We start from the raw sequence: 72,089 nt of genomic DNA on the forward strand, positions 1-72,089 counted from the left end.
AAAAAAAAGGCAGCCGGCGGGGCAGAGAAACAGGAAATCTCCCTGTCGGCATGGACGAGCTCAGCTCGTCATTACCACTTTTTGCAAGTTTTTGCTAGACGAACTCAGCTCGTCCATACCACCAGGGAGGCTACAGTGAACCTCCGGACTAAAAATCTACTCAGCAGAAATGAAAAGGCTTGGTATTTCTTTAACAGTTTCACAGCGTCACAGTGCCACATGCTATATGCTGGCAGCGTGTAGCGCTAATGGAGCAGTATGAAGAACCGCGCAGTGGGCAACATAGGGCAGGTAATGTATAAATGCACATGGTGGAGCGAGGCACATTTATACACAAGGGGGAACAGTGCTGGGGGTTTCATTGTGTTGGTCGCTTGTCCAGATATTGCTCAAAGTTACTATTGTGCACCTGATTGTCCATGACAGCCTGATATCTTGCAGCATGTTTGATTGATACATGCGACCGATTACGGCCCAAAATTGGTCACATTGTCAATCAGGGATGCACATCATGCAGTGTTCTCCTTAAAAGCTTTCAGCTGGGCGCCTCACCCGGCTAGTTTACGGGATCACCTGGCTGTTCTAGCTATGACCTGTGCCGTCAGACTTACAGCAACAATCTGCGGCCAGCAACACAGCTCCGTGTGCACATTTATAAATGCTCAGCTTCACAGGCAGTGATCCTGTGTGCAGATCACCCGAGGCCTGCTGCCTCTCTCCTGCCCTTCAGAACTTTCTCAGCAGCTCCATGCATTGTGAATAAAAGCTGGGTGTTCTCTGGCTTCCCAAACAGCTTGGGCAGCAAGAGAACACCCAAATTCCAATCACACTGCATGGAGCTGCTGAGAACGTTGTGAGGAGAGAGCATTAGGGCAGACAAGCAGGCTGGTGGACTCACCGCGATAGCCAGGTCAGGGGAAACTAGCAGTGAGTGCACAGCCGGGATGTTAGGAGACACACTATAGAGTTTTCTCCTGGGTGATATTTTTAAATTTGCGTTAAATAAAATGAATTTTAAGCCATCAGAAAGCAAGAAAATGCTCTAAATAATTTTGATAGTACTTTTTCATTTACGTTGAAAAGTGCTGGAAAGTTATTTTAATTTGAGATGAAAAATTATCTCCTAGGTAAAAACTCAGGTGAAAAAATGAGTTGCATATGGCCAATGGAGAGGTGAGGTGAGCTCTAAATACAGGGTGGCACTCTGCTAATCTGGGATGTAAGAGTCTGCATTTGGGGCAGCCTTTACTCTGGTTGCAGAGACACTTAACTCCAATCCGAACTCGTCAAGCTCTGTCCCCCAAACCAGCTATAAGCCCTCTCCTATCATGAAGCTCCGCCCACACAATCATGTGCTGTGATTATTCAGAACAGCGTGGCAGCAAAGGGAAAGGATGGAGATGCTGCTACCTGTTTAGCCCCGCTCCCGACAGAAAAGAAGATGGATTTTAGAGGTCATGTTTATTCTCTACCTTGCCCATATGCAGTTTTTTTTTTTTTCCTACTAGGTGATACCACACCTTGGCATAAAATGCCCTTTAACCACTTAAGGACTGCAGTCTTAAAACCCCTTAAAGGGAATGTCCAAGCAAAATAAAAAAATGAGTTTCACTTACCTGGGGCTTCTACCAGCCCCATGCAGCCATCTTGTGTCCTCGTAGTCGCTCACTGCTGCTCCAGTCCCCTGCTGGCAGCTTGCTGACCTCGGAGGTCGGCGGGACGCAATGCGTACATTTTTACGCATTCCCGCTAGTGCAGGAACCTTGACACATACATTTTTACGCATTACTGGTTCAATGCGTAAAAATTTACGCATTGAACCAGTAACGCGTAAAAATGTATGTGTTAATGTTCCTGCACTAGCGGGAATGCGTAAAAATGTACGCAATGTGTCCCGCCGACCTCCGAGGTCGGCAAGCTGCCAGCAGGGGACTGGAGCAGCAGTGAGTGACTACGAGGGCACAGGATGGCTGCATGGGGCTGGTAGAAGCCCCAGGTAAGTGAAACTCATTTTTTTATTTTGCTTGAACCTTCCCTTTAAGGACCAGACACTTTTTTTTTTCCATTCAGACCACTGCAGCTTTAACGGTTTATTGCTCGGTCATACAACCTACTATCTAAATGAATTTTACCTCCTTTTCTTGTCACTAATACAGCTTTCTTTTGGTGCTATTTGATTGCTGCTGTGATTTTTAGTTTTTATTATATTCATAAAAAAAGACATGAATTTTGTAAAAAAAAAAAAAAAAAAAAGTTTTTTAACTTTCTGTGCTGACATTTTTCAAATAAAGTAAAATTTCTATATACATTTTTGTCCAAATTTATTGTGCTACATGTCTTTGTAAATGCTTTAACTTTTACCCAAACCAATAAATATACACTTATTGTATTTTTTTTACCAAACTATGGTGCAAAAAGTTAATTTTCCCATTTTGAAGCATCTCTGACTTTTCTGAACATCTGTCATGTTTCACGAGGTGCTAAAATTCCAGAATAGTATAAATACCCCTCAAATGACCCCATTTTGGAAAGAAGACATCCCAAAGTATTCACTGAGAGGCATGGTGAGTTCATAGATTTTATTTTTTGTCACAAGTTAGTGGAAAATGACATTGTGACAAAAATAAATAAAAAAAAGTTTCCATTTCTGCTAACTTGTGACAAAAAAAAAAATGAAATCTGCCACGGACTCACCATGCCCCTCTCTGAATACTTTGGGGTGTCTACTTTCCAAAATGGGGTCATTTGTGGGCTGTGTTTACTGTCCTGGCATTTTGGGGGGTGCTAAATTGTAAGCACCCCTGTAAAGCCTAAAGGTGCTCTTAGGACTTTGGGCCCCTTAGCGCACCTAGGTTGCAAAAAAAGTGTCACACGTGTGGTATTGCCGTACTCAGGAAAAATAGTATTATGTGTTTTTGGGGTGAATTTCTACACATACGCATGCTGGGTGGGAGAAATCTCTCTGTAAATGAGATTTTTTTTTTTTTTTTTTTTTTTTTTACACACAATTGTCCATTTAGGCCTAGTGCACACCAGAGCAGTTCGGTCGCGTTTTCAGATCCGATTGCGGATGTGGAAACGCTGGGGTAATTTATTTCAATGGGGTAGTGCACACCAGAGCAGCAGGTGTTTTGCAGAAACGCATACTCCCGGGATGCTGCAGATTTTGGATTGCGGAGGCGTTTCTGCCTCCAATGTAAAGTATAGGAAAAGCGCAAACTGCTCTGAAAAACTGCAGTTCAGAGCGGTTTTGCAGGCGTTTTTGTTATAGAAGCTGTTCAGTAACAGCTTTACTGTAACAATATATGAAATCTACTACACCAAAAACGCTTCCCAAAACCGCAAAATGCTAGGTGAAACGCTACAGAAAAATAAGAAAAAGCGTTTCAAAATCTGCTAGCATTTTGCGGATCTGCTAGCGGGTTTTGGTGTGCACCAGCCCTTACAGAGATATTTCTCCCACCCAGCATGGGTATGTGTAAAAATACACCCCAAAACACATTATACTACTTCTCCGGAGTACGGCGATACCACATGTGTGAGACTTTTTTGCAGCCTAGGTGCACTAAGGGGCCCAACATCCTATGAGTACCTTTAGGATTTCACAGGTCATTTTGAGGCATTTGGTTTCTAGACTACTCCTCATGGTTTAGGGCCCCAAAAATGCCAGGGCAGTATAGGAACCCCACAAGTGATAGGTGATTAAGGGGGGTGATTGGGTGCAAACAGTGGTCTGAGGGGGATCTGAGGGGCGCTGTGGGTGATCAGGGGGCAGGATCAGTGTGCTTGGGTGCATACATACACAGCTGCCTCCTACCCTGGTGGTCCCTCGATCACTGGGACCACCAGGATAAGAGGCAACCTGTATAATACACTTTGTATACATTATAAAGTGTATTATACACTTTGTAGCGGCAGATCGAGGGTTAACAACCCGCCGGCACTGCTAATTGGCCAGCGGGTTGATGTCGCAGGTGGGCGAAGCCTAATGTCGGCGGATGCCTAATCCTCCACTATTAAATCCCCCAGGTGCCGCCGCCGATCGGCATTAGGCGGTCCTGGGTGTGCCACTTTGCCGATGCTCATAGGTAGTGGGCGGTTGGCAAGTGGTTAAGCCACCAGTAAGCAAGAAAATACTCAACTTTTAGGTACTTTTTCAATTATAAGATGCTTAAAACTTGTTTTAAGGACAGGGAAACTATCTGCTAGGATAAAACTCAGGAGATGGGCCCATATGCAATTAACTTTTTCTCCTCACTGCCCTGCATCATGGAGCCCTTGCTCTCTGTACCCCCCAGCACCCTCAGTAACTCCTCCCTCTTCTCAAGCACCCCCAGTAACCCATCTCTCTCTCTCTCTCTCTCTCTCTCTCTCTCTCTCTCTCTCTCTCTCTCTCTCTCTCCCTCTCCCTCTCCCTCTCCCTCTCCCTCTCCCTCTCCCTCTCCCTCTCCCTCTCCCTCTCCCTCTCCCTCTCCCTCTCCCTCTCCCTCTCTCTCTCTCCATCCACCTCCCACCACCTCCCACCACCTTCAATAATACCTTCCCCTCATCCACCAAAGCATAAGGCAATTAGTGGCAATTTCGTAGCGGGCGGCGATGGCCACAGTTTTGTATAGTTTAATACTCCAAATACTAAAATTCCTGGTCCTAGTCCACCCCGCTACTTTTCTGGAGAGAACATTGTTGCTGAACCAATTTTCATCCATTTCGATAATAATCAAATTGGCTGGTTGATCGGCCGCCAAGTTAAGAACTATATGGTCATCTTTATTCTCCCTCATCTAATTGTGTCTAAAGGGGTCCATACACTGGTTGATTTCAGTCATCGATTAATTCTATAGAATCGATCTATCAGAAATCGATTCTATCAAATTCCCCATTCGATCGATTGATCTAGATCTTCCAGCCTGTCAGATCAAATCTGCTGCTGGCAGCAGACCAATGGTCCATAGAGTTGCATTGGATCTAATGGTGCAGTAATGCCTTTAGATCGATTTTCAATAGATTTCCAATAGATTTCATTATGAAATCTATTGGAAATCTGTTCCTAGTATGTGGCACACATCAGATAGATTCCTGTCAGATTCAACTTGACAGGCATCTGACAGAAATCTATCTGATGGTCGAATCTGCTGCAAATCTATCAGTGTATGGCCACCTTAAACATTTTGTTCCCCTTAAAATCTTGATAATGTCCAATTACAGTAGAATCCATTTATAGTAAACTCCAAGAGACCAGGAAAAGTAGTTTACTATATCAGAAGTTTACTGTATCAGAATTTGCCATGCATTGCATATTTATACAGATGCATTTTCTGGTTTTACTATGAATTTACTGAGATTCTACTGTTGTCTGGGAAAGATCAGAGTGGTATGTTTTGGAAGGCAAAAAAAAGCAAAAACCAGCCTGATGGAAGCATAGTTACTCTAAGTCCAGGCAGCTTTCACCTTCTTCTCGACTAAATACTATCACTACTATTTTTTGTCACCTCTGTAGTTTTCTGATGTTATTGATAAAAAAAAAAAAGAATGCGCAGCAAAGTGAAGTGAATTTCTCCTTAATCAACATATTGCATTGTATTCGCATTGTATTTTCCTGCATCCTCTTGGTTCATTTTCCCCAAGAAATGGGGAAATCCATATTTTAGTTTCAATGCAAAATGTATCTGAAGAGCCATCCAATCTCATGCAAGCCGCATGAAAAACAAAGCTCCTAACACTTAATATTTCTAGTGGTTCCTACAGATGATTTTGAGGTTGATAAAGCAAATATCTACGACGGTGTCTAAAATTTACACACGAAAACAAATTAACAGTACTGTTTTACCGCTTCTATCATAAGCTTTCCATCGCCCCCAGCATAGCTGTATAAAGGCTAATATCTGTGGAAATAGTACCTAATGCCCTAGTATAAAGTATGTCATGAGAAAAAACATTTGTTATTCCTCTGTTACCAAAGATCCCCGATGTTCTGATTATGAAATGTGCTTGCTGGGCTGTAGATTATTCCATGGCTGCTGCTATGCCTGCCTCCCTCAGACCACTAATATTGTAATCGGTCATGAATGATTCATGAATAAGATTTTTTTATGAACTATTAGGTTACATAAAATCCAGCATTTGGGTCTGCAAAGCTTCATTTGTTTATACAAATAAATATTATGTTCCGTTATAACTGCATACCACATTGGTTACATAATATATGTGTCACATTATATTAGCACCTTCATATTAAACCTGTTATCAAATCATTTAGCAAGCTTATTCTCTAAAGCAGGGCTGAAAAACCGAGAGACCCCCGACATATGAGAGAGAGAATTTTAAAGTATGTGGAAAATATGAACTTTGTCAGTTGATAACAGCCTAATGTTTTAATAATAATACATTCTTGAGAAAAATACTACCCAAGCACAATACAGCCTCCTCAGAGAGACTTCTCTGACATATTTCAATGCTCCATTCTGCTTTGAAATGACCTCTGTAAACTCTATCTCCACTCTCATGGAGTGTTGAGCAGAGAATTCATCTAATGTTTAAATCTCTGTTCTTGTGGAAAACAAAACCACAGCAGGAAAATCAAAGGCAATAGCTGCCAATCAATTACCAAATAAGTGATGATCTAATAAAGCTGCCAGTTGATTGGTCGGGGGACGGCACATTTGATTTGCCTAACTTGGCTTCCTTTTTAATTTGAGTTGAGCTTTGTTAGGAAAAATTCTTCACTCAGCACTACTGTTTAGGCACCCCATGGGGCTGTCGCATAAAAACTGAAGCAAAGAGAATTGGGACCAAAGAGAAGCATACACTTAGGGTGGTGATTTTGGTTTAACCGTCTCACAGGAAACAGTTTGTGGTGAGCCCCACTGGACTAGATCTGACTGGTCCAGCACTAGCTTATGATGCTTACCACCCCCCAGTACAATTTTCCATAGGCAGTGAAGACAAATATATTGTATGTAATCATTGGCCACTTTATTTGGTACATCGCTCATATTTTGTACAGTGTAAACTATTTACAATATTCACACTTTATACAAAACAATAAAGCAAAAACCTTACCTTTAACCTCCCTGGTGTTCTGGACAACCGGAGGTCGCCGCTCAGGCCCCGCTGGACCGATTTGAATAATTTTTTTTAAAACCCGCAGCAAGCACTTTGCTTGCTGCGTGTTGCGCCTGATCGCCGCCGCCGATCCGCCGCTACCCACCACGATGCAGCCTCCCCCCCAGACCCCGTGCGCTGCCTGGCCAATCAGTGCCAGGCAGCGCTGAGGGTGGATCGGGACTCCCTGTGACATCATGACGTCCATGACGTCGATGATGTCATGACGGTCGTCACCATGGCGATGGGGGAAGCCCTCCTGGAAATCCCGTTCAGAACGGGATTTCCGGACAGGTGATTGCGCCGGCGGCGATTGGAGGGGTGGGAGGGACGCCGCAGGGAGGGGGGAATCATGTAGCTAGCGCTAGGCTAGCTACATGATAAATTTAAAAAAAAAATGCAAAAAACGTTACCAGGGCCGCGGGAATCCGAACGCCAGGCAGGTTAAGCTATGGTCGCCTGTGTAATGGTAAGGGCGCTTTCACACTAAAGGCAGCGGTAAAGGGCTAAAACGCTGCGTTTTTTGACTGCAGGCGTTTTGAAGGCGATTTAACACCAACACATTACTATCAATTGCACTGGAAAACGCTGCGGTCAGCCCTAAAAAAGCTCCTGGGAGCTTCAAAACACAGTGTTAAGTGTGAAAGGTAAAATGAAAGTCTATGGACTTTCATTTTACCTTGGAAAACGCCAACTATGGCCGTGGCGTTAAAACGCCGAAAAGGCCCTCTAGTGTGAAAGGGCCCTAAGATTCCTCTCTACTGTGCGCAAACTTATCCAGGAAAAATTCCAAATACCATTTTGGTTCAGTCCACCACAGACATATGGTTTCCAAAATAGGACTTCTTGGACTGAACAAATCGGCCCAATCGAGCTAATCTGAGCTCCAATATTCTATTATTATTAGGTTCTGTAATTGCTAGTCACAAATTAGTGTTGGATTCCTGTATGAATATTGTCTGAGTGGATATGGTCAAATGAACTTAGTATGTACACAAACTCAGATGCAATATAATCCAAAGGTTTCATACACACCTTAGACTTTAATTACCTGAAAATATTGTTTATCATGTAATGTGTTCAGATTTCTCCAGATCTACGTAGTCTGGTCAGTTGGATTTCGCCTGTTTGACCTCTTCTGATTGCTACTGTTGCCTTAGGGAAGTTCCCTCAGGAGCGCAAGTCGCACTCTATGGCCTAGTGCACACCAGAGCGGTTCTGCTGCGGTTTGCGATCCGCTTGCGGGTGCGGATCCGCTAGGGTAATGTATTTCAATGGGCTGGTGCACACCAGAGCGGGAGGCGTTTTTCAGAAACGCATACTCCATTTCTGCCTCAATGTTAAGTATAGGAAAAACGCAAAACGCAAACCGCTCTGAAAAACGGCACTTCAGAGTGGTTTGCCAGGCGTTTTTTGTTACAGTAGCTGTTCAGTAACAGCTTTACTGTAACAATACATGAAATCTACTACACCAAAAACACTTCACAAAACCGCAAAATGCTAGCTGAAACGCTACAGAAAAATAACAAAAAGCATTTCAAAATCTGCTAGCATTTTGCGAATCTGCTAGCGTTTTTGGTGTGCACCAGGCCTTTCTTCCTGCTCCTCTCTTTACATAAGTCAGAGCAGAGTTCTAGGCAGGACACTAAGCAGCAGTGGATATATGGAGAATACTCAAAAGCTATTGCCTGATATAATTAGGAATCGTGGTTTCAGATGATCTACATCTTAAATCTTCACCAGGAATTAAAGTGGACCGCATCACTACAAAAATGATCATATAGTAGGACTGCATCTGGATAACCTTACTGTACTGTTCCTAAAGTTTTCCTTCCCTCTTACACTCCCAAAGGTGTGCTCTATTTACTTTGTGCCCCAGTTCCCTCTTGCATGCTTATGCTCACAGGCAGACTAATATGATTGTGCACTGCATAATACAGGGACACTATCCTCTGCACCACTGTAGATGGTAGATGTATGGTCAAGGAAAGAAGGAATAGTCTGAGAGTGAGTAGATAAGGTCATAGGAACCAGGAAATTTGTGCGCCCATGTTTGGCAGAAGTTTGAGCACAGGCTTGGGTGCCACTGCCCATACAAATAACTGCTTTGCAAAATTTGGCCACCTGCAGTGCATGCTATTTGCAGCCGTATTTTGCATTTAGCGCCTGGTGTCCAATATTTATATGCCATTACTTCTATGGGTGCCTATAGCGGCGCCCAAAATTGGTATCAGAGGAGAGGAGTGGTGTTGGCTAAGGTTAACTGTGGGGGGGGGGGGGGTTGGTTAAGGCTAGGCATCGGTAGAGGGAGGGTTTAATGTGAGAATATGATTATGTTTAGCTGTAGTAAAATATCAGTTTCTATTACTGATATTTTACTATCATCATTTGCACTGTAAAAGTAGAATATGTAAAAGTAGATACTCTACTATCGGCCCTTTTTTTCATGTCTGTAAGGTCACACCCCAAGATCATTCACTTGGCATCAGCTTAGCAAAATGAGGAAGCACAGCCTAGAAGAAAAGAGAATTACTGGTTCTGGAAATTCCTGCCTCTCCCTTCCCCCTCCCTACCCTTTCCTTCCCCTGTGGTCAGAGCCATAGTCACAGCTGTATTTGCATGAATAGGTGTGCTTTAATTCGCTAATGAATGTAAACTGGCATACACATAGGTTTATTGGTAGGAATATGTAGGATCTCCCTCCCAAAAAAATGTTGATTTATACTGAATAAATATACCCACACTTTTAAACCACTTAAAGTATTTGGATTGTTGTTTTCCTCATATATGAAAAACTTTCTATTAAAAAAAAAAAAAAAGTCTTAATCATTGTTGGAAGCCATTATAAGCCTCCCCCATATTACTTCCTACCTGCTTCTGAGACAACCAACCAAAGTAGGGAGGAACGCCCTTAAAGAACATGCAATGCAAAAATAAACTAATGAAATAAAAAATTATATCTATCTTCCTTCTCCTAAAAATGACTTTTTAAGATATTCCACAGTTTTTTGTTTAAACCGACTTTTTCAGTTTTAACTGTTTTATTGTTTTTGCTCAATGACACATTCATTGAAGTATGCCAGAGCTAAAAATCTATGAACTATTCACGCTGTTTTATCTTGTTCCTGCTCTCAGAAGCCATTTTCTGCTAGGAGGGTCACACTGTAGTCACTTCCTATCTGAGTCAGGACTGAGTCAGCCATTTACATACCTGATAATTAACTCTTTTAGGCAGAGAAAGAAAAAAAGGAACACAGCATAGTTATTTGTGTGCTAGGCACTGTACATACACGTCTATCTCATCATGTTACATGTCACCTCGGGTATCCTTTAAAGAGAGTCTGAAGCGAGAATAGATCTCGCTTCAGACCTCATAGCTAGCAGGGGCATGTGTGCCCCTGCTAAAACGCCGCTATCCCGCGGCTTAACGGGGGTCCCTGTCCCCCCAAATCCCCTCCGTAATGCGGGGGAGCGCTTCCGCATTGGGGCAGGGCTAACCGCCGCAGCCCTGCCCCACGCGCGTCTGTCAGACGCGTATCTCCGCCTCTCCCCCGCCCCTCTCAGTCTTCCTTAACTGAGAGGGGCGGGGGAGAGGCGGCAATGCGCGTCTGATAGACGCGCTGGGAGGCAGGGCTGCAGCTGTTAGCCCTGCCTCCAGGAAGGAAAATTCTGCGACCAAAATGACGACCAAGGTTTGCGGGGGGTGGGTTGGGGGTGAAGGGACCCCCGTTAAGCCGCGGGATAGCGGCGTTTTAGCAGGGGCACACGTGCCCCTGCTATATATGAGAGCTGAAGCGAGATTTAGTCTCGCTTCAGTGTCTCTTTAAAGCGTAATATAACCTTGCATTTCAACTTTGCTCTAAAACATTATTTACAGTATATTATATGCAACCAGCATTTTTTTTTTTACTAGACCAGCATTGGAAGAGTTACACAGAGCTTTAAAGTTCCTGGAGATTTCTGCAGACGCATCCGAAGCTGACATAGGTACATTTTGTTTACATAAATGTATCTAAGTGTTGAATGTGACTCACTCACTCTGACTGAGAATGAGCTGGAGGACAGCCAAAGAGTGTGTAACATTTATCAATAGATACATTTAACTAAATAGAATGTAACAATCTGAACTTCTGCATATCTCTCCACGGAACTTTAAACCTCTGTGTTTAACCCTTCCAATGCTGGTCTAGTAAAAAAAAAAAAATGCTGGTTGCATATAATATGCTGTAAATAATGTTTTAGAGCAAAATTGAAATGCAGGGTTATATTCCGCTTTAAGTCTGAGAGGAGGATGCTTTGAGAGGAAGGAGAGGTCGTTTCCCCCCCCCCCTCCCCAAAATAATAATAATAATTATAATAATAAAGCAGCATATGTCACTGTAGTAAGGTTGCTGACTGCTCAAGGCCCACTGTCACCAAGCAGCACCGAGCAGCCAATACAACAAAACACAGAACATTTATATTGCACTTTTCTCCTGGCAGACTCAAAGTGCTTGAGCTGAAGCCACTAAGTTCGTGCTCTATAGGCAGTAGTAGTGTTAGGGATTCTTGCCCAAGGTTTCCTACTGAATAGGTGCTGGCTTACAGGAAGAGCTGAGATTCGAACCCTGGTCCCCTGTGTCAGAAGCAGAGCCCTTAACCAGTACACAATCCAGCCACTGCTATTCAATTGAAGAGTGGAGACAAATACAGCCTCTTCCATTGGAGTGCAGAGGCGGAAAATTGCCTTCAGCCTCAGAAGCTGGAGAAGCAGTGACAGACAGCTAAGGAGGCGGGATGAGGTTGAAGCCCAACCTGATAGGTGAGCCTTCAGCACGCTTACCTGTGGCTACGCTGCTCACTCTGCACTGCAGCTGTGTGACACACAGACAGGCTGCAGTGTATTTTGTGCTGGAACAGGGCAACTTGTTGAACTTTGGCTGTCACACTCTGGGGGTTAATGGCTTTAGTGGCTTCCTACCTGCCTCTTGCATTCTTCTGCCCAAGGCACAAGCCTATTTGTCTCTCGCTGTATGCTCCTGGTCTGATTATGCACATTTCGTACAGTCATGGCAACAGTAGCGTGGATCGGGGGGTTGGCCTTAGAGCTGCGCAGCCGCACTGGCGGCTATGCGGACTGCGCAGCCACGGCCAGCTCCGCCGGCCATCTTGGTACAGGCTGGGGAGCCCGACCAGGGCCGCGCGGTCGGGGACCGTTCGGGGGGCTGTGCAGCGGCGGGGACCAGGCGGAACAGCACGGAGGGCGCGGACGGCGTCCTCCGTGCCTTACAAGCTGAGCAAGGTAGCTAACTTTTTTTTATTTTTTTTCATGGACTTGGCCTCGTAAGTCCTTTAAGGCCAAGCTGCAGGGCCAAACAACTCAGCACACGAGTGAATCCCCCCCTTTTCTCCCCACCAACAGAGCTCTCTGTTGGTGGGGTCTAATCGCTCCCCAGGTTTTTTTTTTTTTTTGGTAAATATTTATTGTATTAAATTTTCAATAATTTTTTTTTTTTATTCTATATCCCTCCCTCCCCCCACCAGCTATTCAGAGTGATCAGCTGTCATAGGCTTCAGCCTATGACAGCCGATAACTGTTTTGCCTGCCAGGGGGACAGCCGTGTCACACACGGCTGTCCCCAGTACAGCACTGTACAAAGTAATTATACGGCGGTTTCGCTGTCTAACAATCTCCCGAGCAGCGATGGCCGCTGGGAGACTGAAGGCGGAGCAGCCTGCGCGCGATCTCCTGCTAGCCTTATAGACGGCTGTTCAAGCAAATCGGCGTAGAGAGGTCCTGGGGCTGCCGCACCGCTCACGTCAATTATCGTGGAGCAGTCGGCAAGTAGTTAGTTACTTTTTTTTCAACCAGCAAGTAATTTTTTGACGGGAAAGGACGTAAGTGTCTCCCAAAAGTTAAGACGAAGTACAAGAGGCATTATTGTGGAAAAAATATTTCTCTGCATGTATTTACATTTAGGCAAAAAGTGTCCAGTCCAAAATTATTCATACCCTTCACAAACTGTCACAGTCTGGGAAAATCCAAAGTTCTATACCATTCCAAACAGTCCAAGCTGTTCTAAAGCATCCTCATTACCCTGAATAATTGGGATCAGCTGTTTTAAACAACTCAACAAGTGCAAAACCGCAGCTTTCTGCAGTTGGTTTGTGGACTGTCATGGCTAAGACAAAGGAGCACAGTGAGGACCTGCTGCTTTGCATTGTGGCTGCTCACAAGTCAGGAAAGGGCTACAAGGCCATTTCTAAATGTTTTCAAGTTCCAGTGGCTACAGTGCAAAGTATTATTAAAAAATACAAGATGTTCCGCACTGTGGGAAATCTCAGAGGACGTGGTCGGTAGCCAAACGTTACACCTGTGCTAGCCAGGAGGATTGTGAGAGAGGTGAAAAAGAATCCAAGGATCACCACCAAGGCCATCCTGGTGAATCTGGGCTCTGCTGATGGCAATGTCTCAAGGCAGACAATCAAACGGACACTGCACACTACTGGGTAGGGCTGCTCAAGTCCAGATCCGGGAGACACTCGGATAGTTGCTTGTAACGATCTGCTAGTGTGTGTGGGCACTAGCAGACAGACAAATATCAGACTTTCCCTGGAAGGGTAAAGTCTTACTAATAGTGACAGTGGAAGGCGGTACAAACACTGAATACAGATTATGGAGAATGGTCAGAGAAATCAAGTCGGCAACAGAACAGATTGGTCCGGTACAAAATCGGCAGGCAATCTCTTAGTGAGTAAACAGGCAGAGGTCGGCAACAGGTCAGATAGGCAAAGGTACAGAATGGCAGGCAAAGAGGCGTTAGAGAAACGGGCAGAAGTCAAACACAAGAATAATCAATATATAAGTAAGCTGAGCTAGTATGGAATCCCCGGGGTCCTGCCGGTTCAAGCCACACACGGAACTGACTAAGGTCTGAAGCCTTCACTGCGAAGTGTTAGCTAGGGCAGACAGTGAGCAAGTGTCAGAACAGCGCTTAAGAAGCCCAGGTAAGCAGGAGACCACACCCCAAGCCGCTTGGCCAATCAGGAACCGGAGGTGGAGCCATGCGTGCCAGCTGACAGGTGATCAGCTGATACGCTTCCTTAGAGCATAAGAGGAGCGACGCTGACAGTGCATGCGTCTACCCTCATTTACAGTCAGAGTACCATGCGGCCGGATCTCCGCATGAACGCCGCAGACACCATCTCTGTCAATGCGGCCAGCCGCACCGGAAGTCCCAGATGCGCTGCCAGCGGAGGCAGCAGAAACTGACATGGTAAGTGCAGGATTACTGACATTGCTATCCGGATATCTCCAAGTAAACGTGGGGGGGGGTCAATCTTACCTGTCTGACATCTTTTTCGTCCGTCTCTCGGCACCTCCCATGATGCGCTCCACACGCGTCACGTGATTACAAACACTTCTTCCTTCAACCCGGAAGGAGGAAGTGTTTGTAACGACGTGACCGCCGCTTGGACCGCATTGTGGGAGGCGCCGGGGATGGACCGAAGAAGACTTCAGACAGGTAAGATTGATCCCCCTGGCCCACCCCACACAGGTAACTGGGAGATATCCGAATAGAACTATCCGGATGTCTCCCGGATCCAGATTTGATTTCTCCAGGTAAGGCACACAAAATCTCGCTTGGCCTTTGCAAATGCTAATCTGGACAAAGAAGACTTCTGGTCTTTTGTGTTATGGTCAGATGAAACAAAAATTTTATTGTTTGGTCACAATGATGTTTCCTTCATTTGGCTTATAAAAGGAGAAGCCTTCAGCCCAAAGAACACCATCCTCACTGTCAAACGTGGTGGTGGGAACCTAATGCTTTAAGGATGTTTTTAAGCCAAGGGACCAGGGAACCTAATCACAGTAAACGGCACCATGAAAAAAGAGCAATACATGAGGATTCTCAACAACATCAAGCAGTCTGCAGAGAAACTTGGCCTTGGGCACCAGTGGACATTTCAGCATGACAATGACCCAAAACACACAGCAAAAGTGGTGAATAAATTGTTAGCAGACAACAACATTAAAGAGACCCCGAGGTGGTTTCTAAGAATCCTAATTGTATATAGAAGCTGGGTCTGCATATAATACCCAGCCTCTGTTGCTATACAACAACAGCAACAACAACAACAAATAACATTTGTAAAGCGTTTTTCTGCCATAGGACTCAAAGCGCATAAGCATGGCTCAGACCATCGTGGTACAGAGGAAGAATTTTATAAGTCCGGAAATGCCAGGCTAAACAGGTGGCTTTTCAGTCTGGATTTAAATAGCTCCAGGGATGGTGCTGTCTTTACTGGGTGTGGCAGGGAGTTCTAAAGAGTAGGGGCAGCATGACAGAAGGCTCTGTCTCCAGATTTTTTTGAGGTGCACTCTGGGAGTGACCAAGTTTATAGAACTTGCTGATCTGAGGTTGTGAGAGGTGTGGTGCAGCTTCAGCAAGTCCTTCATGTATCCAGGGCCCAGATTGTGCAGGGATTTGAATGTCCGCAGTCCAATCTTGAAGAGTATTATCCATTCTACTGGTAGCCAGTGCAGTGAGCGAAGGATCGGTGTAATGTGACAGTGGCGAGGCTGGTTTGTTAGCAATCTGGCAGCAGCATTCTGCACTAATTGCAGGCGACGCAGGTCCTTTTTGGGGAGGCCAGCATAAAGAGCATTGCAGTAGTCCAGCCGTGATGTGATGAAGGCGTGAACTAGGGTTGGAAGATCCTCTGGGGGAATCAGATGTTTAATCTTTGCAATGTTCTTCAGATGAAAGTAGGAAGATTTAACTACAGATGAAATTTGGTTTCTGAAACTCAAATCTCCATCGATTAGTACGCCAAGGCTGCGCACAAGGTTGGAGCTGTTTATGTCTGAATTCCCAATCCTGATTGGTGTTGCTTTAGGATAGAGCTGTTTTGATGGCGAGTGTTGCCTTTGGACAAACAGGACCTCAGTTTTGTCAGCATTCAGTTTCAACCAGTTATCATTCATCCATGCCTGTAGCTCAGCTAAGCAAGAGTTTATTTTTGGAGTAGGGTCTGTTCCACCAGGTTTGAAGGACAGGTTTAGCTGTGTGTCATCGGCGTAGTAGTGGTACGTCAGGCCATGTCGTTGGTTAAGTGTACCGAGTGGCAACATGTAGATTGCAAACGGCAGAGGGGATAGGATTGATCCTTGTGGCACTCCGAATTGTAGAGGTGCAGGTTTGGACATGATAGGTCCTAGGGATACTCTCTGTGTTCTGTCAGTCAGGAATGATCTGAACCACTGGAGGACCGATCCACTGATGCCACAGTACTCCTCCTGCAGTCTGTTAAGCAGGATTTCATGGTCAACTGTATCAAAAGCCGCTGAGAGATCCAGCCGGATTAGGATGGAGCAATCCGCTCTGTCCCTTGCCATGAGCAGATCGTTGCAGACTTGGATGAGGGCTGTGCCTGTTTCACAGCTGTGGTGTTTCTTAAAGCCAGATTGTAGAGGGTCCAGCATGTTGTTTACTGACAGCCTGGTTTCAAGTTGCAGATTGACGGCCTTTTCAATAACTTTACCTAAGAAGGGGAGGTCTGTAGCTGCTCATTGCATCTGGATCCATGGAAGGTTTTTTAAGAAGGGGCTTGATTCCTTCTTTTAGAGAGGTAGGAAACCTCCCTGCTTGCAGAGAGCAATTTACTATTTTGTGAAATGCTGGACCAAGCAGGTCAGGGCATTTCAGCATATGCTTAGTTGGTCCAGGTCGCAGGTTGTCTGGCGGAGGCGACGGAGGGTGTCTGAGATCTCTTCCTCACTAATACTTTTGAAGTCAGTCCAGGGTGTTAGGTTGTTCTTGCAACTATTTCCAGGAGTTGAATAAGTCTTAGGTGCTGTGGACTGAATGAGAGACTGAATAGAGGATACTTTGTCAGCAAAGTAGCAAGCAAATTTCTCACATAGCTCCTTTGAGGGAGTTATAGTAGGGTTTAGACAGAATGGGTTACAGAGTCTATCAACTGTGCGGAATAGTTGGGCTGGCCTGTTGGTGGCCTTTGCGATCTCCTGTGATAGGTAGGAGGATTTTTTCTTGATGATCGCATTTTGGTAGCTTTCCAGGTTAGAGACAAGGATGTGTTTATCTTTCGAATTCTGAGATTTTCGCCACTTCCTTTCTAGTTTGCGCACTTCTTTCTTTAGGTCCTTTAGTGAGCTGTCAAACCACCGTGCATGGCGAAGTGGTGTAGACCATTTAATGCGAACTGGAGCAAGGGCGTCATAGGTAGATGACACTGCATGGTTGTACATCAGGACCATGGAGTCTGGGTCTGTGCAATGATTGGTTAATGCGTCGAAGTTGAGGATGTTCTGAACGTGCTGGGGTGAGACATCTTTTAAGGAACGGTATTTTATGAGTTCTTTCCCTCTGTCTTTTATCGCTGGTGCTGTCAGAGAAAAGTGGATGGTGTGGTGGTCTGACCATACCACTGGGTTTATTTCCGTGTGTGATATTAAAAGTCCGTAATGAAATATAAGATCCAGGGTGTGCCCTTTCTTGTGGGTGGGGAGGTTGACCGCCTGAGAGAGACCCAGTTCACTCATTATGAGAAGTAGTTCACTTCCTAGGTGTGAGTCGTGATCATCCACCCATGCATTAAAATCTCCCAGGATGATCCATCTAGGGCAGGGGTAGGGAACCTTGGCTCTCCAGCTGTGATAAAACTACAAATCCCAGCATGCATTTGCCTTTATTAATCATGAGTGTGACTGTCAGACTCCTGCAATGCATTGTGGGACTTGTAGTTCCTTAACAGCAGGAGAGCCAACGTTCCCTACCCCTGATCTAGGGTGTTCCACTGTTAGCCAGGAAAAGAGTTCAGATATTTCCTTAAGAAAGGCTGGACCATTAGCAGGTGGGCGGTATATGAGTAGTGCAGTCCCCCCCCCCCCCCCACAGGCCCCCTGCACTCTGCTGTGACCCCATAAATCATATGCCATGCTAAGCGACACACAGCATGTCGATAGCCGGCTGTTTATGTCTGTACGCTGCGTGTTGCTTAGCACGGCATATGATTTATGAGGTCACAGCAGAGCGCAGGCGGGCCTGTGGGGGGAACTATATAGCAACAGAGGCTGGGTATTATATGCAGACCCAGCCTCTGTGTGCAATTAGGATTCTTAGAACCCACCTCGGGTTATCTTTAACATTTTGGAGTGGCCCAGCCAGAGTCATGACTTTAATCCAATTGAGAATCTGTGGAGGGAGCTAAAGATCAGGGTAATGGCAAGAAGATCCTCCAACCTGAAAGATTTGGAGCTCATTGCTAAAGATGAATGGGTAAATATACCTGTGGAGACATGCAAAAAGCTGGGCTGCACTTATAGGAAGCATTGAATTGCTGTAATAGGCTTTTCTATTGATTATTGAGAAGGATATGAATAATTTTGGAGTGGACACTTTTTGCTCAAATGTAAATAAAATATGATAATTTTTTTCCCCAATACATTGTCTTCTTATCTTTAGGTAGACCCCTATGTCATTTCCCGTCAAAAACTTACTTGCTGGTTGAATAAAAGTAACTAAGTCAAAATTTGCCAGGGGTATGAATAATTATGGGCAGCACTGGATGTATAGCTGATGAAACCCATGGTTTGCCTCTTTAACCCTTTCACCTCCAAGGGGTTTTAAAAATAATATTTCATATTTCTATGGGAAGGTGTATAATAAGGTATTTGGATGTGGTTTTACTTTTTGGCCACAAGATGGAGATATAGAGTCAGCGTGTTCTAAAAATAGAAACAGAACCATCTGTTTATATTTGTTTGTATTTGTGTACATACAGGGACATAGATACTCGTGCTGGGGGAGGTGAAAAGGTTAATTTGTAAAATTGTTTATGAAATATTCAGGTTGCAGGTTGTGAAATTCAGCCTGATTGCATCCATGCTCATAGGACAGAACATTGAACTACATAAAACAGATGAGTCATGCCTACAGAAGAATGTAAAATGACTTCAGAATTAGCAATAATACTTGTATACTGGATACATAGGAATGTGCATACAAACTCCAGGTAATTTTATGGAATTTGTGTTGCTTCCTGCTGTACAAAACTATCTATCTATCTATCTATCTATCTATATATATATATATATATATATATATATATATATATATATATATAGTTGAGGGCAGATTGGAATCGAGATTGTTGCGTGATGCATCCATTCTCTTCAACATCCATTGTCTCTTCTGGGTCTGTATTGTGAACAAGGAGTATCAATGGAGGACCACATTGATCATGTGTGGTCGGCTTTAGCAAGGTCAAACTGCAGCATATAGAATTCTTAAAATAACTCCTCACCGCAGAGCAATCGTGAACAAATACAGCTGCTTATTGGCTACAATCAATAACAGTCTATTGGTAGTCTTGGGACTGGAGTAGAGTTTTAATAGATTAGTTGGTTTCCTCTTATTTGCACTATAGTTTAACTTTGTTTTATATCTTAAAAAAAAAAACCACAATCCCTAGCCATACCTTAGTCATTACCTCCTTGCGTGCTACATTTAAGGTTCCCCAGGATTTTTTCTTCTGGTCTACAGATGTTCTAACAATATTGAAATACAAACCTGTCCCCAGCAATTTCTCAGTCATGGGTCAGTTGTAAAGGCAATGATGAATATGAAGAGGGTCTTCGGAGACAGGTAGTTGTTTAAAGGTCTCCGGGGAAAGTTCTCCTGTTAAATGTATAAAATATTACAAAAATCTGATTTGACATATACAAGATTTCTTGCTTTACTTTTCCTAAACACTTAATCCAGATGTAAAACAAAATGCAAACATCATGTCTGAAACGTGTGATAAAATAATACTGTATATTTCCAGGAACATCTTACACATTTTTCTAAGAAAGTAAAATATATTACTGAATGAATAGAGAAAAAAAGCTATTGCTTACATTTTGTAATGGTCAAAAACATATTCAAACGGCACTTCTCCAGAACAAACCAATCGTAGATAATTTCTTGAAATGACTGCAACAAGCTGAACTCTGATCTGTTGCTTGTAGAATACGTCTCTTATATTTGCCCCTTAATGTTCAGGAAGCCTGTCAATGTCATTGTTAGGACCTATTTGTACATGTTATGTATGATGTTACAAACACAATATAAGAGTGGGGCAAATATGTTTTTCTATCCCTAAAGCTGTACAAAGGATTTTACAACCTGTTAGAAAGTTGTTCATCACAGTAAGTGTGGTTAACCTGAAATATCTTACCATAGGAAGTAGTTACGGCCAGTGCTGCTCGTAATGGAAAAATCTACGCTTACGGATCATTACGCGTAATTTTACGCTATTACGCATTACGCAATTACGGTTACGGCGTAGGAAATTATCTACGGTACATCACTGTAATTACGCATAAGGATACCGTAATGAAGGCGCTTACACTACGATGTTACGCGTAGTGCCGTAATACCCATTAATGCGTATTTTTTGACGCATGCGGACGATATGTACGCAATAGCCGTCAATGTGACAGTTATTGCGTACATATCATACGTATGCGTCAAAACGTACGCTTATACTGAAGGGCGGGAGAAGATACTATTGGTTGCTTAGGATGTTGACTGATTGGCTACTCTTAGAAAATGGGAGATTTTACGTTAGTAATTACGCGTAAAATTACGCGTAAGTGTTCGTAAAATTACGCATGCCTAGCAATTACGGTAGACAGTGTAATTACGATACCACTTACGGTCTTACGCGTAAATAATTACGCGTAAGACCGTAAGTTACGCGTAACGCTTACGCGTTAATTTACATTGAATTACGATGCGTAATTACGCTCATGCGTAATTTCGGCCCAGCACTGGTTACGGCAAACTGTATATACCTGTATGCTTCCAAAGGGGCTTGAATGCTTTCCTTACTTTGAAGTGTATCTGCAGCTATGACTGCTAGGTGTGGGAAGATGATACCTTTATCCAATCTGAAAGATAATTTCTGCCTTTGTGACTTTTCTTTCCTTGAAAAACAGTGTACATTTCCCCCTTGAAATACAATGATGTTCATGAACTTTATGGATGAGGGACTCTTTTAAATCTAGACTTGGTAACAATCAAAAATATGATCTCTTGTATATGTTGTTTTCAAAACAAAATTGATTTCATAAACTGACAGTTAAATCACACTTTCACTTCCATTTCTGTGAGGAACATGTAACCCGATTTATCTGTTAGCACTGGGCTCCGGCTGAGAGAAATCCACCAGACACTGACTCAGATGAAATTATCAAAGATTTATTTGTGACCTAACGGTGGTCACTGTAGCTCCAATCAACCCGTAACACTTTAACAACACAATACAACTTGCTTGCACATCACAGGTCAAAATACACAATCTTCTAGTCTTCACAGCCAGTGCACCGGTAAGAGCTGCGGAATAAAAAGGTTAAGTTACATACAAATGATATATGAAAGTTGAGCTACAAAGGTCTTGTACAACAATCAACCACTTTACAGCATGTTTACATCACAGTACCATTGAGGGGGCATGGGGCTGGTGAAGGGGATGGTCTACTGAGCAATTCAGTTCCTAAGCAGTTCTCAGTCCCTTGCAATCAAGTCCAAGCTATATGGCTCAGCAAAACCTTGGGGGAACTCATGACAGTTTTCAAAATGGTACTGAATAGTTTCAACAGTTCGTTGGCTGATCCCAAAAGGATGTTCACCTTGCTCAGAAGTTCTCTTAAACTCTTTACCCTTGGTAATATCACCACCAAACCCACTTTACTCTCAGCACCACCTGTCTGGATAGGGCCTCCTCCCACAATAACAAACAAAATAAAATATAAATCAAATAATCAAAAAGGATTAGAAAAATAAAAGTAAACAAAATAAAATATATAAGTGACCAATGCACCCAGCTATACCACCCAAATCACTCTCCCACAATATAACTCTTTTTGTGCACTTTGACTTTTAGGCTGAATAAGCTCTAATTTAGAGTTTTTGCAAAACTTGTACTCCAAGTTAGTTGACTCTGTATCTTGGTCAGATGTCAGTTCACTTCTCACTGTAGTGAACTTTTAGTATCTCAAGACGCAATGCAACTCCTCCTCTTTCACTTACCTTCTTTAATACTGACAGGTTCTCTTAACTTTCAAGGCCTTAGTTATTTCCTCTTTCTTTAGGACCGTGTACTCAGGTAATATGCATAAATCCCACTTTGGTTCACTTCTTATATCCTACTCTTAGTAAAACTTCAGAACACAGCACAGAAGAGCACACGAACTTTAACTTTTGACTTGACAGGAACAATGTCTCTATACCAGGACTCAGGGGTGCCTGAGGGCACAGGCACTACAAGCAGTCGCCTGAGGCGACATGGCTGTCATAAGGCGCAGACTGCTGCTACAATAACATTAGATTTTTAATTGCCCTTTTCTTTGCCAGGAAAGGAGCGCACAGCCGCGCTTTCAAGCTCCTGTTTCCTCGCTGCGGGTCACCTCCGCCCCCCAGCTAATAGAAAAGGAGCAAGCATGCTCTGTCCCGCCTCTAGCCCTTCCTAAGCAGCCACAGGCACAGTACATACAATGTACTTCTAGTGGCTCTGTAGCTCCGCCCCCGCCGGGTGTTCGGGTCATCACACCAGCGTGGGACACAGAGACACAGTATGTGCCCGCAAGTCAGCCTTCCTCGCCTCCAGATTCCTTTAGCTTCCCTCTGCCATCCCCACATTTCACACTTCACAGTACAGGCAGATAGGGGAGAGCCGAGAGGATTGTCTGACCAGCCTGCATCATAAGCCCCGCCTATAGATGTATTTAGCTCCGCCCCTCTGCCTTTACCACAGTTTACTGCACATCAGGCAGCTGGGGGAGAGAGGATCCATGCTGGCTAGCTACATCGAACTAAGCTCCGCACCCACACGTCATGGAGAAGAGAGCAGAGTGGGACAATTCAAAAGTGAGTGAGTGAGTCAGTCACTAGTACCTCTCCATCCCCTCTGCATCAACCCCATGCCTCACATCCCTCCACCCTGCCCAATCTGCAGAATTCTAGCAGTCCCTTATCTCTCTCTGCACCAAAATAACAGCCTCAGCCAATTCTCACACCTTCTTCCCAACCCTCAGTAAACTTCTATCACCACCTGCACCCTTAATCAGCCCTCCTGCTTTTATGTAAACCGTCTTCCCCAGCACTCTTATCCCTCATTCTCTTTAAAACAAACCTGAGGGGAAAGGGGAGTTAAAAGATATATAACCTGGAGGATGTATAGGCTATCTTTACACTTTCAGGCTCTGTACTGTGTCCGGGTTTCCCTCCCATCTTGCTGCTGCAACTTCCGCTCTGGATGTCCAGGCCACAGTCTGTGCAGCGGCGCAGCCTTTCTGTACGCACTCCCACACTGCTGCATGTAGCAGCCAATCCATCACCAGGATCTTCCTGTGCAAACGCACTTCCGATCGTTTTGAAACTGAGTTTGTTAAAGATGCTCTCGCACACAGCTGCTGTGCACAGCCATTCGGGAGTGCGTACAGAGAGGGTAAATGAAGTGGACTGTGCATGTTCCAGGCTCCAACTGGTACCAGCCAGAGCTACAAATGGATGCTACGTGACAATGTATTATGTATACTCATGATCTATATCTATGAGCATATATTGATTGGTTTCACCCCCTCTAAGCTACTATGTCACTTTGCATGTACTTATTTAGACTTTTTACTAACTTATTGGCACCAATTGTACTTTATGCATATGGATCCGGGTCCGTTCTCCATACTGGGTTCTAATATGAACCCGGATGGTCACTATTGAGCAGCATATAGGGTTATTCATTGATTTTTGGATGCAATGCACTTGATATCATATTGTATCCACACAAATGTGGAATGTTGTTTGGATTTTAATTGATTTTAAACATGTTTGGTGTTCAATAAAGCATTTATACTTTTCTCTATTTATGGTGGTGCAGTGGTTTCATACCAGGATTTCTTTTCCACTTCTGTTTTCACACCGATGAACGTGGCAACAGCCCCAGGACTGCCTAATGCCGATTGGCGTAAAGTCCTTGGGGCTTGTATTGCTGGAAATCGCGCACGCTGATTCGGTAGCAGCCTCCCAGCAGCAATCGCCACTAGGAGACTGTTAGACGGCCTTTTCACCATCTAATTAGCTTGTACAGCGCTGCGAGCCACGGCAGTGCTGTACTGGGGACAGCCATGTGACATGACTGTCCCCTCTGTGGGCTCGGAGGTGATCCGCTGTCATAGGCTGAAGCCTATGACAGCCGATCACAGCGATAGGCTGGCCGGTGGAGGGAGGGCGGGGCCACTGTGCAAATAAAAAAAAAAGTACAAAATTTTAATTTAAAATAAAACACATAAATATTTATTCAAAAAACATTGGGGGAGCGATCAGACCCCACCAACAGAGAGCTCTGTGTGTGTGTGTGGGGGGGGGGAAATCACTTGTGTGCTGACATGCACAGCCCTGCAGCGAGGCCTTAAAGCTGCAGTGGCCTACTTCATGAAAAATGGCCTGGTCTTTAGGGGGGTTTAACACTGCGGTCATCAAGTGGTTAAAGAGGAACTCCAGTGAAAATAATTTAATAAAAAAGTGCTTTGTTTTTACAATAATTATGTATAAATGATTGTCAGTGTTTGCTCATTGTAAAATCTTTCCTCTCCCTGATTTACATTGACATTTATCACATGGTGACATTTTTACTGTGGGCAGGTGATGTCATTGGAAGGAGATGCTGCTTGCTTTTTTAGCAATTGTAATCAGCTGTTATTCCCCACAATGCAACAAGGCTCCCTCAGTGTGATGTCAGGACCTCAGAGCTGTGAGGCGCTGACATCACTGTGGAAGGGGTTTCACCACAAAATCAGCCATACAGCGCCCCCTGATGGTCTGTTTGTGAAAAGGAATAGATTTCTCATGGGAAAGTGGGTATCAGCTACTGATTGGGATGAAGTTCAATTCTTGGGTATGTTTTCTCTTTAATACCTTATTACAAGATGAGAGAGCTTACATGGATACGTGTGTATTGTTTTAGACATGTGTAGGTACCTTGATTCACTACAGTCCTGCTATAAAATCTTACTTTATTTACAGGATTTGCTGTTTAAAAATGTATATTCCAAAGCTCATTTCTACAATGGGAAAGGCTATGCGTGGTCTGAGGCCTGAAACTAATCTACCTTTATTATTTAGGTAAACCATCTAATTTGATTAGTATGCCTATTTTCATGGTCTTTATAGCTGTTTCTAATGACACTGACTATTGTATTGCATTTCCTTTGTGCTTTTTTTAAAGTGATTGAAGTGATTTGGAGTGAAGTTAGCCAATAAATGGTATCACCCTGTTTCAAAACTTCTTGCTTGAAGTGATTTACAAAGGATTTTATTTCCGGTCAAGGAAAACCTGTAACTAGGCAGCAAAATAAATATGTACTTCCATCCACCACATAATATCAACAAATAGTTCAATGAATGATGGTCAGCTGAATATATCATAAACACAGTTTCTGTGAATTGCAGACTGACACTTCATTCACATGGAATGAGTACTTTATTTGGGATGAGTTTTCTCTCTCACTAGAACCTAGGAATTTGGCAGGATGCAACTTAAGTATCTAGTACAACACAAAGAATTGGACTACTGTCTGGATGTCTAAAGATAGCCATAAACTACAACTAATTCAATAGCTAATCTGTAAAAATAAATGTAACAATGAAAAGGGCCTTAATTTTTGTTAGATTCATTGGCCTAGATCCTATTAACTTTTCTCCATAATTTATTCAAAGGAGATTGTTACAAACTTGCCAATAAAATACCTTTAAAGCGGACCTGAACTCAGAACTCCCCTCTGCTCTAAAAGATACGCAACAGCATAATAACCTTTAAAGGAATACTGTAAGGGGGTTGGGGGAAAAAGAGTTGAAGTTACCCGGGGCTTCTAATGGTCTCCCGCAGGCATCCTGTGCCGGTGCAGCCACTCCCCAATGCTCCGGCCCCGCCTCCGGTTCACTTCTGGAATTACAGACTTTAAAGTCTGAAAACCACTGCGCCTGCGTTGCTGTGTCCTCACTCCCGCTGATGGCACCAGGAGAGCACGGCGCAGGTGCAGACCATTAGAAGCCCCGGGTAACTTCAACTCATTTTCCCCCGACCCCCTTACAGTTTTCCTTTAAAGAAAATAATTTCTTTGTTACAGTTAATACAAATCCTGCAATAAATCTGCAGTGTGTCTACATCCTTTTTTTTTTATGTATGAATGGCACACCTACTTCATACCACTGCACTTGACAAAGATTGGGAGACCACTTGAAACGGTGAATATCCGTAGTGCTTGTTCATCCAGCCACAATGTAACACACTAAGGTCCTGTTTCCACTACACGCAGATTGGATGCAGAATGGAGGCAGAGAAACTGACTCCAATGGATGTCTATGGGCCTGTTTCCACTAAATGCAATTTTTCTGATGCAGATTTTCCCATAGGCATTCATTGGAGTCAGTTTTTCTGCATCCATTCTGCATCCAATCTGCGTGTAGTGGAAACAGGCCCTAAAACAAATGTGTTCTACTGCGCTGTGGGCATCTGAAGGTGGCCACTAACGGTCCAATTTCTAGCAAAAAATCGTTCGAGTGATCAGAAATTCTGATCGCATGAAAAATCGTTCACTACACCATCAATGAACCAGTCTTTACTTCCTATCTATCACAACCAAAAAGAAAATCCAAATTTTGGTTCGCCGAAAATTCAATTGGACGATTGTTTTTATAATCGATTATCGATCGATTGTGCCCATCCACTGAGATTATTTACAACCAATCCGATAAGAATTTCTGATCGCTCAAACGATTTTTCGCTAAAAATTGGACCGTTAGTGGCTAGCTTAAGAGCTATATACCATTGAGAGCAATATTTACATACTGTGACAATTGGATGATCTCTGAATATTCACTTTGTTGATGAATAAACACTTTTTTGAAAATCTTCAGTGCTGGTCATTGTATCTACATCCTGCCTTTATGGAAGCAGACATATTAACATCCTGTGTTTCCAAATGAGTTCCTCTGCCATGGCAGAAGAGATTCCTGAGCTGACACAGCTGAGAGCTCAAATAACGTTGGTGATTAGTCACAGATGGGGGCAATAAGACAGGCTAAACTCTCTAAATACATACAGGGTACATTTCTCAATGTTTTCCTTCTGTCCTGTGCAAAAGTTCAGGTCCAGTTTAAAGTTCCCATTAAAAAGAAATTACTGAAAGTAAGTTTGATATTACTTTTTACTTACTTTCTAGTACTTTTCAGTTGCTACATGCTGAAAATAATTTTTTTACACAAGGAAAAAAAGTATCTCCTGGGAGAAAACGTGTTTTATTGACTCGAACGTCTAATCTGTCAAAATGATTGCATAGTGTATGGGTAACCTGAGTGTATATGCGGAATACAGGCAACAGTTTAAATTTACCGATCTTCTAATCCTAAATGTATAGTTTGAGATAATGAGAATGCATCCTTGGTATACCTGGATTGAAGTAGCAAATGTGTGCAGTTGTGATTCATACACTGCATGAAACCCTTTTGTCTAAAATCCTTAGATTATCTTGAGCTCAGAGTACAGGCTCGTACCCACCTTGCGATTTTTCCAACGGCTGGCTTTTTTTGAGTGACGAACAAACGTTTCCACGATCTTGCAATGCGCGTACAGGCATGGGACTAGGCAAACTTCGTTTTCCGACACGCAGGCATAACGACAGTCACGGTGAATCGGTGGAACTGACTCCACCAAAAGTACCACAATCTCTTGACTTCCTGTTCTCGCCCATCGTGTGCCGTCACAAGTGTACACACCAGAAAGATGGATCGGAGAGTGCCTGTCGTCGAGTGACGTTGCTGGGATCCATCTTTCTGGGTCGCAAGTTGAGTATTCAGCTTAAAGCAGATCCGAGATGAAAAACTAACTATAACAAGTAACTTGTCTATATATCTTATCTAAAGTTTAGATAGTTTACACAGCAAATCTAGCTGCAAACGGCTTTAATAGAATATGATTGATTGTTCCTTTGATACAATGACAGCAGCCATGTTGTTTGTAAACATTACACAGAAGCAGGCTTATCTGCATCTTGAGCAAAAAAACCTAATCTCCCCTCCCCTCTGCCTCTGAAATCTCTGGCTAGTAATACCTCCCCCCCCCCCTCCTGCCCAGACTGAGCTCCCATGAGCCCTTGCTACTGTCTGAAAGTGCCTTGGCTCTCTGAAAACCTGTGGGCGTGGCTTCTTTAGTTTATAGGGAATTAGAGTATTAAAACAAAAACAAAGTATTTGGCTGGAGAAATGCCTTATAAACAATAGGAAAGGAACACAATTATGCAATGAGTAAAAGTTCATCTCGGATCCACTTTAAGTAACTCGTAGATACTCAAGTGTATTAACAACATAGGCATAATAACAGTATTTGAATCATGGGTATTTCTGATTTGACCTCATAGCTACTCTCCAGGCACACCTGTAGACACTCAGATGCAGAACTTGTTTTTGTATGTGTAGGAGCTGCTTGATTAGCTGGTATTTAAATAAATATCTTCTAAAGTACTTGACCAAAAGCCCAGACAGTAACCACTTACTGCTCTTCAGACTGCCAGTGCTGTGGGATGTAATGTTCTCAGAGAGATTGTTTGTTCCTCTACCCTTGCAGAGTGTACAGCAGGATGTAATTAAAGCAAAAGTAGCAGCCCCACCCACATAGGTTTAAACAGACTCCTCAAACTTGCTTTTGGTCCTTTGAGAAGTGTAAGCCAGGATTTTAGCTGACGAAACCTCATTTCACACCAAAACTGTACTGAATGCAAATGTGGCTTATTACAATAATTGAAGCTGTGTGTGCAAGAAAGATCTCCCTTGATAAGGTAACATTGGAGCAATTGGTGCCTACACTATACACAGTATTTAAACATGGATGACACAGTTGTTAGTTGGCTGTGATAGCATTAAGTCACTAGAGCTAGCTGCTGGTCGTACCTTTGCATCCCCTGCCTGTTAGCTTGCCGGATACTTGCTTGTTACCTGATTATCCTTCTGCTTGCTGTACGGACCTACCTGTACTAGTGTGACCACTCTTCTGTCTCATCCCTTGTACCTGTTATTATTGTCTCTTTGTTTATGACTTCTGGCTTGCTGACTACGATATTGTATACTCCGCTCACTGCCATCTGATTACTGTGTATGACCCTGAACTGTTGTTTGACTATGCTAATTGCCTGTATCCCTGCCTAGTTAGTCCTTGTGGTACCACTGTCTTGCAGCCTTCAGTTTTTATTCCTTGCACATTAGGACCTTGTGCAGGATAGATGCAACTTGTCTCCCAAAGCTAAGCAGGGACACACTACATAGGGTGAAGACTGCGGTGGAGGTTGGGGCATAGGAACTGATATAAAGTGGTGGATCCATGAGGCCAGAGGCCTCACAGTATATCATTCTATGTACCTCCGAGTGCAGCTCCTCAGACTCCCTGCTCCTTATGCAGATCTACTTGTGCCATCAATATGCAGTTCATCAGACGATCCACATTTTGTAGAAGTTCTCGTACTTCACATTACAAGTGCCCGTATGCTTACCTACATTATGTAGGTCCTTAGGTGTTTCCAATTATGTAGGTCCTTATGTTCCCCTACAATAGAGGGTCTCCTCAAACCTCCATTGCATTTCTTATATGCTTGCTGCAGAGTAATGGTGACCTTCTCCAGTAGCCAACAGCATATTCTGCAATAGTTGCAGGATTAAATGATATTGCAACAAATCAGGAGCTGTGTGAGCTATCAGAGAAGGTTAAGTATGATTATTCTATATCATGCTTCCATTACCTATGCTACATACATCTGACAGAGTGGAAGAGGCCCAATTTCCAGAGCACTCTATCCAAAGCCAGATGGGAAGCAACCCTGAACTGTCAGTTGATATTAACATATTAAAAAAGTCTAATAAAATAAAAAAAAACACATCTATGGTGCGTAATAAATACACTCTAAGTAGTGCAGGCCTTTTCTTGTTGTAGAAAATTAATTGGCCGGTTAGCTTTAGATTCAGTTCACTGTCAGGGTTGTGTTGCATTTACATTGCACTTAAAGGAATACTATCGATACCCAAGTGTTCTAAAATGACAGTGTGCAAATAATGTTTAAGTAGCTGTGTAAACATTTTCCTATTTTTCATGTTAAATATCAGAGGCAAAAACTGTAATTTATTGAGGGTAGGATTTAGCTATATTGGGACAAATCCATTGCAGAAGGGGTGTCTGCTTCAATGCACAGCCAGAGTTGCATATCAGACTACAGAAAGCAAATATCAAACATATCAAACTCTGAAAGTAAAAACAGTATGAAAAGCTGTGACAATTAGTTACATTTCCTCTGCTCTCTTCAGACACATCAGTCAGAAGCACAGGACACAGGAGCTGCAGCTGTTGGGAGCTCTCTTCTCTGTCACACACAGAGCTACACATAACTGATCAAGTGTGAGGGGAATTTCCCCTCTCCTCATGGCTTAGTCAGCAGTCAGTTTTGGCATCAGTAAAGTTTGAATGTATTTTGATAACAGTAAACAAAGAAGTTGCCACTAAAATGTATACACCAGTACTTAGCAGCACTTCCCAAACCATTCCTGTGTCAATTGAAAAAAATATGTGAATCAATAGTATTCCTTTAATGGCAAAACTAAAAAGTAGTGTAGTATTTACCTCCTTTGTTAGCTGAAACACAGACAATTGCTAAGGACTATGCATGTGTTGTCCCAGTAACGCACATGGCACTATTAGGTTGGCGGGTGAGGCTCCACCGGTGTTTTGGTGTTTGCTGCCTGTGCATGACAATCTTACCACAGAATCAGGGCCATACACCTTAAAGAGAACCCGAGGTGTGTTTAAAGAATGCTATCTGCATACAGAGGCTGGATCTGCCTATACAGCCCAGCCTCTGTTGCTATCCCAAACCCCACTAAGGTCCCCCTGCACTCTGCAATCCCTCATAAATCACAGCAGTGCTGTGAGGCTGTGTTTACATCTGTAGTGTCAGTCTCAGCTCCTTCCCCGCCTCCTGCATAGCTCCGGTCCCTGCCCCCGTCCCTTCCCTCAAATCAGCAGGGAGGTAAGGGATGCAGGCGGGGACTGGATTTCTGCAGGAGGCGGGGAGAGCAGCAGACTGACACTATAGAGATGAACACAGCCAGCTCTGACAAGCTGTTTGTCAGCAGCGTGGCTGTGATTTATGAGGGATTGCAGAGCGCAGGGGGACCTTAGGGGGGTTTGGGATAGCAAAAGAGGCTAGGCTGTATAGGCAGATCCATCCTCTGTATGCAGATAATATTCTTCAAACCCACCTCGGGTTCTCTTTAATAATCGCACATTTGCAGGAAATGATTATGACAAAATTGTTCACCGCATCAAACCAGATACTTGTTTTCTTAGCTGCACCACAGAAACATGACATTTCAGACCTAATTAATCTTAGCTGGAATCTTTGCTTGTCCACTTGGTCCTTCTTGCATCAATTATAAACAGACCACTGCCAGAGTGCTGGTACTTTCACACCACATTTACTCAATAATCATAAAGTCTTGTAATAAAAACTACATGTTGCAAACAGATATGAAGTACTTCTCCCACTTACCTTATTGTTCCCTTGCTGAATGGACTGTAAAGTCTTCAACCTACACATGTGTATGACAAATATATGGCAAATGTACAGCTATCAGGCCTTCTAGATGTGTGGAGAGCGTTTGTACAAACGACCTTATCTGTTGCAAGAAGTCGTTTAACTACAAATAATAGTATCCCGCAATAAAGTCTGTGTTGTAATATCATTACATTTGAACTAGTAGACATTTGCACAGGAAGACTAGTGCAATTGATCAAGACAATGGCAAATAAAGATAGAACAAAACTAGAGCAGCTGCCCAGATAAAACATGCTTCCTCCTTGTCCCATCCACTGTCACAACCCTTCCCTACCATTTTCAGCCACATATATTCTAATGTTGGGAAGCGTAGTCTAGCCTATTCTTCCAGCTTTGGGTGTCAAATGGTCATGCGTGTTTGGCCCTCCTACTAACTCAATCCAGACAGGGCTGGAAGAAATCAGTTCAAATTACATTTCAGAAGGTTTTTCTGTTCACTACTTTGCTTTCATCCTCATATTAGTTTACCACCGTTGTTGCTATTAGAATTTACCTTGTTTAGTTTTGAGGCTTTACCATTTCACTGATTGGATTTTCTATCTTAGTAGGGAAAATACTGATAAGCTTTTTACTAGAAACTACTGTAATCTAATTGAATATAAATATGTACACAGAATGACTAAAATTCAATAATTGTGGGAGGGTATATAGGTGGAGGAATGGTCTGACTTCGAAGAAACTTACATGAAGATGGTAAACTGTTCAAAGCATAAACTGATTCAACTCCGCTTGTTCCACCAGATCTATTTTACTCCCGTTTAAAATATCCACATTTTCTGGTAATGTGAGTGATATATGTTGGCGCTGTGGCAATCACCCAGGCATGTTTAAACATATGGCATGGGACTGTCCGCTTATCCAAACGCTCTGGGCCAAAATTGTTGTTGGAGTTTGTTGTTTTTTTTTGAAAGGTAAGTTAAACCTTCCTGTTGTTCCTTTGTACAAGTCATGCCTGCTCAGATTGATAGTAGATTGGCCGCTGAATAATAATGGAAAACTTTTGGTCACATTATTATTTTCTATGCCAAAAAAATTCTATCGCTGTAGAATGTTAAAAGACATCTGAGTCCCTCTCCCTTTATGGGTGCAGCTGGTTAATACTTCCTTCCTCTGTATAAACCATCTTGGTAGGCAAGGGGGGCTCTAAGGTTAATAAGGTCTTGAGCTCTTGGCGGAATAGCACTGACCCAGTTATTTACGATTTGGATGTGATGCCTAGTATTGTGGACTCCCTCTGAGATAAATATTATCTGCGTATCTGAAGTTTTACTCCCAACGGCCTCGATTCATAAAGCATTACCTCATGCGGTAATGCTGAAAACATGAAAACAGCAGACTTTACCGACCACTTAGCAAAATGTCAATTCATAAAGGCTGTTACTGCATGAAAAGCTGACATTACCGACCAGGGAGATAAATTACCGACTTGGCTGCAGTTACCGACAACACATGTCAGTAAATTGTCAGCAAATGTCAATTCATAAAGCCTTCAACAAGCGGTAAGCCTGGCGGTAGTTACCGACACCTCTAGTGAGGCGATAACAAGTTACCGACAGCTCTGACAGCTCTGATGAATGCAAAAGTGCAGAGAGCCGAAGTCTGTTTGAGTCATCAGTGGAGAGAGCCAGAGAGCCCTCTGTGTGAATCATTTAAGCAAGTGATATAGTTACATCTGCACCGATGGATTGAGCGACGTGCCGGGATCACCCCTGGAGTCACAGGGATCACATGTATCAGTTGAAAGGATCCGCACCGTCTAAAACATAGGTATTTATTAAAGCTCTTTAAAATGACATAAAAGTCAAAGTGTGCTCCGGATCACCATTGACGCACAGCGTTTCGGATATAATCCTTCCTCAGAATGGTTCCAGTACACACTGTCATAATCACACATGCTATGTTACTTAAGTACACAGGTAGAGGACCTGATGGAAAACTGCAACATGTCTCAACAATTTGCATACATGCATATGTCACATCAGATCAGAAAACTTGCATATTACGTATCTTGGGGGAATGAGGAAGTGCCTTCAACGCATGGAACCTCTGGAGGTACTCCCATTGTTTGATCCGCCTGATGCAAGTTTTCTGATCTGATTGTTCTCCTACATGGTGTTATCTGCTTTGTTTACATTTTGATACATTTTCATTGGCCCTTGCTGGTATGAATATGCATGTATGCAAATTGTTGAGACATGTTGCAGTTTTCCATCAGGTCCTCTACCTGTGTACTTAAGTAACATAGCATGTGTGATTATGACAGTGTGTACTGGAACCATTCCGAGGAAGGATTATATCCGAAACGCTGTGCGTCAATGGTGATCCGGAGCGCACTTTGACTTTTTTTATGTCATTTTAAAGAGCTTTAACCCTCCTGGCGGTTATTTTTTTTGCCAGATTGGCAAAAATCCGTTTTTTTTTTATTATTTTTTTTGTGTTTCATGTAAAGCTACCAGAGTGGTAGCTACATGAAACACCACTAGAGGGCGCATGTGTCCCTCTAGTGCGATCGTCGCCGGCATCAATAGCAAACAGGGGAACGCGTATATAACGCGTTCCCCTGTTTGGCTTCTCCTGTCGCCATGGCGACGATCAGAATGACGTCATGGACGTCAGCCGACGTCCTGACGTCAGACACCTCCGATCCAGCCCATAGCGCTGCCCGGAACTCATTAGTCCGGGCAGCGCAGGGCTCTGGCAGGGGGGGGGGCCCTCTTGCGCCGCTGCGTACGGGCGATCGCCGCACAGCGGCGGCGATCGAGCTGTACGCGCGGCTAGCAAAGTGCTAGCTGCGCGTACAGCATTTTAAATGGAGCAAATCGCTCCACCAGGGGCTGAGATATCTTCCTGCGCAGCATAACCCGAGCTCAGCTCGGGCTTACCGCCAGGAAGGTTAATAAATACCTATGTTTTAGACGGTGCGGATCCTTTCAACTGAATCATTTAAGCAGGCAGGGAAAGACTGTGTGACTCGTCTGTCTGAGTCATCAGTGGAGAGAGCCAGAGAGAGCCGTCTGTGATTCATTTCTGCAGGGCAAAGAGAGACACTGCTCTACTCTACCGCTCAATGGGCTGTGGTAATTTACCGAGCTCCAAGGGCAGCTGGGGAAATCTTTATGAATTAGCACACAGACCAGGAAAATACCGAGTGCGGTATTTTCCCGACAAGTTTTTATTTATCGCACTGCTGTTTATGAATCGAGCCTGTGCTTTGTGCAGCCATGCTCTGCGATTTCATTTGACTAATTTTCGTATATTGTCCATTTCATGGTATATCTGTATGGGTTTGCTGGAACTCCTGATACTTCTATACCTGTCACTTCAATTAACCTATTCACCTGTCATTGCCTTTGTGATATGACTGTGTACTATGTATCTATCTTGCACTGCCAAATGGTTGGTGCTATGTCTTCAGACATCGTTAACCCTTCCACTAGTGTCAGAGACGTTACCCAGGAGTTAGGTCTAAGTGACTCCGGGTCTTCACGAGCACACCCCTCAAGGGATGATGGGCTTTGCTGCCTAGTGCCCACCAGGTCACTACTAGGATAGCCTTAGCTAGTGGTTCGAGAGGACTCTGACACCTCGCTGTGGAGTTACCAGGAGAGTATCAGAATCCAAAGAACAATCTGAGTCAGGGCAGGCAGATAGCAGAGTCCAGTAACAAGCAGAGGTCAATCAGGAGGAGACTATCAGGATAGTCAAACAGGCCGGGTCACAACAGGAAGATCAAACTGGAACTGGTGGTCAGGAGCAAACTGCAGAGCAACCAGACTAGCTTTTAGAACAAGCAGCACTAGATGCTGGCAGAACAGGCCTTTTATAGTGGCAGACAGGCACTTGGGCGCATCATTTTGTACGCCACGCATGTGCATGAACGTTCACCAAAACCTTGCATATGTGCACACGAAGATTGATGCCATTCTGCATAAATCTACACACGCCCCTAACCACTGTCACTAAACCACAGCCGGCAATGTGCGCGCACAGACACAGGAGGACGCCAAATCCAGGACTGAACCACGCGGGGGTGACGCCAAGGACCGAGCACAGCCACGTGAGTATTACAGTTGGTAAGTGTTTAATGATTTAGGGGAAAATAATCTGATTGGTCTAATTCCAAGTTTACAATCTGCACTACTTTTGCACGCAACCAGGTATTCTTAGTATCTCTTTGATCATCTCTAACCCAGAACATATTTGTATATTAATGTAGTAGGGACATTAGATTGTGAGCCCATTCAAGGTGTGTTCTTTGTAAGATGCTTAAAAATAAAAAAAACATTAAACTTGACAAATACATTTGTAATACAAATACAAGAAAATGCTGAAGTTGCCCACAGCATATGTAGCAAAGGAGCCAACCTATCTTTTATGCTTCAATCAAAATATTTTAACAATCCAATTTAGTTTATATAAAGATGCAGCTCTCTACTGGCAATACATTGGATATAAAGCAGCACATTTTAATGACTTGCAATAGGATTTCCCCACCAGCTACGGATTATCACATCATAATACACAATGACTTACAGTATTTATGGCTCAGCACTGTGGATAAGAGCCATAAAAGAAGAGTGTTCCTACTAGTTTATACAAGACAGCAACCTACAGTAAATCAGAAGTCAAAATGCTTACTTAATCTTTTAATACTTAGAGACTCTGAAGCCAGATTAAAAATGGCTTTTTACCTTCTATTCATCTGAGGCATGTTTGCCCCTGCTAAAACGGCGCTATCTCACGGCAGAAAGAGGGGTATTTACCCCCAAATCCCTCCTGCAAAATCCACGACTTTCTTGGTCGCGGATTTTGCTGCTCATGGAGGCAGAGCTTTCGGCTGTAGCTCTGCCTCCATGCGTGTCTATCAGCCGGCGGATCTCTGCCTCTCCCCTGCCCCTCTCAGTGAAAGAAGACTGAGAGGGGCAGGGGAGAGGCAGAGATACGCGCTGATAGATGCGTGTAGAGGCAGAGCTGCTGCTGAAAGCTCTGCCTCTACAGGAAGCGATCCCCGGGCACCACGGAGGGGATTTGGGGGGGTAAAGACCTCTCGTTCTGCCGCGGGGTAGCGCCGTTTTAGCAGGGGCAAACATGCCTCAGATGAATATAAGGTAAAAAGCCATTTTTAATCTGGCTTCAGAGTCTCTTTAAACCATTCCAATTACTGCTGGACACCTATCTAGACTAGGGGCCTGATTCACAAAGCGGTGATAACTCAGTTATCACGCCTAAAAGACTTTAGGCGTGATAACCTTTGCACTAGCAAAGTTATCACCGCTTTGTGCTCTAACTCACGCGAAGCTACCGCGCGTATGCGCGCGCAAAGTCCCATAGGGCTTAATGGGAGCTTCGCGCGAAGCGCCGGGTGCTGCGCAAAACTTTGCAAAACTGAGTTTAGGCGTGATAAAGGGGTTTTCACTCGCGTGCAAACACTTTGCACCGCTTTGTGAATCAGGCCCTAGATGTGAGCAATATATAACTGGTTATTCTCTTATTCAAAAGCATATTTTCCTTATATTAAATAACTGACTTTGTTTTCACACTGCTCTGCTATCAACATATATACTGTGTGTGCACGTATGTATGTATCTCTATCTATCTATCTATCTATCTCCTATATAATGACTTCCCTGTGTCCTCCTGTGTTCTTGTCCACGCATAGTGCCTGGCCCGAATGCACAGCGCACGGGTGTGGGACAGGCGCGGGGAGCTTGCGGCCATGGGACTTGGCCGTGCACACGCTGGGTGGGGGAGTGGTGGCCTTCTATTGGCCTGTCATCTGTCATTTAATAGGAGGGCCTTTTTATGGTATGTAGATGGATGGATAGTTAGATCACATCACATGTAATAATATTTCTATGGGGTTACCACATCATGTGCGATGTGCTGTGTTCTGTCGGTATAACCAGCTGCATGCAGTGTGTATACAGGGTAACGTGTGCGTTCACAGTGGCCATGAAGCAGAATTGGTACTGTATGCTTCACTGTATGTGTCACAATGCTTCCCATTGCATGTCTGCAATGCAACTCTTTGGCAGCGTTGCGTGCTTAGTGTGCAAGGAGCCTTAGGGTTATTTCGCACTGAAACCAAACACAATCTTCTCAATCACTAAGCAGTTGCTTAGCGGTTTTGTTTTGTTTGTTTTTTTTCTTGTTTTTTTTGGTGCAAGAAATTTCACAGTGATTTTGCTTTTTCACGGTCTGTTTACTTTTAACCCAATCCCATGAAAACTCTTAGATACTTAATATGCAGATAAAAAAGTAAGCCAGCAGGTTACATATTTTTCACCAGAAATTGTGTGTAGATTTAAGGTGACCAAGCAAGACTATAATTCCCTATGGTGGTGGTGTGTCTGGGGGGTGGGGGGGGGGATACTTGAGGGGGCTTTAGTTCAAGTCAATTGTGGACTCTGTGCCTCAAAAATTCTCCTTTTATAAGTACCACTAACATATATCAATGTATCTGTAAAAGAAACAATTTTTGGCTACTAAGCAACATCTTTTTAAGTCACATGTCCATATGTTGATGCATTATTGTACTGATGCAACCAAAATCCATTGAAAAAAAATCAAAGTAATATTTGGCAACTAAGCAATATCTCATTCAAGTCATGTGTTGGTACATAAATGCAATGAGGCAATCAAAAATCTGTGGCGCTGGACAGATCCAAGCCTTTTGGATAAAGGCAAATGCCTAGTGTCAAAAACTCAATCTTCTTATAGCCTCTGTGTTGTGTTAGTGACACTTCATAAAACACTCCCAATCAAGAACAGTTAACAAACCTCCAAGTGACCTTGTTCACAACAGTTCCCGACAGTCCTATTAAACATTTAATGAGTCTCTATGAAAATAGTGTGCAGGTGCATCAATTTTAAGCATTTTACAAGTACAGCACTAGCAAGCCTGCTAGGCATCAAGCCATACACTTCTGGACTTTGTGCTATATTATAAAGAGTATCCTTATCTAGCTTTAGCATGTTATAAAACCCAGTAAATTAGCAGATGGTTATCAACCCATTAGTCATGTCTGACCACCTAGGTATTAGGTCCACTAAACCAAAAATACTATTTTTTTTTTATGCCGTAACATTATAAAAGGAAGCTGATGAAAAGGGCACAGAAAAGTAATAAGGGACAAGGTCATATGGCCCTTTCGGCAATATGACTTTATAACAAATTATATATTTTAACACTAGTGAATTGTAAAATATTAGCAGGTTGGTTTTAATGAAGCATGAAAAAATCCATTAAGAAGTATAGTAGCATAGCAACCAAACGTCTCCTGTAAATCACTTCAGGCTAAGTGGTTGGATGGAAGGAGGTGCAGAAGCTCATCAAAATAATGTACAAGAGAGAGATTCCCATTATTCCACACATTTTCTTGTTTAACTCTTGAGGATCACAAGAGCCGACCAATGACCAACCCTCTACTACTACTCCAATGTGTCATATCATGCTAGCTGCAGATAAGTTATTTATAACAAACAGATAGACTTGCCTTATTGCATAAAGAGACTTAAAAAAAAAAAAAAAAAAAAAAAAAAGGTATTTGTGATTCAGGTTTGTTAAATACGGTCTCCCACAATGCATCACTGCTCATCAATGCAGTGATGCATTTTGGGAGACCTCATATGCTCAGACAAACTTGAATACCTGTAGCTGTCGCGCATAAAATAAAAAATCAATTCTTTATATTTACCTGGTAAACAAGTAATAAAGATGCTAATCAGGCAATCAAAAAGTTAAAAATCACTCTTATTTTTCTTCTCCATAAAACAGCATTCCCCAGTTTCCCTGGCTCCTATTTGGTACATTTGCTGCACAAAGGAAGTTTCAGGGCATGCTGGGTTTTCTTTTTTTCTTCTTCACTTTCCACTCAGACTTAACTAATGCAGCCTGATTGGCTGATGCCTCTTTCCATCCGGTTTTCCCTTCCCACACCTCTGTTCCTCTCTGATTGGCCAATATTTCTCAATGTACTTTCTACTGCAGAGCTGGGTGGGAGTGTCTGTCTGGGAGGGGGGCGGGCAATGTTACACAGACAGAGTAAGGAAGCAAATTATGTCAGGATTGGCTTCAAGATAGACATAGACAAAATGGAAAAACCTAAGAAGGATTTTTTTTTTATTATAGAAAAATCACTAAAATCAAAATGTGGACAGTGCAATACATATGTTATGTAAGTAGAGCAAGTATTTATCTACTTATGTGTTTTTTCTGAGATAGTATGGCTGACTGTTCCACTTTAACCACTTCAGAACCACAGCTAAACCCCCCTAAAGACCAGGCTATTTTAGTTAAATTGGCCACTGCAGCTTTAAGGCCAAGCTGCAGGGGCGCACAACACAGCACACTAGTGATTTCCCCCCACCAACAGAGCTACCCCCCCCCCCACCCCCATGTTTTTTTTTTAAATAAATATTTGTTCTTATTTGTTTAATATTTTTTACTATTAGTTTATTTAAAAAAAAAAATCCCTCCCCCCAGCCAAACAGCCTATGAGAGCCGATCGCTCTCTTGTGCCCCAGGGGGACAGCTGTGTCACATGGCTGTCCACAGTACAGCACTGCTGCTGATCACAGGGCTGTACTTAGTAAAAAGACAGCAGTTTTGCTGTCTAACAGTCTCCTTCAGAAAACTGAAGGTGGGGCGGAGCTCCTCAAGCAGGAGATGCGCGCGCAGCCTGCGCGCTCTCTCCAGCAGTAGCTGGCCCCAGGACTTGACGCCAATTGGCATTAAGCGGTCCTGGGGCTGCCGCCGTTGCCACACCCATTGACGTGGGGGCGGTCTTTAGGTAGGTAAAGAGACACTGAAGCGGGAAAAAAGTATGATATAATGGATTGGTTGTGCAGTACGGATAATTACAAGAACATTAGAAGCAAAGAAAATATAGTTTGTCTTGTCTATAGTTTAAATGACCTGCCAGAAACTGTGTACATCTCTTGTTTTGCTAACAATCATTTTTCCAAGCAGAGTCTATTATTCCTCAAGGTGGTACCGCTGACTAATTCCCTGGCAATAGTCAGAATTCTAACTTAAAACAGAGTCTCAACATGTTTGATTATTGCTTAGTACTGGTCACAGAAAGTTAATATCCCAGCAGCCGCATACAGCAGCTCTGTGTACACATGAAAATATAACTGGTACCTCCTCCCAGCTCCGCCCTGACTACCTCATGTGGGCAATGATGGGATATAAGGAGGAGTTTGGACAGCTTACAGACTTCTGTTTCTGTCTTCATGTTGCTGTCTTTCAAAGCAATATGTGACACTGGCACCAGTTTTTCAAACCCATCAATAGACAATTTATAAAAAATAATAATGCAGCAAAAATGATTTATGTGCAATGAAAAAAACTGTGTGCTACAAAGGATGATATAATGCATAGAATATGCATAAAAATGAGAGCCTGAGATGAAGTGTCAGTTGCGAGCTAGCCCTGGTTTTACCTTTTAGTCGGCTTGCTGAGCTTCCTCCTCCTTAATGGTTGTGCCAAGTCCATTCTGAAAACCAAAAGCTCCCTGAGGCAAATCACCACATGAATATGTCAACAGGTCGTGAAATATTTTCATTACAAATCTTTTAGAAAAACGAAGTTCTATATGGAGCACAAGAAATGATGCCCATCTCATTAGGCATGCATGTAAATTCATGATGGAAAACATTTATCTTGGCAAGTTTGTATTCTGTTGGTGGCCCTACCCGCTGTGACTAGACCGTCCTGGAGGGAGGCTGATCAGATGAATGAATGAACATAAAGCAGATTATGACTTAATTGCTTTGCGTTTAGAACTGCATGAATGCTGCAGCTGAGAGCATTTCTCTTACCATTACTGTGTTCAAATTACAGAATATATATAAAATGCGCTGAAGCATCAAATATGCTCACTTCAATATTTCCCTAGTGCGTATGAAGCAAATACAGTAAAGGAAGTGACGCCCATTTGATTTTATTTCAGCAAACTAGTTTTGTCTGGAAAATTTACAAATACCAAATGATAAATCGAGCAGGGCATCAGCAGCTTGTTGCTAAACAGTAACTCCGCCATAAATATTTAGTTCAATCTTCCGTTGCTGCTATTAACAAGTGGAATTACACACTAGGTTAGATTCACATTTTTTTTTTTTACAGATTTTCCAGCTAATATGGAGTGGATTTGTTTCAAAAGTGTTTGCTATTAGTTGGTAAACGTTTTCAGCCCTTATCTGGGTCATATCAGATTATAGTGAAGATTGCTGAAAAGTTAGTGCAGTGTTTTCAGAAGTACTACTCATGCTAGATGGAACACTGCAAGACTGACAACTTTGTGCAGAATTGCCTTAAAGGACAACTGTATCGAGAGGTATACAGAGGCTGCCATATTTATTCCCCTTTAACCACTTGCCGACCGCGCACTCATAACGCGCGTCGGCAAAGTGGCAGCTGCAGGACCAGCGACGCAGTATTGCGTCGCCAGCTGCAGGCTGATTAATCAGGAAGCAGCCGCTCGTGCGAGCGGCTGCTTCCTGTCAATTCACGGCGTATGGCTCCGTGAATAGCCTGCGGGCCGCCGATGGCGGCTCGCAGGCTAAATGTAAACACAAGCGGAAATAATCCGCTTTGTTTACATTTGTACGGCGCTGCTGCGCAGCAGCGCCGTAAGGCAGATCAGCGATCCCCAGCCAATCAGCGGCCGGGGATCACCGCCATGTGACAGGGGACGTCCCGTCACTGGCTGCACAGGACGGATAGCGTCCTGTGCAGCCCGGAACACCAGGGGGGCCAGGTAGGAGAGGGAGGGGGAGGATTTCGCCGTGGAGGGGGGCTTTGAGGTGCCCCCCCCCCCCCGCAACACCCGCAGGCAGGAGCGATCAGACCCCCCCAGCACATCATCCCCCTAGTGGGGAAAAAAGGGGGGCGATCTGGTCGCTCTGCCTGCACGCTGATCTGTGCTGGGGGCTGGAGAGCCCACCCAGCACAGATCAGCAACAACAGCGCTGGTCGTTAAGGGGGGGTAAAGGGTGGGTCCTCAAGTGGTTAAAGAGAATCTGTACTCTAAAATTCTTACAATAAAAAGCATACCATTCTATTCATTATGTTCTCCTAGGCCCCTCTGTGCTGTTTCTGCCACTTCCTGCTGCAATCCTGGCTTGTAATTGCCAGTTTTAGGCAGTGTTTACAAACAAGACATAGCAAGTGTTGTGAGTCATACAGAGTGTGCAGGGGCCCTGGAGAGGGTGTGTATAGCTTCTATCCAATCAAAAGCAGCACAGCACATTCCAGCTTGACTGCCTCAGCCCGACAGACCCGACAGAGGAGAGAAGATTAGATCATATAACAGAGATAATACAACCACTGTGCATCTACGAAAGGCTGCAGTTAGACAGAGCACATTAGAACAGGTATAGGAACTTCTAGGATAGAAGAAATAAGGATGAAAATTTTGTTACAGAGTCTCTTTAAGCAATACCAGTTGCCTGGCAGCCCTGCTTATCTATTTGGACGCAGTAGTGTCTGAATAACACCAGAAACAAGCATGCAGCTAATCTTGTCAGTTCTGACATTAATGTCAGAAACACCTGATCTGCTGCATGCTTGTTCAGGGTCTATGGCTAAAAGTATTAGAGACAGAGGATTAGCAGGACATCCAGGCAACTGGTATTGCACAAAAAGGAAAAAAAACATGGCAGCCTCCCTTACAGTTGTCCTTTAAGGTAGAATGTGGTCACTTTAATGACAGCTGCAATTAGCAGCTACTGCAGAAAGCATTGTAAAATTATTTGTGTGGGTTTGTAAAGATCCCATTAGACATTTTAGGGAACATCACATCCTGAGTTTGATGCTGGCATCGTCTGAGTGTGGCACACAGTCATTTTTAATGGTATTAGCAAGAATTTGGATGATCATTCACAATCTCGCAAAGTCTGAGAAATCGTGAGTTATGCTAGGTATAAACGATGCGTGTTTTTGGTTGATTTTCCGTTCGCTTGATTTTCGATTCTCTTATCTTTTCTTATCAATTTCCATTCACTACTATGAGCGGTAAAACGATCGAAAGTAATATCGAACATGACGAAATTATCTTTCAAAAGCATTTATTGAATGCAAAAACGTATGGTGTGTACCTAGCATTAGTGAGATGGTCTGTACTATTACAGTTACATGGATGTACATATGGAAATCATTTATCTTTAACTACTTCCATACCAGCAGTTTCTGGCTCAGAGGACCAGAGAATGCTGGTACCACAAAACAGCGCTTCCAAAAATTCACCGCACTGACCCGTCGCTTCCGCCGCTCTCCCATTGCCGCAGGTCCCTTTCTCTGCTGTCCCTATGATGGCAGAGCTGTATGAGCAGGTCAGGAACCACTTTCATTGGCTCCTGACGCTGTCCATCAATGTAAGCCAATAGGATTGTCTTACAGTGATGATTGGGTCAGGAGCCAATGAAATTGACTCCTGACTTGCTCATAAAGCTCTGCCATCATATAGATGGTAGCGCAAGAGAGTTGCGGTGATGGGATAGTGGCGCGATCGGTCAGACTGCGCAGCAGCGATGTTTGAAATCTACGTTCTCTCAGAGCAGTGCAGCCACAAGCAGGACGTAGATTTCAATTGCGCTGGTCCGGAATTGGTTAATAAATCCAGGACAGGCTGCATTTACTAACAAAAGCCAAAACATTCTCTCGAGTGTGAGCAGTTAACTGCAGTTATGCAACCATTGATTTTCTAACCTTTCAAATACCCCACTATGATCTGAATGAACCTAGGCAAGGACTGCAAACTTTTGCCACTTAAAGCCAACCTCCAGTGTAACTTTGTTAGTAGCATCAACACTTTCTCTATATATTATGCAGGAGAACAGAGGCGCCAAAAGAATAAAAGAGAGCTAAATAAGCTTAAAAGCCAACTTCTTGGTAAATAGAGGAGGTAGTGGTGGATTTACCTCCTCCAAGTAGACACATAATGACTATAGTAAAGACAGTCAATATATTTTATTCATGAACTCCAAATATGCAACGCGTTTTGCAGGTTTGATCCCGCTTCATCGGGCAATAGCAGAGCAATAGCATATGTGGTCAGTAGAAGAGCCAGGTAGTGTTGGGCGAACAGTGTTCGCCACTGTTCGGGTTCTGCAGAACATCACCCTGTTCGGGTGATGTTCGAGTTCGACCGAACACCTGATGGTGTTCTGCCAAACCGTTCGGCCATATGGCCGAACTAAGAGCGCATGGCCGAACGTTCCCCGAACGTTCGGCTAGCGCTGTGATTGGCCGAACGGGTCACGTGGTCCGGACCCGAACGCGCTCTGATTGGCCGAACGGGTCACGTGGTTCGGGTAAATAAATACCTGATCCACGTCATTTCTCCGCCATTTGTCTGTGGGTTTAGCTTTGGGTAGGCAGGCAGGGTAGTTCTCTCTCCAGCCAGGCTAGCCAGGGTCCCCCCAGTCATTGTGTCGCTGCTGGGAACAGTAGTACACCGCTCACCCACACTATATAGCATTGTGTTTACTGCCACTCTGTGTACACCGCTCACCCACCACTGTATAGCATTGTTTACTGCCACTCTGTGTACACCGCTCACCCACCACTGTATAGCATTGTGTTTACTGCCACTCTGTGTCGCTGCTGGGAATAGTAGTACACCGCTCACCCACCACTGTATAGCATTGTGCTCTGTGTCGCTGCTGGGAACAGTAGTACACCGCTCACCCACCACTGTATAGCATTGTGCTCTGTGTCGCTGCTGGGAACAGTAGTACACCGCTCACCCACCACTGTATAGCATTGTGCTCTGTGTCACTGCTGGGAATAGTAGTACACCGCTCACCCACCACTGTATAGCATTGTGCTCTGTGTCGCTGCTGGGAATAGTAGTACACCGCTCACCCACCACTGTATAGCATTGTGCTGTGTCGCTGCTGGGAACAGTAGTACACCGCTCACCCACCACTGTATAGCATTGTGCTCTGTGTCGCTGCTGGGAATAGTAGTACACCGCTCACCCACCACTGTATAGCATTGTGCTCTGTGTCGCTGCTGGGAACAGTAGTACACCGCTCACCCACCACTGTATAGCATTGTGCTCTGTGTCGCTGCTGGGAATAGTAGTACACCGCTCACCCACCACTGTATAGCATTGTGCTCAGTGTCGCTGCTGGGAATAGTAGTACACCGCTCACCCACCACTGTATAGCATTGTGCTCTGTGTCGCTGCTGGGAATAGTAGTACACCACTCACCCACCACTGTATAGCATTGTGCTCTGTGTCGCTGCTGGGAACAGTAGTACACCGCTCACCCACCACTGTATAGCATTGTGCTCTGTGTCGCTGCTGGGAATAGTAGTACACCGCTCACCCACCACTGTATAGCATTGTGCTCTGTCGCTGCTGGGAACAGTAGTACACCGCTCACCCACCACTGTATAGCATTGTGCTCTGTGTCGCTGCTGGGAATAGTAGTACACCGCTCACCCACCACTATATAGCATTTCTGTACTGCCACTGTACTGCTGCCAGTCAGCGTGTACTTTAAGGATAAGTGAAATGAAGAAGAAATCCTGTGAAAGAGGGAGGGGCAAGGGAAGAGGTGATTCCCCTGATGGTTCACGTACAGGCCACAGTGGAGCACCGAAGAAAACCCACTCAATACCGCCCATGTTGTCCAGGAAATCAACCCTCACAAATCCAAAAGAACAGGACCAGATAATTAATTGGATGACCTCTCAAGCGTCCAGCAGTGGGTTAAGCAGCACCAGCACATCACACACGAGGTCTGAGTCCTCAGCCAGTTACAAGGAGCCAGTGGGCACAAAGCTGACACAACCGGCAGTGTCACCACGCACACAGAGCAAGTTGGGCAGGAGGGGTTTCAATTGCAGGAGGTCGGCCGAGAAGATCTGGAAGACGACGTTGGAGTGAGCTGCGCAGAGGTTGTTCTGGGGAGCTCTACTCCACGGCGGCGGCCCACAATCACATATGACGAGTTTGAGGAGATGGAAGAGGAGGGTTTGGACAATGTGGACACAGACCCAGATTTTGTATGTGAAGGAGAACATCGCCGTCGTAGCAGCACAGATGAGTCTGTTGAAGAACACACTGCTGCACGAGTTCGCCTTGTGCCACAAGGTAGGCGGCGCGAAATTTCCAGCACCACAAGCGTGGAAGTTCAAGTGAGACGCAAAAGAGGCGCAAACAGAAATTGCCAGTAAGGCAGGTGCTCCAAAGTCTGGCCTTTCTTTGAAGACTGCAGTGAGGATGGTACCATGGTGATTTGCAAGGTGTGCAAGACCCGCCTGAGCAGGGGGAAAAATATTAACAACCTCTCCACCACCAGCATGACCCGCCACATGGTATCCAAACATCCCACTCTGTGGGCAAACGCGGCAGGACAGGGTACCAGCAACACTGCCTCCCTTGGGGTCACCAGACTCACCACCAGACCCTCCTCAGCAGCAGCAGTAGCCCAGCCATTGCGTGGTTCACAACAACATTCACAAACATCAGATGACACTGACACTGTCACTTTCCGGAATAGTGCTCTTGAGGTCTCCCAGTCTTCATCAAACACAACAACCAACAGCCCTTCAGTGTGCAGCCCTACGGTTCAGTTGTCTGTCTCAGAGATGTTTGAGCGCAAGAGGAAATTGCCAGCAAATGACCCCCGGGCCGTGGCACTAACAGCCAGCATAGCCAAGCTTCTGGCCTGCGAAATGCTGCCATATCGAGTGGTGGAGACAAACAGCTTCAAGGGCATGATGTCAGTGGCCATCCCACGTTACGTGGTTCCCAGCCGCTACCACTTTGCGCGCTCTGCAGTGCCTGAGTTGCATGAGCACGTGGTCAGCAAAATAACCCGAAGCTTGAAGAATGCCGTTGCCTGCAAGGTTCACCTCACCACTGACACCTGGACGAGTGCGTTCGGCCAGGGTCGATACATCTCCCTTACCGCGCACTGGGTGAACCTTGTGGAGCCTGGCAGCGATTCCTCACCTGCTACGGCGCGGGTGTTGCCCACGCCGCAAACAGCTGCACCGCCGTCCCTCCCACTGGATAACAACAGCAGCACCTACCTCTCTGACTCCTTCTCCTCCAACGCATCTCAAAGCTGTACCTCATCCGGAAACGCTAACCCAGCAGCAGTAGGATCGTGGAAGCAGTGCAGCACAGCTGTTGGCATGCGTCAGCAAGCGTTGCTGAAGCTGATCTGCCTTGGGGATAAGCAGCACACAGAGGAGGAAATTTGGAGGGGAATAAAGGAACAGACGGATTTGTGGCCGGCACCGCTGGACCTGAAACCGGGCATGGTTGTGTGTGATAATGGGAGTAATCTCATTCGCGCTTTAAGGTTGGCTAAGCTGACACACATCCCTTGCCTGGCGCACGTGATGAACCTAGTAGTTTAGCGGTTCCTGAGGACATACCCAGGCGTGGCCGATCTTCTGTTGAAGGTGCGACGAGTGGCCAAACATTGTAGAAATTCCAGTACTGCTTCGGGGGCACTCGCCAAGATGCAGGAGCGCTTCAATCTCCCCCACCATCGCTTGCTGTGTGATGTCCCTACGCGCTGGAATTTTACGCTGCACATGCTAGCCCGCTTTTGCGAGCAGAAGAGTGCAGTGGTCCAGTACATGACGGCGCAGTACCGAGGCGCATCCGGACAGCTGCCAAGCTTCTGTGGATCCGATTGGGCCAACATGTTGGACCTCTGCCAAGTCCTCCAAAATTTTGAGCAATCCACGTTGCTTGTGAGCAGTGACAACTCTTCAGTCAGCATTACCATACCACTGCTGTGTTTACTGAAGAAGTCAATGTTGAAAATCAAGGAAACAGCTGTCATGATGCAACTGGGGGAATCTGAAGGAGAAAACGATCAGCGTGATGATACCAACATCAGGCCATCTGCCTCAGGAAATGCTGGCCCCAGCAGCTATGACGAAGAAGAGGAGGAACAGCTGGAGTTTGAGCAGGAATTTCATGCCACCACTGACGAGGGCCAGAGCGGTGCACTTTGGACTTCCACAATTCAGCGCGAATGGTCAGCAGAAGCAGACCAGGAAGAAGGTGACGACTATGATGCATCACAACTATCACAACGCTCACAAGAGGATGATGAGGATTCTGGCAGGACTCTGGCACACATGGCTCAATTCATGCTAGACTGCATTGAACGCGACCCACGCATTGTGCGCATTCTGGACAACACCAATTACTGGGTTTATACCCTTCTGGATCCACGGTACAAACACAATGTTCCAAAACTGCTTGAAGAAAGAGTCAGACAGGTCAAAATGGAAGAATACCAGCATGCCCTTGTGGAGACTTTAGAGAGGAGATTGACATCCTCCCCCTCCTCTAGCCAGTTGTACGCCGACAGACTGACTTCCGCAAACCCAGGACGACCAGGAGGGCAGCAAACAACACAAGCCGCAGCTAGTGCCCAAAAGGGAATGGTATCGGCAGTGTCCTTGGAGTGGGAAAATTTTCTGACACCCATGCAGCAGCCCACAGAACAGCAAGCGTGCAGATCCACCTCCAACACCGATCGCCTGGAGAAGATGGTCAAGGACTACATGTCAGATGGCGTAGCTGTGTTGAACAATCCATCTGCACCCTTCAACTATTGGGTATCGAAGCTAGACACCTGGCACGAACTGGCAATGTACGCAATAGAGGTGCTGGCTTGCCCGGCAGCCAGCGTTATGTCGGAACGCTGTTTCAGTGCTGCCGGAGGCATCGTCACAGATCGGCGTATCCGCCTCTCCACAGAAAATGCAGACCGTCTGACTCAAATTAAAATGAATCAATCCTGGATTGGAAACGACTACGCAACACTCCCGGACCCCAACCAAGTAACATGAACAATGAACATCTGTGATGAGTTAGCGTTTCCGGTCCCTGTTTATTGAACCTCTCATCTGTATTACATTTGACTGCATGGCGACAAAATGCATTGCTATCCGCACGCTTCTTGTCCTCATGCAAGGCCTGGGTTGCGCCTGAAAGCGTGGCCTTCTCCTCCTGCGCCTCCTCCTGTTCCATCACGTGTGCTGCTGCTGGGTTAGCGTTGCCGGTCCCTTTTTACGGAACCTCTTATCTGTATTACATTTATGTCTGCATGGCGACAAAATGCATTGCTATCCGCACGCGTCTTGTCCTCATGCAAGGCCTGGGTTGTTGTGTCTCAAAGCGTGGCCTTCTCCTCCTGCGCCGCCCTCCTCCTGTTCCATCACGTGTGCTGCTGCTGGGTTAGCGTTACTGGTCCCTTTTCCTGGAACCTCTTATCTGTATTACATTTATGACTGCATGGCGACAAAAAGCATGTTACCTGTGCAAAGAAAAATGACATTTTCCGCATTTAAAAGACATTTTTTCCTTTGAAACTTTACAATCAATTTTCTCAAAAACCTTTAAGCTAGTTTTCAAATATTTTTTCCCTCTTGTACCCACTCCCAAGGTGCACATACCCTGCAAATTTGGGGTATGTAGCATGTAAGGAAGCTTTACAAAGCACGAAAGTTCGGGTCCCCATTGACTTCCATTATGTTCGAAGTTCAGCGCGAACACCCGAACATCGCGGCCATGTTCGGCAAACGTTCGCGAACCCGAACATCCAGGTGTTCGCCCAACACTAGAGCCAGGCACCTCTGTCTCTATATACTAGGAGCTTGATTCATAAAGCGCAGGTTAATGTTGTGTAGTGCGCGCTATGCACACCTTACATAGCAGCGCTCACTGCCATGTAAGGAGAATGCATTCCTTAGTTACACATGTTGCTTCCTTAGCAATGTGCGTAACATTAACCCGTGTTAATTTGCATTGTTATGTAAATTAACACCGCAGAGGCCACAAGTGAAGTATCAGGGTAGCTATAACTCACAGGATCAGGACTACCTGCAGTTAATGTTACGCGCATTGCTAAGAAAGCAATGCACATAACGAAGGAAGGCACTCTCCTTACATGGCAGCGAGCGCTGCTATGTAAGGCGTGCATAGCGCGCACTACAGACCATTAAGCTTGATGAATCATGTCCTATATGCTATAATACATTAAGATAATCGCAAATTATATTTATTCACCAGCTCCACCCACTCTATTCCATATAAGGAGATCCGCCCCATTCTGGAATAACATCATGGCATTTTTGAATGCAGGGTTACAGATTGCACTGCCCAGCCACCAGCTCTATCCAGCCCTTGGCTCTATGGCCACAGTGTAATCCTGCTAGATTTCCCCTCTCCTCAAAAAGGAATCATGCATGAAAATTTCTCATTCCTCTCCATACTCTGAAAGCTACCACAGTAGTATTCCCCCCCCCCCCCCCCTGGCCTCCAGGCAACCTTTCCCCGTTATAGTGGGGTCAAGGGGACTGTAGTTAAGCCGTTGGGTTCAAGCTCCAGTCCTGAGTTAAACTCATTTACAGATGACATATTATACACATCCACACCACAGAGTCTCTGACAGTAACAAACACAAATGATTTTGATTGCTGTCCTGACCTTTACTTTGTGTGTTTGGGATACAAGTTTTCTTATCAAAACCGTGGTGCTTCATGAAGATCTCTCAGGCAGGAGGTGAGGGAAACTCTCTCTAGTCAGTATGAAGAAATATCAGTTGGAACTCCTAAAATTCATTTTGGTATGAGTTAGCCACCACGCAGGACTTCTTTGTCATGGACACAAATAGAAGACAAGCCTAAGAAAAAACACAAGTGCACACTTCAGGATCACCTGCAAATTTCTACATTCAAGACACAGAGTGCGAGGAAAAAAGTTTCTAACCCCTTTCCACAATTATTGAAAATTAAAATAATAATAATAATAAAATAGTGGAATTGGCCTTTAAACCACAGGCCACGTGTTTATTTCAAATCATTGCAATTATTAATGCATTGCAATTATTAATGTTTCTAGGATCTATTTTAAACCCCTTTTTCACTCATCTTTATTTTTGTTTAAGAATGGTGGTTGGAGTAAAGACTGCTGTCTGCCTTCCTGCAGAGCTTAAAATTAGTTATTTTATTTTTTGTAATTTGTTTACTGCACAACAATTATTGACTCTTCTAAGATGATATATATTGTATATTCTATACACAAAGCATCTTCTGTTCATGCTGCAAATGCTCTGTTAAGCTCTATTGTAGCTGTTATTGTAGCTGTTCCTGCTTACGTCCACATGCAATCAGTTTAGATGCAGTACATAAACTATGTATTTCTATTGTAAAATTAAATAATTTAGCATTTGAGGACCCATTTATTTTTGTAGTCAGGTAGTTTATATGATTTGTCTGTTGTCTCTGCTATACATGTTTTAAAATATTTATATAATTCAAAGTTTAATATTAAGCTTGATGAATCATGCCGTATATGCTATAATACGTTAAGATAGTCTCGCACTACATTCTATCATTGCTATAGATTGTTATAGAATGGTATTAACATTTTTGAGGCTCATCTCACATATTATGTGGTGCGATCATACTATGGTAGGAGATCCGAGTCAGAGCGATGGTTCCATGCATACTTCCCTAAGGCAGAGTGCACTGACAAGGTAATATGTGTAGCGCTGCCCCCAGCTCAGTGATGTACTTCCTGCTAGACAGGAAGTACTTCACTGAAGTATCATTGCTCTGTGCCTGCGCGCTGCTATTGTGATCAGGCAGTTACACTTACTACTATCTGAAAGAGGAGTAAGGCAGGCACTCAGGGAATAAACCCGGGGATGAAGCGCAGCAGGTGAATGCGGGTCAAACGTTCACCCTCAGCAGAAACTACGTGCTCAAGACTGTTGATGTGCAGTATCATGGAACATGTAGCAAGAGGAAAGTTAGTCTGGCACTGTAGCTTTTAATGTGGATCAGCAAACATTTGTACATGAAAACAGTGTTGTGGCATAAGTAGCAAACAAAATCACTGTGTCACAAAATACTCATCGTGCTGCTGCTGAGGTGAGGGATGGACGTCCATCCCTCACCTCAGCAGCAGCACGATGAGTATTTTGTGACACAGTGATTTTGTTTGCTACTTATGCCACAACACTGTTTTCATGTACAAATGTTTGCTGATCCACATTAAAAGCTACAGTGCCAGACTAACTTTCCTCTTGCTACACTTACTACTATAGCAATGAAGCAGACAGAGACTGGCACTATGACAGCGTGCAAATAATTCACTTATTATAAACTTGTGGATGGTGCAATTCCTGGGTATGTCGCACGTCCCAAAATAGCGTGCTCAGGATCCAGAGAAGAAAAACAAGCATCAAGTTCAATCAACAGGTAGAAATATAAGGGTCCGGCACTGCATCATTGGAATAAAAAGAGCTTTATTTCGAACGGCTCTTCCAAATTGCTAAAAGTTATTATTGCATATCATCAGATGTTTTGCACATACCCGTTGTGGTCAAATGAGGTTGTGGGGCATGGTGGTGGTGGTAACGGCCCGCCTAACGTCCGTTTCGCTTTACAGCGTCTTCAGAGGCGGTGTGGCAAATGCGGCTATCCGTTTCCGGGTCTTATAGCAGAGGAAGAAACACTTCCGGTTCACTGCGCCTCATTACGCGTACGTAACTACGCATGCCGCCACTAACGTACGCATAAAAGCGTACTGATGTCAATGGCGGACGCATCCTTAACGGAAATGGTAAGCGTCGTATCACGCGTACGTAACTACGCATACAGCCACTGACGTACGCATAGAGGCGTAATACGTCAATAGAAGTTGCGTACCATGTTATAGGTTGCTTTCCCAAAACTTGGTTCAGCTCTCCCATCACATGGCCACCAGATGGCGTCACAAACGGGTGTGTGCTAATACATTACTTTAAAAATAGGGAATTAACGTATTGCATTAAGGGACATATTTCAACCCAGCTAACATTGCTGAGAAGCTTAAAGGGAAGGTCCAAGCAAAATAAAAAAATGAGTTTCACTTACCTGGGGCTTCTATCAGCCCAATGCAGCCATCCTGTGCCCTCGTAGTCACTCACTGCTGCTCCAGTCCCCCGCTGGCAGCTTGCCGACCTCGGAGGTCGGCGGGCCGCATTGCGTACATTTTTACGCATTCCCGCTAGTGCAGGAACATTAACACATACATTTTTACGCATTACTGGTTCAGTGCGTAAATTCTTATGCATTGAACCAGTAATGCGTAAAAATGTATGTGGTAATGTTCCTGCACTAGCGGGAATGCGTAAAAATGTACGTAATGCGGCCCGCCGACCTCCGAGGTCGGCAAGCTGCCAGCGGGGAACTGGAGCAGCAGTGAGTGACTACGAGGGCACAGGATGGCTGCATGGGGCTGGTAGAAGCCCCAGGTAAGGGAAACTCATTTTTTTATTTTGCTTGAACCTTCCCTTTAATGGAGCTGTAAATGGGCGGTAAATCGTCAGTAACCAAAAACAAACATATTTTATTTATTGTTGAGTAGTAATCTCATATGATTTCATGCGTACGTTAGTGGCGGCATGCGTAGTTACGTACGCGTAATGCGGCGCAGTGAACCGGAAGTGTTTTTTCCTCTGCTATAAGACCCGGAAACGGATAGCCGCATTTGCCACACTGCCTCTGAAGACGCTGTAAAGCGAAACGGACGTTAGGCGGGCCGTTACCACCACCACCACCATGCCCCACAACCTCATCTGACCACAACGGGTATGTGCAAAACATCTGATGATATGCAATAATAACTTTTAGCAATTTGGAAGAGCCGTTAGAAATAAAGCTCTTTTTATACCAATGACGCAGTGCCGGACCCTTATATTTCTACCTGTTGATTGAAGTTACACTTACTACGTTGCCATAGACTGGCATTGTTGCATAAATCCTTGCCAAAGGCACAGATCACGCACTGCAGAGTTTGTTGCGACCTTGTGGTAATTTTACTCTTGTTGCACAGTGTCGCTAGTGTGAACAACACTACATCATTTACAGCGCTGCGTAATATGTTGGCGCTTTATAAATACAATAAATAAATCAATCATTTACAGATGCCATGTTATACACATCCACGCCACAAAATCTCTGACAGTGACAGACACAAATGATCCATAGTGTGTACAGTAAGTCTCCATAGACTTGCATTGTCCTCGTGTTCAGCTGCGCAGAGCCGGCCTTTGGGGGTGGCAAGTGGGGCAATAGCCCCAGGCCCCGCGCCTGAGGAGGCCCCGCACCCTCTGCGGTGCTGGGGAGAGCGGGCAGTTGTTAAAACTCACGTGTCTTCACCGATGTTCACAGTCAGCTACCATCTATTTCCTCTCCCAGCATCTGTGTATTGGTAACAGCGCCCCCTATGATGACGTGACCGCATGTCACCACAGGGGGGCGCTGTTACCAATACACAGATGCTGGGAGAGGAAATAGATGGTAGCTGACTGTGAACATCGGTGAAGACACGTGAGTTTTAACAACTATGCCCTCTCCCCACCGCTGCAGCCACCTTGCTATCTAACCTATACTGCAGGCACCTATCTAACCTATACTGCAGGCACCTATCTAACCTATACTGCAGGCTGACACCTATCTAACCTATACTGCAGGCTGACACCTATCTAACCTATACTGCAGACTGGCACCTATCTAACCTATACTGCAGACTGGCACCTATCTAACCTATACTGCAGACTGGCACCTATCTAATCTATACTGCAGGCTGGCACCTATCTAACCTATACTGCAGGCACCTATCTAACCTATACTGCAGGCTGGCACCTATCTAACCTATACTGCAGGCTGGCACCTATCTAACCTATACTGCAGGCTGGCACCTATCTAACCTATACTGCAGACTGGCACCTATCTAATCTATACTGCAGGCTGGCACCTATCTAACCAATACTGCAGGCACCTATCTAACCTATACTGCAGGCTGACACCTATCTAACCTATACTGCAGGCTGACACCTATCTAACCTATACTGCAGGCTGGCACCTATCTAACCTATACTGCAGGCTGGCACCTATCTAACCTATACTGCAGGCTGACACCTATCTAACCTATACTGCAGGCTGACACCTATCTAACCTATACTGCAGGCTGGCACCTATCTAACCTATACTGCAGGCTGGCACCTATCTAACCTATACTGCAGGCTGGCACCTATCTAACCTATACTGCAGGCTGGCACCTATCTAACCTATACTGCAGGCTGGCACCTATCTAACCTATACTGCAGGCTGGCACCTATCTAACCTATACTGCAGGCTGACACCTATCTAACCTATACTGCAGGCTGGCACCTATCTAACCTATACTGCAGGCTGGCACCTATCTAACCTATACTGCAGGCTGGCACCTATCTAACCTATACTGCAGACTGGCACCTATCTAACCTATACTGCAGGCACCTATCTAATCTATACTGCAGGCACCTATCTAACCTATACTGCAGGCTGACACCTATCTAACCTATACTGCAGGCTGACACCTATCTAACCTATACTGCAGGCTGGCACCTATCTAACCTATACTGCAGGCTGACACCTATCTAACCTATACTGCAGGCTGACACCTATCTAACCTATACTGCAGGCTGGCACCTATCTAACCTATACTGCAGGCTGGCACCTATCTAACCTATACTGCAGGCTGGCACCTATCTAACCTATACTGCAGACTGGCACCTATCTAATCTATACTGCAGGCTGGCACCTATCTAACCAATACTGCAGGCACCTATCTAACCTATACTGCAGGCTGACACCTATCTAACCTATACTGCAGGCTGACACCTATCTAACCTATACTGCAGGCTGGCACCTATCTAACCTATACTGCAGGCTGGCACCTATCTAACCTATACTGCAGGCTGACACCTATCTAACCTATACTGCAGGCTGGCACCTATCTAACCTATACTGCAGGCTGGCACCTATCTAACCTATACTGCAGGCTGGCACCTATCTAACCTATACTGCAGGCTGGCACCTATCTAACCTATACTGCAGGCTGACACCTATCTAACCTATACTGCAGGCTGGCACCTATCTAACCTATACTGCAGGCTGGCACCTATCTAACCTATACTGCAGGCTGACACCTATCTAACCTATACTGCAGGCTGACACCTATCTAACCTATACTGCAGGCTGGCACCTATCTAACCTATACTGCAGGCTGGCACCTATCTAACCTATACTGCAGGCTGACACCTATCTAACCTATACTGCAGGCTGACACCTATCTAACCTATACTGCAGGCTGACACCTATCTAACCTATACTGCAGGCTGACACCTATCTAACCTATACTGCAGGCTGGCACCTATCTAACCTATACTGCAGGCTGGCACCTATCTAACCTATACTGCAGGCTGGCACCTATCTAACCTATACTGCAGGCACCTATCTAACCTATACTGCAGGCTGGCACCTATCTAATCTATACTGCAGGCTGGCACCTATCTAACCTATACTGCAGGCTGGCACCTATCTAACCTATACTGCAGGCTGGCACCTATCTAACCTATACTACAGGCACCTATCTAACCTATACTGCAGGCTGACACTTATCTAACCTATATTGCAGACTGGCACCTATCTAATCTATACTGCAGGCTGACACCTATCTAACCTATACTGCAGGCACCTATCTAACCTATACTGCAGGCTGACACCTATCTAACCTATACTGCAGGCACCTATCTAACCTATACTGCAGGCTGACACCTATCTAACCTATACTGCAGACTGGCACCTATCTAATCTATACTGCAGGCTGACACCTATCTAACCTATACTGCAGGCACCTATCTAACCTATACTGCAGGCTGACACCTATCTAACCTATACTGCAGGCTGGCACCTATCTAACCTATACTGCAGGCTGGCACCTATCTAACCTATACTGCAGGCTGGCACCTATCTAACCTATACTGCAGGCTGGCACCTATCTAACCTATACTGCAGGCTGGCACCTATCTAACCTATACTGCAGGCACCTCTCTAATCTATACTGCAGGCTGGCACCTATCTTACCTATACTGCAGGCACCTATCTAATCTATACTGCAGACTGGCACCTATCTATCTAATCTATACTGCAGGCAGGCACCTATTTAATATATACTGTGGGGTACCTACCTAACTAATCTATACTGCAGGCACCTATCTATACTGCAGGGTACCTACCTACCTATCTAATCTGTACTGCGGGGCACCTACCTGTCTAATCTATACTGCAGGCACCTATCTAATCTATACTGCAGGCACCTATCTAATCTATACTGCAGACTGGCACCTATCTATCTAATCTATACTGCAAGCTGGCACCTATCTAACCTATATTGCAGGCTGGCACCTACCTAACCTATATTGCAGGCTGGCACCTATCTAATCTATATTGCAGGCTGGCACCTATCTAATCTATATTGCAGGCTGGCACCTACCTAACCTATACTGCAGGCTGGCACCTATCTAACCTATACTGCAGGCACCTATAGTATCTAATCTATACTGCAGGCTGGCACCTATCTTACCTATACTGCAGGCACCTATCTAATCTATACTGCAGACTGGCACCTATCTATCTAATCTATACTGCAGGCTGGCACCTATTTAATATATTCTGTGGGGTACCTACCTAACTAATCTATACTGCAGGCACCTATCTATACTGCAGGGTACCTACCTACCTATCTAATCTGTACTGCGGGGCACCTACCTGTCTAATCTATACTGCAGGCACCTATCTAATCTATACTGTGGGGCACCTACCTATCTAACGTATACTGGAGGCACCTACCTATCTAACCTATACAGCGTGTGTGGTTCCACAACGTGTGTATCCACAGCATATGTCTCTAGGCCCCGCATATGACACTCGCCCCAGGCCCCGCGTACTCTAAGGCCACCTCTGAGCTGCGGTAGAGGAAAGTACTGCTATGCGACAGGTGAAGTGTGAAGTAGCCTAAAGCATACCTAAAGTGACTTGTGATATGATGGAATAAACATATACACATATAGTACTAGCCAAACGTATACATTATCTGAAGTCCCGTTTTGTTTTCCAATAAGAAAAAGGAGCTTGTCACATAGTCTGGTTTCCTGAAAAAGTAAATAGAGGCTAGAAGGCCTTATCTGTCAGGGAGAGGTGAGAAAATAAGGTTTTACTGCAGGAAAGTTTAACTAGTTGACCACTGAGGGGTTTTTCCCCTTGAGGACCAGAGCAATTGTCACCGTTCAGTGCTCCTTCCATTCATTCACCAATAACTTTATCACTACTTACTACAACAAATTGATCTATATCTTGTTTTTTTGCCATCAATTAGGCTTTCATTGGGTGGTCCGTTATGCTAAGAATTATTTTATTCTAAATGCATTTTAATGGGGAAAAAATGGAAAAACATTTTTCTCAGTTTTCAGCCATTATAGTTTTAAATTAATACATGCTACCTAATTAAAACCCACGTATTGTATTTGCCCATTTGTCCTAGTTATTACACAATTTAAATTATGTCCCTAAAACTGCTGAAATGTTTTCCTATACCCTATGGTTACTATTTCTCCCTTTGGTGCTATTAGCTGTGCCCACTTAACATTTTAAGAGCCTTGCTCTCCCGTATTGTATTGGTAAATATCCAATGTTATGCAAATTATATTTTTATATATGGCTTGTCTCTACATAATTGTAATTGTGCTGGTCTCGCATATACAGTATTGTCATGCTTATATTTCTTGCAGTGTTAGTTGCAATTTTGTGAAATTTGAAATGCCTTGTATCGGTACTACTTCAATAAAGCTCTTTATTTGTTTAAAAATATTATGTCCCTATCGCAATGTATGGCAACAATATTTTATTTGGAAATAAAGGTGCATTTTTTTCAGTTTTGCATCCGTCACTAATTACAAGCCCATAATTGCAAAAAAACTAAAAACAAAAAAACAAAAAATATACACTTTTGACATACATATTAAAAATGGTTAGTCCTTAAGTTAGCTATTTATGTATTTATTTTTAATGTCACTTTTTTATGTTTTAATTTTGGTAACTATGGGTGGGGAGGTAAGGACTTAAAGACACTGAAGCGAAAAAAAATATAATGAATTGGTTGTGTACTATGAATAATTACTAGAAGATTAGCAGCAAAGAAAATATTCTCATATTTTTATTTTCAGGTATATAGTGTTTTTTCTAACATTGCATCATCCTATAATATGTGCAGATTACACAACACTCAGCACTGCCAAACAAAACTGAGTCTAAATTAAATTTGCAACACCATAATAAGTGCCCCATCAGATGCAAATAGACTGTATAGAACCAAAAAGAAAAGCTCATCTGTATGGGCCATGATATAAACTCCATAAAGTACAAGAGCTTCATAAGCATAATCTTTATTGAAAACACTGCGACACAAAAAAGATAAAAACATTTAAAAATTGGGTAAGAAACACTGGGGGACTCAGATACAATGATCAAATAACATGATACATGACAAAAAATCTATCTGTAAAAGCACTAGGCAAGAATAGCCAATATATGATAAATGCTGGCACTAGTGTTCCTGTATGAAAATGACAACTGGAACAACACAATGATAACAATGAACAATACAGCAACACTCATTAGGATAATAAACAGACCTCTCATAGGATATACTAAAGTGAGTCAGTCAGTCACAAGTAAATGCTGCCAATGAAAAGCTGTAAGTCAAAAAACGTGCGCAATTGGAAAGATATGAAAAATAACCTACCAGTGCTAGTATCAGACAAGTGTCCCCAAGTGCACCCCTCCACGCGTATCGCGGCAACGCCGCTTTCTCAAGAGGTACCAGTGCCGTCTGCAGTGCGCATTAATATAGTGTGCACATAGTCTCCGGTATAAAGGTCACTTCCGGGTTACGCATGCGTGGCCACGCATGTACGCAGTGACGCCGCTCGTCTCAATACAGAGCGTATACAGAGCATAACATACACAACACTCAGCATTCAAAATGAGTCTTTCAGAGCAGTCTGTGAAGTAATGAACTCTCCTCTAGCAGAGGAAAAGTAAACAGTTCAATTACAGTTGAGATAATAAAAGTCAGATAACAGCCCTCTCCACGACCAAGTTAGTCGGAGAGCTTAATAGCTTTTTTGCATAGAGATAACAACTGGAGTTTCTCAACTCTTCCTGTACTGGAAACAATTAGACTGATGTATCTGATCTTAATGTTTTTTTTCTTAGCTGTGCTACACATACAAATCATCATATCATAAATTTTTTTTCGCTTCAGTGTCTCTTTAACTACTGTTATATTAAGTGTATTTTTCGTGATCGGAAAATTTGTAGTTGCAATTTTACTTTTTGGCCACTAGATGCTCCCCAAATTTTTTTTTTGACGGCATACACTTGTTACAGGAAGTAACGAGTGTATGTGAATGTTCATTTTTGGCAATGAATGCCTGCATCTTATTGATGCTGGTATTCATTGATTTTGGGGACTTAGATCAGGGAACAGGAACTCTGTTCCCTTTCACTGATCTGTACACTAACATTGCGACAAGAACGACGTGCATCAGCTGACGGGAGTGCGGACAGCTCCGATTGTGGCAATAGATTAATATCTATGTTCCTGGGACTTCAGATGAAGGCCCTGCAGGATGTAGCTATACCTTCCACAATGTGCTAACTAGCTAAATTACTTCTTGATCTTTTTCAGCTTAAAAAGGTAGTGTGTGGATTGTAAACAGTAGCTGTGACAGTTTTATGCAATATTAAAAAATAAAGCTATAAAACTGAAAATAAAAACTTTAGACTATTTTCTATATTGGTAATGTTTTATTCATCATCCGTACTACAAATTCAATGAATTATCTTATACGTTGATTTTCACCATCATGTTCACTTTAAAAGAATGTGAAGTCTAAAAGGTAATTTTAATTATTTGGATGGCACAAGCAGCATGCTATCTGCTTAAGTTCATTTTATGTAGCATGCTAACAACGCAGCCACACTTTCAGACATATACATGCAATTAGGGTGGAGATGCTATATGTTCAGCTCATTCAGAGAATTATTGTTTTTCTCAAATGCACAACTCGGCTAACAACATCCCAAATACTTCCGCAGTATGAAATTCATCACATCTGACAGATGAGATACCTCGTATTAAACCAACCCCATATTACAATGGGCAAAGTCAATTTGGGTGAAAAACTTGGTGGTGATTCAATTTCGTATTTAAGGAGTTTCCTCCCATAACAAATCTCTTGGACTTTAAGCACTGATTAGCTGGTATAAACTGGAACATGAACTGATAAATGTTCAAGAAGCAATTTTCTGCTTGTTATAAACTTTCCCCTCTCTTCCCTCATATACTCTGGTATGTGTTTAAAGACAACAATGATCTGTTGTGCTTATTTGAACCATATTCCAGTCAACAGTTATGTCATACACAGCAAAATAAATCTGTGTGGCATTGTGATGCCAAAGTAACGGAACACACTTATGAAATTACTGCATGGCACGTACATTTGCAATAGTGGAAGATTTACATATGGATATATAAGGTGTACGCTGTAAGACTTTATAAATAGTACTAATAGTAAAAGAGCTAGTTAGAGTATAATGCAAGGTTTTGAGTATACAAACATTGAAAGGTATTTTGCCACTAGTCCCTCAGTTTCATCTATTAAAAAAGAAAAACACTTTGCTCACTGGGTTCATTTAAAGGAAACCTTAACTGAGAAGGCTGATAATGTTTCCTTTTAAACAATACCAGTTGCCTGGCAGTCTTGCTGATCTCTTTGGCTGCAGTAGTGGCTGAATCACTCACCTGAAACAAGCATGCAGATAATCCAGTCTGACTTCAGTCAGAGCACCTGATCTGCATGCCTGTTCCGGGCTGTGGCTGAAAGAGTTAGAGACACAGGATCAGCAGGAGAGTCAGGCAACTGGTATTATTTTAAAAGGAAAACACCATATCCTTCTCAGTTTAGGTTCCCTTTAAGTGTACCTGAAGGGAAAAAGTGCTCTAAAAGGGTACTTACCTCCTTAGTGGATAATCCAGAGGCTTCAAAGGTCTCAAACGCTGTATTGATCCAGTGCTGGGACCCAGGGCCGGGCCGAGGCATAGGCTGGAGAGGCACAATTCATTCAGCTGTCATTCCTAATTGTGTTTGAAGCAGAAAGAAATAAGAATAGGGGATACATAGCAGTGACTGCAAGCCAGATAACTAGATATTAAGGTGTTGGGGAGGTTGTGGGCCCTGTGGCACCTCTTAGTCTAATAGCAATCAGTACGTGACGACTGGGGTGGCAGGGATGGAGGGGCGCATTTTGGTGTCTCAGCCTTGGGTGCTGGAGGACCTTGTCCTGCCTCTGCTGGGACCCCCTGAACCCTTATGACAGGTCTTGTTGAATAGTGCGTGCAGCCATGCTCCTGTCTGTGAATAAGTGCCTTGTGCCTGAGCAGTAGCACAGAGCCAATCAGACTCGGCTTTCTCTGCCTAGCTTGAGTGACTTTGTGTTACTGTTCAAGAGCAAGGTGTCTGGCGCCTGCCCAGCGCAGCCATGCTTGTTCATGTATGGGAGGGCGGTTGCAAACATCTGGGTCTGTGGTCTTCAGGAGCATGTGGGAAGCTTCTGGAGGATCCAGAGCATCTACTGAAGTATCTAACTTAAGCTTGTTTTAATTATAGATGTACTTTAAAGTAAAAATTAAACTTCGAAACCCTGATTTTGTGCTGAGGGCATGAAAAAAGCCCACGAATTTTCTGTACTTTGATAAAGTTGGGTACGAAAAAAAAAACCTTTCTTGACTTATCGCACTCCTCTTCCCTGGTGTCACTATGGCAGGCCCAGCTGCTGCAATGACATGACAACTGTAATGTCCGCTGGTGCACGCCAGCGGCGGAATGCCGAGACCCAGGCTGCAACTCCGACTTCTGGGTCTCGGCAAACCGCTGACGTCATTGGAATGCAGGAGGCCTCTCGCCTCCCATTGGATAGGCGGATGCCGTGTTCTCAGTATGCACTTCACCGATGTAAACAGTAACTCTGATGCTCATGATTGCGCATTGGCTGGCACGCTGGATTGCTATTGGTTTGTGTTCAATCCTGCCTTTGTTGATTAGTTAGTTCTTGTATTTAAACCTAGTGAGCGCCCCCAGTTATCGCCCGGGATAGCATTAGCTTTGGCTAGTTGCTGGGTAGTGCTTCACTGTCTGATTCCTGTTGCCGACTATTGCCTTGTATCCTGACCACGCTGAACCTCTGATTCCTGTTGCCAACCTTGCCTTATACCTTAACTACGCTGTCTTGCCACCTGGATTGGATACGGATTTGCATGAACTCTGCCTGGGCTGATTTTGGCCTGCCTTGTCTACGCTATCTCTGGAAAGTGTCTATCTGGACTTCACTGCCACCAGGAACTCCTGGCACTTCTTCCACTTGCCTAACTAGTCTGGATAGCCTCATCTACTAGGCCTCATGTGACTGTCTTGTATATTCATATCTACTGTGCCCAGTATTGCATTGCCAAGAATATTCAGGAATTCAAGAATATTCAGGTTGGCTGTTGATTAGATATCTGTCAAACTGTATGCAACATCTATTTCAATGCAAGACAAGTAAAGTTCTAGCACTCTTAATAAGTGGCAGCAGGAGATGTGGACTGGACCTGAATTCACTGTGTCGATTGTAAGTGTACGTCCTGTGGAAAGGCGTGCAGAGGCTTAATGGCAGACAGCAAACTTGTAAGGAGGAGAGAGGCAAGGTGAAGCCAGCACTGCGATTCAAAATTTTTAATGGAGTAATGGATTGTAAAAGCACTTACAGTCAGCATTCGGTCGGATGCAATGCGGATGTGGTGGGCGCCAGGTCTAGATCCCCCTGCGGACGTCCGTTTCGCGCGTCTAGCGCTTGTTCACCGCAATGGGGAAGAGATGTATGCAACATCTACCTGCAGGGTGTATTGTAGTAGTGTGTTAGGCAGGAGCTTGCGCAGGGGTTACTGGCTGGGCTCTGGGTCAGTCATATGAGCATACAGCCTGACCTGTGGTAATTGACCATACATGCCTAACAACAATATATACTATAGCCAAGCAACCATTCTTATTCCTGAATCTCCCTCCCCTGTAGCCGAGTATGAGCACCGTAGCTATACTCTCCGACCCTTTAAATATGACAGGTGAAAGCAAAATGAACATTTATGGGGAGCAAATAGTTAATTTTACATTCAATTAGGAATTTAAATGTAGGGTATATCTATACATCTATATGTGCCCATGTGCACCAGTAACAGATGTAGAATATGACAGCAGATGCAACCCTTCTTTGCTCATGTTCCTCTTGCTTTTTACTTTTTAATACACAAAACTAGCTTGAGGTTGTATAGCTTACTAGCTGGTATTGTATGATGGCTTTAGGTAGTGATGAGTAAAATGACTGGATAGTTAACAAAGCTGCTGGTTAAATACATTAGCTGCTAAAAGCTTTTGTGTGCCAATCCTAACTTCTGCCTCCTTGGTGGGCAAATAAACATATTAGAAATGTTTTTTGCTCATGATTAGCATTGGGATTGTCCTCTAGGTAGAAATTCTCCACCACAAATTGATTCATCCAGTTTTATCCAGGGCTGTGGAGTCAGTACAAAAATCTTCCGACTCCAACTCCTCAGTTTATGAAACCACGACTCAGACTCCAACTCTGACTCTGGGTGCCCAAAATGGTTCCGACTCCTCTACTCCAACTCATTAGTCTAATACTTACCAGGGCTGTGGATTTTGTACAAAAATCATCAGACTCCGACTCCTCGGTTTATGAAATCTCTGACTCCGGGTGCCCAAAATGACTCAGACTCCACAGCCCTGGTTTTATCCTTCCTAGTGTTTATGGTGTATGCATGCATGCTGTATTTTAGCCTGCTAAATGCATAACTTTACATGTATCTGCATTGAATTAGAGTTGCTATTTACATGCTTAACCCCCCTGGCGGTATGAAAAATTCCGCCAGGGGGCAGCGCAGCAGTTTTTTTTTTAAATCATGTAGCGAGCCCAGGGCCCGCTTCGATCGCCTTCGGCGATCTCCGATCAGGAAATCCCGTTCGAAGAACAGGATTTCCTGGAGGGCTTGGCGACGGGGCGGGATGACGTCACCGACGTCATTGGGAGTCCCGATCCACCCCTCAGCGCTGCCTGGCACTGATTGGCCAGGCAGCGCACGGGGTCTGGGGGGGCGCGCGCCGCAACGGATAGCGGCGATCGGGCGCGGGCCGGCGGCGATCAGTGTGCTGGCGCAGCTAGCAAAGTGCTAGCTGCGTCCAGCAAAAAAAAATTATGTAAATCGGCCCAGCAGGGCCTGAGCTGCACCCTCCGGCGGCTTACCCCGTGTCACACACGGGGTTACCGCTAAGGAGGTTAATCACTAGATGCATCTACAGCACATTGCACATTTCAGACATTTTCACTGCTACAGTATACCCGAGGTTCTCGGTATGTGGTCCATACCCTAGGGGGTACTTGAACTTGTCATAGTCAATACAATATAATACATTTTGTTTGTGATTAAAAATAATAAATCACATATAAACACACCTGAATATGTTTTTATAGTTAAGAAGCATCAAAGAATGTTTGAATAGCACTTGTACCTGTTTTGGAGCACTCATGTATATGTGCCAAAGGGAATTTGAGATATTACTTTGAGTAAGAGGTTCTTGCCCAGCTCAGTCATCAGTAAAGAAGGACATGCTGTAATGATGTTCGGTAACTTTGTTTTACGCTACAAAGCTTTGTCATCTACATACACATAGGCAGTTGTTTTTATTACTAAACACTATTCATTTTATAACCCTATGGTGACCTCCTAGTAGTGAACTAACATCGTTTATTGTCTGGCTGTTTAGAGAGCTCACTGCTTGTATCAGTTCTGGGCCAGTTTTCTGTTTTGATATGTAGCATGAGACTGTGACTGATATTAATCCTAAAGTACCAGTTAAAAACCACAAGGAAAAGTGTATAATACTGATATATAATTCTCATTATTAAACCTAATGTCTTTCTGGCGAACAGAAGAGTAAAGACAGCTGAATCTAAAGGATTACAGACCTATAAGTGTACATGTGTGCAGAGAATAAAAAACCTCAACAAATAGTATCAACTTAGAACCAATTAAGCCCTTTTCCTACTGAGGATATGCTACAAAAAGCCATAATGCATTTCTGATCATATGAATATATTACTGACAAGGCTATTTGGAGAGTATTGTATTTTTCCCATTTCCAAGCATTGTTCTTTTAACAGATTTTTGGCAATTCTGCAAAGCCGTTTATTCTAAGGCAATTCTGCAAAGCCCTTCCCTGCACAAGACTATAAGGTTCTTTGAGGACTTGGCCCAAAAGAACAATACTTTCCAGATAACATGATTGCTGCACCTCCACCTAGACTTTGACATGGTACACCATACGGCCATATGCATTGTGGGGGGGGGGCTCTTATACTGCCTCAGTCTGCCAGGATGCCAAACCATACATGACGGTATGTATGGGGCCAGTGAAACCACAATAATGCTGAAGATGAGTAGACTTAAGGAGTTTGCACATACTGGAGAAATAGGGATGCGGTCCCTCCAGTGACATTTCAGGGCTGATAAGGGGAGAAGGGGCAATGGCATGGTGCATGATGAAGCCGCTCCTAGTGGGAGGGGTAAGGATGAGAAAAATGTACTCAGCCGACACAATCCAGGTGCCTCAAAGACACATCATGTAGGCTGTACATACATTAGATTCATGGCAGTGATTGCCCTGACTGGCCAAAAACCAGAGACAACATAAACTAAAAGTTTTATACATACCTGGAGCTTCCTCCAGCCCCCTCCATGCTTATCGCTCCCTCGCCGCCATCCTCTGCCTTCTGTATCGGCGGTACTTAGTCCCGAAACTTCGACCTGGTGCCAGCGATACAGAAGGCTGAGGATGGCAGTGGGGGAGCGATCTGTGCTTATGGGGCTTTATCTGTTGTCTCTGGTACACTTTAAGGCACCTGTAGAAGGGGGTTCACCCTAAAATATTGTGCTGCGGACTTAACTATTGTTGGTGTTGATGCCATGATATTGGCTATAATGCGGAAATAAAAGGAAATTACCCATGACTGGTTGAGCCTGTGCCATCGTTTGCTTTGCCTACAAGGCTTTAAAGCTCAAACACTTTTTTTGTTTGCACCTTACCATAGCAACACATGTATTACCATGATGCATGTGGCTCTAAGAGTTTAGTGCATCAGGCTCCAAACTAGTGATATTAAACTGATCTACTCCCTTCAAAAGGGAGTAGATCAGTTTAATATTAATAGTCCTAACAACAAAAGTTATTTAACTACTTCAGGACTGGACGGCTCTGGCCCCCTAAGAATCAAAGCTGTCGTTTACCTTTATAAACAGGGAACAATGTAATTGGCTCCTGACGAAGATAAGGAGCTCTACTGTCTGCTTGACAGCCGAGCAAGTGGGTTGCAGTGTCGTGGTATAGGCACGGAAATGGTGGGAGCATGGAATTCGGAAGGTGAAATCTATGCCTAGCAGATTTGGATAAATGGGAAATAGATTTCAATTAGGCTGGTCTGGAACAGGTGGTCCGGGGTGGACCACATACAATTACATAACTACATGTAAATTAATCATCTCTATGTATACATGTTATTTAGTTTTTTTCACATTTACCAACAGAACTTCATTCAGATGTTTAGCATCTTTAAGGATGTGTGCAGAGTACAAACATGTTTCCTACAGAACCATATGTCTATTTTTCTGCAAATGTCCCAATAAAAGAGATGGATAGGTATACTTTATAGTATGATCAATGAGAACCTTATAAATAGTTCCCACATTTGTTCCACGTCAATCCAATGATACCATTCCAATCATTAAAAAGTCACTAAAATTTAAAAACTGTCATAGAAATAACTGATCATAGCTGTTTGAGGGTATAAGGAAAGTCATCTGGTCATGGTGCTTAATGTTTGTCATCTAATCTTTTTTTGACTGTATCCACTTAAGTCATTTTGGCATATTTGGAATCGTGTTTGCCTTTGTCTGACTATTAAGGCTGTAGGCTTACTGTACATCCCCAACTTTATGATGTTCTTTTGTATAGAATGCATTTAATAAATCGGCTATGTGTCCCAACTGACCATCTGTTAATGTTTTAGGGCGTCTACATGCTCTGATGCTGCATTTCTGCGAGTAAGGAATTTTGACAAATGTTTTTGGATATTTATTACACTCTTTTCCTTCAGATTTTTTTTCAAATGGGCACAAAGTTCTTGCAAGGGTTAGATATGTTTGGCCAATTCTGCTTTATTAGTACAGGCCTCTGTTTCTTGATTGACAGCAGTGCACTTGAGAAGTACTACTTAGACTTGTAGATGTATTTATGGAAGACAAAGATTACACTGGAGGCTAAATGTGAAGAAATCCCTTGAAAGTCTATTTAGTCTATTAAATTTCTAAAAAGTGTATATATAAATGTTGTTTGTCTTGTCTAATTTTTCTTTTGGATTGAGCATAAATGGTACATGCTAGGCTAGCTTCAGCTAGTAGTGTTGGTGGTATAATGGATATGTTAGTTACCTACCATACACTGAGACCTGGGTTCAATCCCCAGCCACGGTATGTAAACTGGCTTTTGAAATACTGGAATTCCCTGGCAGAAGAGACCCTCCTCCCTCCAGTAGGAGGGAGGAGGGAATAGGTAGAAGGGTGGGAGGAGGGTGGAGGGAGGAGGGAGGAGCCTACAAGAGGCTAATTAAACTCTCTCTAGCAGAGTGTGTAGCAGCTGTCCCTTAACTAATTAGTATAGGCAGACGAGTCAAATGGCTCAAGGACCTTGCCTTGTATAAGGGGGGGTGGGGCTCCACCAGTGACACCAGTCTGTTTGGCAACAATATGCCGGCTGGTTGTGATGTAGAGGGTCAAAGTTTTGCTCAATAGAGCATTATGGGGCGAATCGAACTTCCGGGAAAGTTCGCCTTTGGCAGGCGAACGAGAACCACCGAAGTTCGCCGGGAACCGTTCGCCGGCGAACCGTTCGGGACATCTCTACTCTTACCCAGAAAAAGATGCTCTGTATGGTAGAATATGATTTTGAGTCAGCTTTAAAGTATCTGTGAGCTATGTAAATAAACCATTAGGGCTCATTCACACAATGGGTGCATGAAAATGATTTTATGCGTGCTTTTCCGGATGCACAGAATACATAGGCTATCATTCATGAAAGTGCTGTCAGTATGGAGAATCAGTGCAGGAAAACACCGCTGGCGGTGTTTTAGACTTCTGGGTGGGCATTCATAAAAATGTATCCATGTGCGGTAGCAGTGCGGAGATTCCCCGAACTAGGCTGGCGGTAGGCTTGCGGATACATGGAAGCTGCCGAGTTGATACATTTCTCCGTGTTCCGCTTTGCTGCAGCTGCCTGGGAGGTCTGTGTGTCTCCATTCATTTACATTGGTATCGCCACATCAGAGGGAGCGGTACTTCCCGACCTCACACCGCTTGCGGTGATCTTTATGAATTAACATTTTGTTACATTTGTTCCGATAATCGCTGCACAAGGGGTTGATTTATCTCTCTGCTCGGTAGTGTCATTTTTTCATGCGGAAAGAGCCTTTATGAATGCTGACTTTGCTAAGTGGTCGGTAAAGTCAGCTGTTTTAAGCATTGCCGCATGCGGAAATGCTTTATGAATGATAGCCATAGTGGCATAAGTTGTAACTTGTTTGTTCCTGTACACCTGAGAGTAAATGGCATGTGTTGTGCGATATAGTATTCCTGGATGTATTACATTGTATTGTACAGGAACATACTCTGAAAGGTAACATGAAAGTCAATTATTATTATTATTATTTAGTATTTATATAGCGCCAACATATTACGCAGCGCTGTACAGTGTATATATATTGTCTTGTCACTAACTGTCCCTCAAAGGAGCTTACAATCTAATCCCTACCATTGCCATGTGTCTATATTATGTAGTGTAAGTACTGTAGTCTAGGGCCAATTTTTAGGGGGAGCCAATTACCTTATCTGTATGTTTTTGGAATGTGGGAGGAAACCGGAGTGACCGGAGGAAACCCACGCAGACACGGAGAGAACATACAAACTCTTTGCAGATAGTGCCCTGGCTGGGATTCGAACCAGGGACTCAGCGCTGCAAGGCGAGAGAGCTAACCACTACGCCACCGTGCTGCCCAAAGTCAATGGACTTTCATGATACCATACAGAGAGCAGACAACTGGGGTTAATTCATGTAGTGCCATTAGTATTGCTGTGCATAAACCGCGGGCAGCAATATTATCAGTACTGACGCTGGCAGAGTTCCATATGTTGCGCAATTAGTGCAACCCCCGGTACATATGTAATGTGCATTGCTACAGTAATGCATGTTATCTGAGTAGCATAACACCCATTACTGTAGCAATACTCACACTAACCATGTACCCTGGGTCACACTTATGGCGCAACGTGCGGCACTTTGTTGGCGTAAGTAAATCATGTGAATCATGCCCAATGTGCGGTTTGACCAAAAGATGGTCCATACACCACGAGCAGACCGACAATTGGATAACTCATTTATTCCATCTCTGGCTATTTTATTGCTGGACGCTTCCAAGAATCCATATACATCACACCATCCAGCAATAAAATAGTCTCATTGGACAGGTGTGGACCATTTAATTTGTCTTGTTGCTGTCCAGGTCTTGCTAACCAGGTTGAGCACTGTCCAGAGACTTTGTGGGGAGGAGCTGTATCTACGCTTCTTTGCTTATTTATTCCATCTGAAGCAGTAGAAAAACTTAATTTGACGCAGTAGTAAAACTCCATCAAAGAAAATACAGCAGATCTGCACTCCAACACGTTCAGCAGGGGTGCAGCTAAGGTTTTTGTGGCCCCAAGCGGACTGTAGCAAGAGGCCCTATCCTGCGGCGAAAAATGGGTGTGGCTATCCCGCATAAGTGGGCATGGCCATGACATGTGGGTGGAGCAGGAGGGCGGATTGGGGCGGGGCTGTTTGCGGGGAAAAAATGGATGTTGGGGTGATTGAGGCGCGCTTAGCGCGCCGAAAGATTGGCGCGGCCATGACATTGTATGGGCGAAGCTTAACCGTAGCACAGCAAATATAGCCAACTATGACCATTAAATAATAAATGCAGCAACAGTTACCCCAGACACCAGAAAATAAAAACGCAATTTGGGCCACATTTCAGCAGAAATCAAACGCAATTAGGGCACATTTTCAGCAGAAATCAAACGCAATTAGGGCACATTTTCAGCCGAAATCAAACGCAATTAGGGCACATTTTCAGCAGAAATCAAACGCAATTAGGGCAGAGTTC

At 44.1% G+C, this 72,089-nt stretch overlaps 1 long non-coding RNA gene across 2 annotated transcripts; it reads right to left on the reverse strand.

Moving 5' to 3' along the window:
- Positions 1–21,384: 21,384 nt before the first annotated feature.
- Positions 21,385–54,964, reverse strand: LOC137551899 (uncharacterized). 2 transcript variants are annotated; one of them, XR_011027079.1, is made up of 4 exons: positions 54,862–54,964; positions 51,283–51,478; positions 41,248–41,301; positions 21,385–21,485 (listed from the first exon to the last, which is right to left on the reverse strand). It is a non-coding gene; the product is annotated as an uncharacterized lncRNA (long non-coding RNA). The 2 variants fall into 2 exon arrangements; XR_011027077.1 differs by having other exon boundaries at positions 41,248–41,319.
- Positions 54,965–72,089: the final 17,125 nt, after the last annotated feature.

Source organism: Hyperolius riggenbachi, chromosome 1 (assembly GCF_040937935.1).
Source record: "Hyperolius riggenbachi isolate aHypRig1 chromosome 1, aHypRig1.pri, whole genome shotgun sequence".
NCBI lineage: Eukaryota > Metazoa > Chordata > Amphibia > Anura > Hyperoliidae > Hyperolius > Hyperolius riggenbachi.